The sequence below is a fragment of the Hirundo rustica genome, chromosome 2 (assembly GCF_015227805.2).
Source record: "Hirundo rustica isolate bHirRus1 chromosome 2, bHirRus1.pri.v3, whole genome shotgun sequence".
Lineage (NCBI taxonomy): Eukaryota > Metazoa > Chordata > Aves > Passeriformes > Hirundinidae > Hirundo > Hirundo rustica.
The window spans coordinates 82,455,152-82,527,240 of NC_053451.1; the positions used below are offsets into that span (position 1 = coordinate 82,455,152).

Genomic DNA, 72,089 nt, shown 5'->3' on the forward strand with positions numbered 1-72,089 from the left:
GTTATTGTACCCTTTGCAAAAATTGTCCCTGCTGCTTGACCATTTGGTATAAGCCAGCTTGTTCTGGCTCTTACTGGTAGAAAATGGACAAATAAGTTGATTTCATAGATATGTTTACAACATTGTTCCTTTCTGCCTTTACTCTTTCTGAAAAAAAAAAAACAAAACCAAAAGGTCCTTGATTTCCCATTTATTTACCACTGTTCAGATTTTAAGCCCTTTGTAGTTATATGAATACCAGGGGGATCTAAAACCACAGTGCTGAAAGAGTTAAGCAGGTTTTAAGCAAAGAAAATATGTGTCCAGACTTGTTGAAGCTTTTAAAATGCCATCTAAAAATCAGTGTAGAGAACTCATCACCGTCTCTGCCACTGAACATAGAAAACAGTACTTTGCAAAGAGCACTTTCTTGTTCAAGTACTCTAAAAGTGTATTTTTAAACATCTGGAGCTGTGAAAGCTGTTCGGCTGAGACTGTTTGTTACAGGAGGAGGCAGGGGATGGCAAGCAGCCACGGGATCAACAACATAACACCTGGTTTCTGACCTAAAGTGGCTAAGAAACTGAACATCTCATCATTGGCAGCCACAGCTTCCTTGCAACATGATCTCTTCTCTGATATATTTCTGCAGTGCTCTTTTTAGACCTCCTGTAGGCTTTCGCTCCAGAAAAAAAAAGAAAAAAAACCCAAACCAAACCAAAACAAAACACAACAACCCTCTGAATTCTTTCTTTCCTTGTAGAAACTGGCAGAGAGACAAAAAGCAGAATATGAAAGACAGTAAATGGATCTCAGCAGGAGGAGCCCTGTTTCCCTTATAATGACCAGCCAGCATGTCTGTTGCTCCAGTGCAGAAATTCAAGTCTTGTCTTTAAAATCACCAGGCGTCTTCTAGACCTCATGGATTCCCTAATTTTTCCTCCAGTTCCATATTATAGCATTCACGCTTCCTGCTACAGGGGTCTAACTGTATCAAATGTTGCTCAGTCTGCCAGAAGGTTTCCTTACAAGCACTGTGTATTTGTTCAGTCCTACGCACTTCCATACATTTTTTGCTACAGACGTGTACGAAGTCAGTGGGAATTATGCCTGCGTAGGGCAGAGCTGAATGCAGCCCCAGATTTACTGTGTCATCCAGTGTTTGTAACACAATAGCGTTTGTCAAAGTGCCAGTGTGAAGTGCATGTGGATTTCAAACAGCTGTACTGCTGCCATATGCTGCCCTTTGGTTTAAGCCATGACTTAAAGTTCAGCTTCCCATTTAGAGCAAAAAATTGACAGATTCATCTTTTTTGGATCTTCAGAAGCAGTCAGGCTCTTTGCTATGCATTTTCTCATCTAAATCTGTCTGATTGGCGCTGCTGACACCTCTCTCCGACATTGGCCTCAGCGGGTATATTAATTTCTGAAAAAAGAAACCTTCTGAAGGTTTCAGAAGTCCTTCACAGTCCACCATTAGCAGGATCTCAGTGTTTGGGATCTCAGCCTAAGACAAAAGCTCAGAGGAGAGTGCACTGCCAGTAAGACCAAATCTCCCACTTTAGGATGCTGCAAATAGGGACAATGTGAGGGTCAGAGAACTCAAACTCAAAGATTTAAGCTGTGCAAATTGGCTTGCAGTTTCTTCTGAGACATGAACCATGCCCTCCATACTAAAGGGGAACTCCCTAAATGTCAGGTTTGGGGATAATCTTGATCCACCCCTCTCGCTGAACAACAACAGGATAATGTCTCTGCACGTGACTGGTGAGCAGTGTTGCAGCCTGACTCCCTGGACTGCTGGTTCACGAATTTTAGAGGCTTTTCTGAGCAATAGCTGTTTCACCTACAACAAGAGACAAAACTCCAACAGAAAATACGTGACAGGGTCCTAACCTGAAATCATATAACCATATCTCTATTCTGAGTCATGCTAGCAGTGTGTTTCAACCCAGGACTCCTACATCCCTGGTGAATGACCTAAACTGCATGTTTTCAGAGGTCATGGAGATGGTGATGGTCTGGTTGCTAGCAGGAACTTTTAGTACATGGGAAAGGATCCAGACTTAGCTCAGGGTGTGGTCTAAAAAAGATGGATTGAGAAAGAGGCAAATTGTTAGTACATGGGTGATTCATGTGGTTTGTGAGGAAAAAAAATGGATCAAGAAGCCTATTTGAGAAAGGAGCTTTATGCATCTGGTTGGAAGATACAACAAAGTATTCAGAGAAATATTTCCTGTTGATGTATTATAAAGGAAATGTCCTGATTTGCTATAGAGAAACATAGGTAGAAACCTCTTAAGGTCTGCAACTGCAGCCAAAAATATAATCCTCTCTTTCTGGATAGGATAGCTAAGAGGTGCTGAGCAGTTTCAAATCCTACTACTATTAATGCAAGCTTAATGTGCTTTATCACCATCCAGGATGTTTTACAGGAGCAGTTTTCTGAAATGCTGTGGACACAGTAACTGGCCAGGATGGCATCCAAACTGTTTCTCATGCATCCTCCTCAGCTTTTGTAAGGTTATACAATAGGAAAGAGCCATGCAATTTTGATTAGTAAACTATATATTCCATCTCTCTTTTTAAAGGATAAAGCAGAACTAAGAGAGAGTTCAAAGTACAGAAAAAAGAGTGTTTGGGGCATGGAAAATTCACTAAATGGAAATAGACAGGGAAGCATGGGTACCACAAGAAAGAGAATGAGATGAATACATTTTAACTTTTTTTAAGGTAGAAATATGCTAACAAGTGATAGAACTTAGGAGTTGATTTTCCTGTCTCAGAAGAAAGGAATAGAAAGATTCAAAAGTAGAAAGCTAAAAATTGATCAAAGAAAACACTCTTTCTCATGATGTGTGACTAAATTGTAAAACTCACCTCCACAGAAAGCTACACAGACCTGGAATTCAGGGAGATTTAAAGAAAAAAATCAGAATTTCAACAACCATTAAGAGTGCTCAGAGTTCTGATTTTTCACTGCCCCTAAAGAAGAAGAACTTAGTGCGCTTAACAATTATGTTTATCGTAGAAGAGCTGACAATGGATAGGATATTCCTAAGAGCTAGTATTTCTAAGGGACTTGGAAAGTTACTGAATGGGTCTTATATTTTATCAGAATTTAATTGCCACCTGATTCACGTCTGTCAGCTGGTAATCAGGGGCCAAATTCTTCAGGGCACTGAAATCGATCAGCTGCCTCAAGGAGGAACTTCACTTTATGCTTAAAAAGCCATGTTTGGGTCAGGACTGTTCCAGGAGCCGGCAGTAATGTTAAGTGGGGCTGTCAAATAGTGAGTAGCAAGTGTAAGCCTTCACAGATCTCAGAAACAGCCTCTCCAGAGACGCCGGTGCCGACCTCCGGCTCTGCAGAACGTGCTGCTGTGACAGCCACAGCCGGCTATCCCCGCGGCCGCCGCTCTCCCCACCCGCGAAGCTTCCACGGGTTTCATTAAGGCGGATCCTCCTCATTGTTCCCCGCACAGCGCGTCTGGCAGAGCGGCGCAGCAGATGAGCTAAGGCCCGCCAGCAGCCCGGGCTCAGCCCCCACGGGCCTCCCTTAGGGGCTCAGCCCACTCCCAAGGAACCGTCTGAGCGCCAAGCGGTTGCTCTCGGGGCCGCGCACAGAAAGCTGAACGGACCGAGCCTCATCGCTCGCGGCTTCAGCCCCGCGTGTGCCGTGCTCGGTGCCGCGGCAAGCGAGAGCTGCGTGAAACTCCTTGTGCGACAGGGAGCAGCTCTTCCTTTGGAGGAGGACTTATCCAAGCGATGGGCACTGAGGCCTCGGCACCTCCGCTCCGCCTCCCTGCGAAAGCCTGAACGGCCCACAGTAATCCCTCCCTGATGGTGACAGAAAATGAACGTGTCCGTCTAACTTCCGTCAGCAATGGTGGGGCCTTTCTGGAGCGAGGTGTGTTGTTTTTTCAATCCGTCGGTAGCGTGACACAGCTAAAATGCAGGGGTAAGATACCTCTCGAAGAACTGGTGCAAAAATGAGTCACCCAAGTCTCCTCTGGATGCTTGTAGGCACCAGTCTATTAATGGTGACTTGTGTAAAGAGGATGCTGTGGAAACATTGCAAGCAGCCAGCTACACAGGGAGACAAAAGTGTTGTATAACTTGATAAATATAGTTCTGATGCTATCTTTGAAATATTTAGGCTGAGTAAAAAATCCAAAGCAAAAAACGTCTGCTGTTTTAAACTGCAGCACTAGAGCGGAGTGGAAGGGAGCTGGCAAGAGGGATTTATGTCTCTTCTGCAGGAACAAAGTCTTAGTATAAATCCCTTGTATTGTGTGTAATCACATAGGTTACACCTTTCGGTGTCCAAAGCATCCAGAATTCAGTTTTATCACTGCTCCTCATAAGAGGCTGAAAGGACAAAGCTACATAAAGAAGTTGACTGCCACCAGACTGGTGCCCTGACAGTAAAACCATCAGCCCTTTTTCCTCTCCAGTTTTGAGCTGGCTTAAGGAAACAAACCAAAACCAAATATTGGTTATTGCCAAAAGCCATTCCATCTTTTTCAAATATGCTCACTCAGTTTTGTGCTGCATATCAATAACTGCTTCTTAATTCTGCTCAAATGATGCTCTCCAAACTGAACTGCTTACACTTTTCTGAGAAGAAATTATAACATATTCGATAATCTTTCTTAAATTACAAGAAGCAAGACAAAGCAATCTGGGATACTTTTAGCTAAATGTATTGATGAATGGAAATGTAAAACCAAGCAGATTGAAACGAGCTATATTTAAATTGTATTTAGGAATTTTACTGCATGCTATTTTCCTTCAGATGCAACTGAATAAATACAAAAGGAAGAGATAAAGCCATATAAAAATTCAAACTAAAGCTGATTGAAAAATAAGGGGCTTATAAGAAAACATACTCTTGGTACAGGGACGGTTCCTGTGTTCCATCAGAATCTTATTTTTTTCAGGAAATGTCATCACGAGCTGAAATCATATAGGCAGGCATATAAAGGTAACAAAGCTTAGGGCAACATTTGAAAAGAAGCTTTCAGGGTGAGTAACAAAAGCTTTGTCTAGAAATTAAACCTTATTTGGGAAGATATGAAGCCCCAGCAAGGGCGGGTGTGATGGGCAGGGTTGATGTGATGAGCAGGTGACCAGGGCATGTCATCTTGGTGTGCAATAAACAGGCTGAAGGAAAGAAGCCAGCATTTACTCATCAGTGGGAATTCAAGAAAACACCTACAAGCCCAGCCATATGAATCTCTACAGCTTAAACACTGTTTTGAGGCCTGGAAAAATTCGGATATGCTTTGTTGGTTACGTATGAAAAGAAAACATAACACATAATGAAGCGAAAGTGTGAAGCAAGGGCAGCACATGTATGATTTTTAACTCTTTCATCATAATTTGGATTTCCCCAAATCTTGAGATCTTTCAGCGTGACAAACAAAGGGCTCTTTTGGTGTCCTGGCCTCACATCCTCCCATATTTCTCATGGCAATGAAAGCTGAAGTGCTATTGATTCTGAATAATTACTAAATTATTCATGTGGTCATATGCTTCCAACAGCTGAGCTTAAAGACAGTTAAAATTAGGTATGTTGAACGAATTAAGAGATTTGGAAAGACTAAAAACATAGCATGTGGGCAAGAACAGATAATGTAATAACACTGCACAGCTGACCTGCCTGTTATGCATAAAGAATAGAATTGAATGCAGGAGTAGGAAGGAATGAGTTTAAATATTAAAGAGAGGCCAAAAAGACTCATTAAAAAGTGAACAATTTTTATTACACATTTGCTAGTAATCCAACCTACTTTTAATGAACAGATACAGCAAATTGCTGACAATATTCAGTAAAATACAAAATACAATTTTTATGGCATTGGTAGAAGTCTTTTATAAAAGCAAGTCACGGTTGGTATGTTTTTGAGTACAATCTTCATAATATTCAGAACAACACTCTTATAAAGTATTTTCTCATAGCTGAGGGCTATAATAAAATCTAGTTTAGTATTGCTTATGCATGTGCAATTCTGAACCATGATATGTAGGATCAGATATCAAACTGAACTATGCTAATTTATATCCACTGAAGGTCTGATCTAGAAGCAACTATCCTCCCACCCTCAACAAATTCCCCATATCATTAATTCAATAACTGCACTTCTTCAGCAGTCTAAGTACATGAGTGTCTTTCAAAGCACTTATCAAAAGATAAGCCCCTGTTCCAGGGGCTATGACAGCTGTGCACAAGGTCCTCTGCATTCTGGAGTTTGAATAGTCCTACAGTTATTCAATTCTTGCAGATCCTGGATGTCTTTTTCACAGGATCCCAGGCTGCAGAAAGCACTGAGTTCTGGGCTGGGTTCTCCACTCTATTTAGGCTCAGTCTCCTCTCAGTGTCTAGCAGGACAACCTGGCCTGATCTCTCCTACCTGAACAAACAAGCAATACTTATCAAATGTTACACTTGCCTTTCATTTGTCAGCACTTTTTTCTGTTTGCTGTTACATATTTCCACCAAAGCCCTTCCCAGAGCTGTGAAGACCCTGTTTCTCTCCCTCCCTGCACAGTCGCCACCTTGCTCTGATTTCTCCCTGGATTTTGTCATTGCAGATCTCCCTGAGCCTCCTCCTCAGAAAGGCACTGCCCCCTCACACACTTTCCCTCTCTTGCTTCCTCCCTCTGTTCCACAGGCCTTCCTCCAGAAGCAGCCACCAGCAGCTCCACCTCCTCATTCTCACTGTGTATGGGCAGGCTCTTGCCCCTCCTTCTCAAGAGGATTTCCTATGGATTGCGTTTTGCCTTAATTACGCATCAAAGTATTTGCATGCACCATGTGAAAGACGGCTTTATTTGGTTTCATAGACGATAACTCAGTCAGCTGAATCCAGCACCATTTGGACTATGAATAGCATGATCATTAATACCCTGTGGTATACGCTCCAACATTCATCTTTTTCCAAAACAAATATTACTTGATTTCTGGTCTGATGCTTCACGTAATAACATACCAATTGTATAAGGAGTTTGTTTGGTGTTTTTAAACCCTGGGCATTTTCCCCACCAAAATCTGTATTGTGGCTGTGAAGATGGAGAGTGGCAGTTAGAAAGACTGAATTTTCATTGTCCTTTATTTTGCTAAGCACTACAAAATTTTAAGCTTTTCTGCAAAAAGAAAATTTATGATGCCCATAGAATCAAAACGAGCGTGCTGCTGACTGAGTGAGCATTTGATCAATGCACCACAGCAAAACTAAAGAGACAGGCTGAACAAGAGGTACAACGTTTTAAACCAAGGCAGTAACACTGTTATGTTTACTTTGTGAAGCCCTATTTTATATAACAGATCCTAATTCCACTCTAGATGGATAACTACTGTGAATTATAATTTTATTTTCCACTTAGTGGAGCCTATTGACTTGGACTAGCTCTTGCCAGAGAACCAGTTTTGTAATAAAGGCAGTAAATTCTGATTTTGTGCTTGTTTGATAATTAATAGTGAGGTGTCAGCAGCAGGAAAAAATGAAAGGTGGTTTTTTTTTTTTTTTAATTTTTTTCCTCTGCAAGTCATAAAAGATGGGTAGTAAGACAATGACTCTGCTGAGTGTCTAAGGCATCTTTTACTAAAATAAGTTCAGCAACTCAGTGGAGGTTCTGCTCGGTTTGGGACGGTATGCGTGCAAGGCACTCCTATTAACAAAGCATCCTTGGCCCCAGGCATAAATATACATAGTTATTACACTGGCAACGACTTTTCCCTCCTAGTGGAGACACAATTTATAGCAACACCAGTTTTCCCTTATTGCTAAGACAGCAGCAAAAATAGGTGTCCATGGGTGTCAGTACACATGCTAGTTATAAATATATACAATAATACGTTTATTATACTTGGGAAAAGAGGCACAGTAATGAAAATGCCATGTAAACTTGACACTGTTGAAGTATTTGTTTATCAACATCTTCCACTGTTCAGCAAGGATTAAAATAAAAACAATAGCCTTGGCCTTAACTAAGCTAGAGCCACAGCTCTAACAGATGGCTGTGCCAGACAGGCTTTCAGCGTAGACCAGACCTGAGCACCTCACAGCAGATGACAACGTGGGAACCCTCACGACAACCCACCGAGATCAGCAAGTGGGATTGCCTGTGTGCAATCATGGAGTAGGGAATGAAAACACAATCCAGGCGAGTATCTGTGTGCTTAGAGAACACAAGGCTACCTTCTTTGGAGTGACTTAGATGTAAATAGAGGATTAGGCCCAAGATGTTTCACTCTTACGCCTTCTGATGGACCACATCTCACAAGGTCCTCTGTACCAGAGCCAGGAAGCAAACCTAAGTGCCACTGTAACTTTCCCTTTAAGGTCAACTTCCAGCACAGATTCTGTAAACTGGATCTCTAAAATGAGCTCCGTCTGCAAGAAGTCATACTAGTTCAACCATCTCCCAGTCCAGGGAATTTCTGTATGTCCTATTTCAGAGTACGTGTGCCATTGCAACATGCTAAGTGTCTCTGTCATACAGTCATTTTTCTCTGATTATTCAGAAAATAATAAATAATTTGACAAATGGGAATTGCATGACCCATACTACAAATAGCTAACTGCGTTTCTTCCATGAAATTTCTATGGCTAATTGGCATCTGTTAAGAGTGACAAATGCGTATTTGCCCTCTGTAGACCTTCCCACCTGTTACTCCATGGATGATCATATCATTTATGTGCTGCTAATGAATGGAAAGGCACCTCACTTTCAGGGTGATTGGGCTTTGTCAGAAAATTAAGGCATTATTTATTAAATGAATTTGTTACCCTAGTGAAAATTTAGGGCAGCAGAACCACACATCTTGTATTAAGGCTTGTGCTACCTGTATGTTGGCCCCCGTCTCCCCTACACTGCAATGGAAGAACCATGAAGAGATGTCTTGACTTTGCAGCACTTCCAACCCTTCAATATCATCCCAGCTTCTTCCATCTCCTGTCCCTGCTCGCTCAATCCTGTCACCCCATGCTCACCGCTTTGCCTCCTCAGGAGAAACAGTGCCCAGAAGGCTTCAGGTTTTTTGTTTTCTGTGATTCTGCCCACAGACTACAACCACCCCATAATGTCTGGGAATTATTTATGTGGTTATACTCTCAATTCCAAGATCATCCAAGAAACCTGGTTACTGCATCTGACTGCAGTTCACTGACTTCCAAGGGCATAAGATGCCCAGGTGTTTTCTAAAATCTGCTGATATATGGAAGAGAGAATTTGAAAGAAGTAGGTTAACAGAAGTCAGTGTACTCTAAGGAGATCTCCTATAAACCACTAGCAATCAGGCTGGAGAGAGGGGGGAGAGGAGAAAGGGAGAAACAGGAGGGAGGTAGATAGGCAGGCAAGCTTGGTGACTTTCTTATTTATTTTCATCTTTAAAAAAAAAAAAAATGCAAAACTAAAGAAAATACTTAGAAGGCAAGGTTTCCATAGGAAAAAAATATTTTATTTTTTTAAGAACAAATTCAGTTTGAAACAGACGTGGAATGTGATTTTCATAATTTTCATTTTCTGGGAACTAATTGCAATGTGGAACTAAAGCAGATTTCAAACTTATGACCGGCTAGTTTTAATACAGAATGAAACAAACAAACAAAACAAACAACAACAAAAAATAAAATTAAAAAAAAAAGAAAAAGAAAGAAGAAAATATTTATAACTCAAGCGTAATACTGTGTTACTTACAAACTGGACAAAGAAATTCTTAAATAAATATTCATGGTACACAATTTCAGCACAAATATGCGGCAATTTGGCAACCTTTTATATAATTTTTTCCTCAATACAGTGCAAAGGGGAATGACACTGCCTTTAAACAAGCTGTAGCTAAATACATTGCAAAATTCAAATTTTATACAAAACATCTTGCTCAGACTTTATAAAAAACCAACATTGCTCTATATACACAATCTGGTTAAGAAAAGCCTTGTTTATCTTGTTTTCATGTGGGTTTTTTAATTATTTAAAAATGTGAATAAGGCTACTGTAACACCCCAAATCCATATACAGTAAATCTGAACCTATTTACAGCATCTTCACTTAGACATGATGGTGCAAATTCCAATTTGGGTGACTAGGGATGATCATACAAGCAAGGCATTTACAGTAACTTTTCAAAGCTGGACCAACGTCAAAGAAAGGAACAGTTGGTAGATTGTCATAATTCGGCACCAGACACAAAACAGACGCACAGTACATTTTTTTTTTCAATTGGTTGCAGGTTGCTCTTGAGCAATTCGTCTGATTTTTTTTTTTCACAGTTTAGTATGTAGCTAGAATGTAACCAACTGATGAAGCATAGATACGAATTAATAAAAATAAGGATCAGTAACCCATATTTTCCCTTTCTCCCCCTCCCCCAAAATAAAATCTTAATGACTTACAAGAGAACCTTGTATGGATGGATTCATAGAAAAGAAGGGTTGTTGAAAAGAATTACATATGTACTGTAGTTAGTCACCATGGTAACCTTCCACAGAACCATTGGTTGGAATTCTTTTTGTTTTTTGTTTCTCGCTTTTGGACCAACATTCCAACATTATTTTCAGGTTCAGAAAACAAAGAGAGTAATCATTTCTATGACAGATGTTTTTATTTCTTTTTTTTTTTTCCTCTTTTTTTTTTTTTTTTTTTTTTTTTTGCAGGTGCTCACCGGAGGTCTGAGAACCCTAAAATGCTGTTGCTACATTTTCTTTCCAAATCAGAAAGCGAAGTGTTACCATAGTAACATGACTATGTTAGAAATGTCTATTTGCATAGCACATATAAAAGTAGAGGTTTTTTTATTTCCTCCCTAGGGGGGGAGCTTTAGGGGAATAGCCATGCTAAAGAGAAAACTTTAACCTGAAACCCCCCTCTATGAACCTCCGCAAAATCTACAGAACACATCAGCCTGTAAGGCGAGGGAAAACACACCACAGAAAATAAATGCCGGCATATCTTGTTGCTGTTAAGTATTGTGATGCTGTAACACTGAATTCCTGATATTTTGGACCTTATATTTTCTACTTTTCTCTTACAAGATGCTTTGGATTTTTTTTTTTTTAACTATGCTCCCACTGGTGGATAGGCAAGTTTTTCCAGAAGTATTTAAAAAAAACCTGTGCGCATATGCATATGTATATATACACATACGTATGCATATATAGATTCATATATGTGTGTGTATGTAAGTAAAATGATGACAAGTTAAGACTATGTAATTGCCGCAAATGAATTTCACATCTTCTGGTGTAGATTCTGTGCAATCTCAAAATATATATTAGTAAAAAAAAAACCAAACCAAAAGTAAGAAAGAATGAACAAAAGAAAAACTCTCATTTTATATCCCTTGTGTTCTATACACCTATTATAAATAAGACATAATTTCCTTCTCCATCTCAGTGTCATAATTTATTTTACTCTTACGGACTGCTAGAGGTCTGCCATATGTGCTTTAACTTTGCAACAGAGCACCAATGAACTGCTGTGTCAGTCAGTACCTACACTCACCGTGCAGGGACAGCACTACAATAAGCCAAAGTGCCAAAAGGGTCAGTCACAAAGAAATTCTGCCTTACTTTTAGAGATGAGCAAGGTTTTGTGGTTTGTTGTTTTTTTTTGTTTGTTTGTTTGTTTTTGTTTTTGTTTTTTTCCCCACAACTTTATCAGCAATAGAATTATAGCTCACTTGACCCATTGGCTTATAATCATCTTGGTCACCTGGCTCTCTGCTGTTTTCTTAAATGCTTTCCCTGTGTTTAGTATAATGTGATAGTTTAGCAGCTGAGTCTGCTTAAAAGTCATCCAAAGCAGACTACATTTTTGCTACAGCTTCAAAGCTGTGTATTTTATTGCCAGTACCACAACAGCCCTGCCCTAATATATCCTCAGCGGCCTGCTATTGTCTTGTCTTCTCCAGGCTTGTTCACTAACAATACCCCTTTGTTCTACTGTATTGAAGGTACTATTTTTTCTGCACACTGGTATTTGATAACCATGAATTCCTTCAAATGCAGCCTTAATCCACTGCGCACGTTAGTGTGTTTTCTACTTGCCTCTTAAAACTTAGCATACCAAAGTGCTGTGCTACCTAAACACATTTTTTTTTTCTTTCCAGCTTCTATTTTTGAGGCAGCAATATTCAATTGCAACTTCAATCAGCCCTTCCCTCCACCACCCAGTCCTGCTCTTGACTTCGTTGACAGCCTAACTTTTTGGCTGGAAGGCTCCGTACTATCAAACACAATTTTTATAAATGCATTACCCATTCAAGTGAGGCTGCTGTAGCAGATGGATGGAGTGTGGATCTCCAAACATTAATGTTCCATTAGTGATTCAGGAGGTGGAGTGAAAGGAAATCTTATGTGAAGGATGGCAGAGCCCCGGATAACAGAAACAAATGGAACAGTGACGGACTAAAAGCAAGAGAACTTTAACAAGTCTTACTTAGACACCAAGGTCTGTGTGACAAATCCAGTACACACTGAGAGAGACACACAAAAGTCAGAAGATTGCATTTCAAGCTTGATATATCCTAAAGCACCTTCCCAGGATGCCTAGAGCTATTAACATCCACGGATTGCTCCATCTTCCCTTGGCTTTTGTACATGCCTGAACGCCCACAGCACATGGCTTTGAGGATGATTAATGTAACAAGAGTACAGCAATCAGAATGGGCATCTTCTACATAAAAGTCTTCCAGCTTTTAGTGAATACTTATTCACCGAGATAGGAATTCTACAGACTAGGTAAGCTGTCCAGCTCGCGTCGGTTCCTGGAGAAAGAGCTGTTGCCTTCTCCCCCCTGTGCTTAAGTCAATGCTAGCGCACAAGGCGTCATCACAAACCCCAACAGAAAGCATTTGACCAGTGAGTTTCCTCTACAACTCAACTGTACCACAGAGCTGGTTGTGTGTTTCTCAGACTTTGTAATAAATGTTCGCTGGACTCTGAGGAGGCATCTCTTGAACTATGTACACCGGATGTCCATAGTCGCCGCTGACCTTTTCATAGTGGGGGCAAAAGACACTGTCTGCAGTCCTTAGAGGAATGATAATGTCACTGGGCTCAGAACCATTGTTGTTGCCACTGCGTTTTGGGGTGGCTAACGTACTAAGTGATAGAGTTGTCGTGTGTTGCGGAGAATGCTTCCTGTGTCTTCTCCGGTACTTCAACAAAAGAACCACCAAAGTGATGATGATGACGATGAAAATGATGCACCCTGATGCAATCCCTGCAAATAAGGCCACCTCTGAACCCAGTATACTGGAATGCCCAGCCTTACTGCCATCTGTGCTAGATCCTGGAAAGAACGGAAATACAATAGACAAAAGTTATTGCCATCCTGTGACCCATTTACGTTGCTTAAAAATGTGTAGAGTAAGCAAGACTGGAAGAATTAACTGACAGCTAAACTTTGACAAACCAATTACCCTGTTAGATAGCTAAATGCAAACAGCCGAAGTCAGCAATCAATATAAAACAAGACTTTGTGCCTGTTGATCTCACTTTTGTGTTGCTCCCAAACCACCCTGTTTCATACATCATCATCCATCAGTGGCGAGAACTGTCACTGACAAGGCAGCCTTTGATGCACACGGCATCTTTTAACAGATGCTGGCCAGCCCCAGGCACAAGAGAGGGGTGGGAAAGGACTGGAAAAGAGAACAGGGAAATGACAATTCTCAGAACAACTGGTACTGTTCAGTGCCACGCTGTTCCCTCTACTATTTTATCTTTCGCATATTGATTTAAGTTAAACTATCCTTAGTGCCTCCTTACATGGACTCCTCTTGCTTGGAAATGAAACTAAAGGGGCTTGTGGCAGCATGGAAGACAGGCAAAACGGCTATGGCACATCTGTTAGTGTTAACTTACATTTACTTAAAAGAAAACAATACCATGCATTTGGTAGTCAGGAAAACCCCACGTGCTGAACAGCCTGTCGAATATTTGCTGCTCATCACATCATCATATTATTTGTCACAAAAATTACATGCATGCTCATTGACACTTTTTCACTTCTAAGCTTGAACCTTTTTCCCTCTCTTGATGCTCACTCACACTGGAAAAATGATACAGATGCTCCCTTCACATAATTGTTAACTCTTCCTACCAAAGCCAAAGTGGCTTCAGGGATCAGCTGAAGCCACTCACTATATAAATGACTCCTTAGCCCAGTAACTGAAGACAGAACTGGCAGGAAAACTTGTGGCCTTTTTTGGGAAACCCAGAATCACCTGTCAGCAAAGTTTTGCTTCCTAGTGTTACTAATTACTGAATTTTCTTCTGGACAGCTTGAGTCTTAAGAGTTAAGTTTTCTCTAGTTCACCCTATGGGTGAAATGCATCCTGAAGGTATTTGTTTCAAAACATCCATTTATTTTGTTTAGATGATTATTTAAAAAAAACACCAAAACCCCCAAAACTTTACATTTAGTAGAAGACCAGCCATACATGTCTAGACTTTATATGGTCAGCTAAAAGATCAGGACATTAATTATAGATGCCTTGAAATAAACTTTATAAATGGCTGTCGAGAACCCTTTGTTAATGTATTATGTGGGAAGAGAAAGAGACTCGCTTATCTGCCAGAGTACTCAATGTGAGGCAGAAGTGACCACTGTAAAGCTGCTTAGCAAATATCCTATCCAAAAATTTTCCTGTAAATGAGAGACACTGTCACAAGATGTAATTAACTTCTATAGCAGAGTGGAAGAGGGGAGAGAATAGCTGTTGCCAAAACTTGCAGCTCCCACACATTATCCACCAGAGCAATCAGAAAAGGCTTTTGCTTCATCTCACGATGAAAACATTTGCTTTTCTGGCACATTAATGGTAAAATAAAACACATTTGGGGACAAAGGAGGAGAAGATCTTCCCAGGCAAAGTCCCACCACACCTACCTGAGTGGTCCTTCACAAAGGGGCTGGTGGTGGAACTCTTCCCGTTGGTGCCAGCTTCCTGCTCGGGGCGTTTGGTGGGATCCGTGTGCCGCGGCTGCCCTGCCGAGTTGGGATCTGTGGGAGAGAAAGACGACTCATGCAGCTTTGGCACTTGACGGTATGGAGCCTTACAAGCTGGCTCTAGGTACCTCGTGAGACAAAAATGGTTTAACAGAAGAACCTTTATGCAAAGGACTGGGAGATATAAGAACGTCATTATCCTTTTAAAGCAAAATGGTTATATTCGTTATTTCAGGTTTAAATTGTGAGGCCATCTGCAGAAACTATAGGGTCTCCCGTAATTGGCAAGAAAAGCTTTGCAGATGACGTTTCAGTTTAACTGAGGAAGTTGATTGACTACTAAACCAACTTCTACGTAGAAGAATAATTCTTTCTTCCTGCACAATAGGTTATCTATATGTGACGAGACAATGAACAAAAAGCTCTCTGTAATCAGAATTCATAACAAGCAAACTATAGAAATATTAGCTTCCCTCTTTTCATGTATTTTAAATAATTCTGAGCAGCAGAGTTGTGGCTTTTGTTTTTAAAATAAAAATAAAAATGACTGAAACACATTACTCCCAGGTGACCTTTCCTTCTAGGGATCTCTCCAACGAAGAGATCTTATTACACTAACCCTCCTTCTGTAGAAATCTGTCAGTAGCCGAGGAAGAGAAAATAGGCTTTGCTTTCAGACTATAAGGGAGGAATGACCACACTAGACTTGACTGACTCTCTGCTCTACACTGCTAAAAGAAGCCTGAAAACTAAAAAGGACATTGAGACCGATCAAAGTGATTTCATGAAACAGCAGATGGTCTTTACCTTGTCCAACTTTCATGAGGATCTTCATGGTTTTTGTCTGGCACACCCCTCCCTCCTGGTTATCCAGGCCCTCCAAAGACCCATTTGATGTTGCTGATTAAAAATAAAAGAAAAATAAATAAAAATAAAAATAAATAAAAATCAGGAAATCAACAGGCAAAGTGATGTGAACATGAGTGTCTGAGAGCAGGGATCTTTCAATCTACCGGGACCTGTTCTTGTCGCTCAGGCTGACCTATGGAAAGTTGTGAAATGTTGAAAGCCAAAGGAATGAATACACTGGTAAGCTGTACAATATATACAAATGGAGGAATGTGTTATCAAGGTTTCAAATTTACCCAGCAGCCTTTTATTTTCCTATGCACAATTGACTGACTAACTGACTTGGACAAAAACACACCATCTTGCTAAAAAGGTGATGGAGTCAGCTGAAAAGGAAGCTCTGGCAGGCTCAGACGAGAAAAGCACTGAGAAATCATCCTTTTTTTTCCACTCCCAACAATATCTTTATAATCACCATGTTACACCTGCTTCCTCTATTACAAATACCCTGCTGGAAGAAGTGAACGCATACAAAAGACCCAGGTGAAAGCTAAGATTCTGAACTGATTGGAAAACCATTTAATATATTAAAGTACAATCTCATTTTTCTCAGCATTGAGGAGCCTCTGCGGGGGTGGGTGGCAAAGGGGAATACGTTCTATTCTCAGGGAAACCTTTCAGCTCATACAAACAACAGGGTGCTTTCCTCTGTGTTGATATTGTTCTTGCTTATCTCGGTGCCAGCTGGAGCCACGCGATCCGGGCTCAGGCTGACACTGCCGTGTGGTGTGAAGGCGAAGCACCACTCCCTCCGAGAATCCACAACACTGAATCACGGTGCATGGGTGCGCCGATGCCGCCCCAGCCAGCTGCTGGTTGCAAAACAGCTGCTGGAGAACGATTCGGGAGCTCCTCGGCAATAGGTATTGCAGCCACTGCACTGCACTGGCCACCAGGAGCAGACAGTGGGCTCTGGATTCACTTTGCAGGGAATGCACTGGGCATTCTCCTAGCCTAATTGTCCTGGGCATGGAAATTTCACTGTCATTTCTTGGAGATGTTTATCTGAGGCCCAAAATGAACCTATGAGAGGGTGCACAGGCACCAGCACTGGGCCACCAACTGGAGAAAACAAATGGAAAATGGGATGTCAGGGAACTCACTGCTTGCTGTGGTGGTGGTGAACTGCTGAAGCAGCACATGCCTCCCTCTGCCCCTCTCCTTTCAGCTTGTGGGCTTTACACTCTTTGGGTCTTTGTTTTTAATTCACACTCCTTCCCTTTCACCTTCCTTGGGGATTTTCTTTCAAATGCAGTCTATGTATATTTCCTTTTTCCTTCACAATGTCTTCCTACCCCCATGGCAGTATTTTTCTTGCTCTAATCTTCTCTGTAGCCGTAAAGATATAAACCCCATACTGCTGAATCCTGCTTCCTAGCCTTTGATCTGCTTCTTGTTTTTGTTCCACTTTTGACTCTTTTGTGACCAACTCGAATTACAGCCACCATAGAAACTTCCCAAACTGTGCTCTCTCTTCCTAAAATTCCCTTCTCCTCATACATGGTCCCTCCCAGTTCCTCCTCTTGTTCCCTTCCCCCTGTAAAAACATGACAATAGCTGTATGGCAAAAAAACTTCAAAATACAAAAGAACACGTTGAGTAATTTAAGATAAAAGCTGATCTGAAATGTGCCACTGCATTGCCAGGCTCAGAAAATAATGGAGACATATAGTTTTGTTTTCTTTTGTTGTTTTTTTTTTTCCAGAGGGGAAAAAAATCAATACCAAGAACCCATCCTGGACATAAATCAAATGTGTCTTTGCTGAAAGTGTTTTTTATGATCTATTTGCCAATGTACCAGCACAAGGACACAGAGAAAAAATGCAGTAAATAGAAATACCAAAGCTGAGCACCAACTGAACGTACAAATAATGAACACTGACTTTGTCTTGTGGTTTTCTTTTTGATTCTTTTTTTAATTGTGCCGAAGGGAATCACACCTTCTTAAACACCTTCTACTTGATTTTAATTGAATAGAATTCTGCTTCTTCTGAACATCAATGCTTTTTTTGTCTTTAAAGGCCTATCCACTTAACCCACGGAGCAGGAGCCTCAATAGGATGCAGAGGACGCAGTCTGACCTCAGTACAGAATAAGAAAGTAAAATGGCAAAAAGAATGCAAAATTACTTCAAATACAGTCTCCAAATGGGAAGACCTAGATATACAATGAGTCTAGCTGTGTGCCTACGCCAGCGCAATCTGCCTCGCTTGCTTTCTTAAAGAATGCTTTCGTAACTTTGATGTCAGATGAATGAATCTGCAGAAATATTCACTTTTTCCACAGTTCTTCAAGGGATTTTAGGAAAGCCTACATTGTAGCTCAGAGTACAAACTGCTACGTCCTGAGGAATGGGGAATTTTCAAAGAGAAGCATTTCAGTGACAAAGCAAAGTTTCCTTCTCAGCTTTTCCTGTAATTAAACTGACAATTACCCAAGGCCACTGGAGAAAATTATTTTTCGAAATTCATTAAGACTATCGAAATACAACCTTGCACATCCCTGGTGTACCAGGAAGAAAGTGGGTAGCTTTAAACACATCGTTTTAAGCTTTGAAAAGCTGCACTGAGAAAAAGAAGTAATCTGGGACAGCAGAGAAAACACTGTTTCATACTGCTAATGCCCCTTGACAGTGCAGTGTGCAGAAGTCAAACAAGGGAGTGAGCACAAAATATTGCTCAAACACTTGCTGCGGCCTTTCTATATTGATCTCCAAATGAAAATTACACCCACTGTCATTTTAGCTCCTCCACTGCACTCACAACTCTGTGGGAAAGTGACCCAGCATCTGCAGCTCTGCTCACACTGAAAGGATATTTAAAAAAAAAAAAAAAAAAAAGTGCTCCAATAGGAGTTTTGGATTTAAACACAAATATAACACAAGTTTCTGGTATCCAAAATGGAAATGCTATCCTACAGTGTGTTCATATAATCAGATTTTAAACCTTCCATCCAATTTATTCTTATATACATATATATAAAAAAGAACAGGTTTTTTTACATTTGGGTCTAAATATGGATATATTTTAAAGTCAATTACTTGGATACCATACAAAGCCCTCTGCTAAGAAGACTAAGTACATAAATATTAACATTAATAAACATAACTAATGATTAATATGAAGTTTCTCATAAGTATTAGTATGTTCTCAGGATCCCACACTTCACTTTGTATTAATACAGCAACATACAGAGACCTAGTAAGTAAAATGCTGCTAAACAGGTAGCAAAATATTTTAAAATCTTTTGATGGCTAAATACCTCTGATTTTCTGAGACCTGTCCTGCTCCACTGGTGTCGACTGCAAAACTAATAATGACAGTCAAAACCATATTAAGTTATTCAACAGTTTGTCTACACCTAAAAATAAACACATATAATTGTGCTAAAATCTCTACTAATTTTAAGACTTTCTAACAAAATCATAATAACTTATAGGACGTTTTTACAGTAGTTTATCAGACACTGTCTGTCTGCATTCCTTGAATACAACAGCAGCTGCCATTTTATAAGGAATGCAAGTTTAGCCTTTCAACATTCAGAAAACATATGTTATGAAATTATGGTTAAGAGTCTTGCTGATACATGCTTACTTTAGAGAAGCTAGTATACATTTGCAGGTTCATAACACACTACTTTAACATATCCTCCTCCATACACAAGGGAGAAATTAAATTATTCAGACCAAAGAACTTAATTCTGATCTAACTCCCCCTCTTTCAAATATATGAATTGTATAAAAACCAACAAAATCCTCAGCAAAACAAACAAAGAAACAAAAACTCACATAAATCAATGTACAATGTTTTACATTTATTTGCTTTTAAAACTCTGCAAGTGCTGTTTATTGTACAAAGTGCATTAGTCATAAATGCAGAGGCAGGGAGTCAGTGAGCATAGCAGAGTCAGCTGACAAGAATAGTTCCTGGCTATGATTCTTATACAGTCCCCATGGAGAGGAAGTAATATTACATTTTAATATGTCTTCATTTGATTGTTATTACTCTGCCTCCCAGGAGGCTACGCCACTGCATGGATCATGGCTGTTTTCAACCTTCCAGGTTGGTAACATTGCTCTAATCAGACGGAGAATTAAGCTGCTGGATTTGTGCCTGGATATAGCTTTTCATTCACAAAGAGATTAGAAATGAAGGCAGAGTCACAAAAATTCAACTTCCTTCACTCCTAAAAACACACATTACAAAATGAAAAAATGCCATCATAATTATTTAAAACACCAGCAGATAAAAATCTCAGCCCTTTAATTCTGCTACACTTATTACCCACAGTTTCATGTTTTAGGATTGTGAAAAACATTACCTATTTGCAAATCAAATGACATATGCTTTGAATCAACACAGCTTTAAAACACATCTATTTCTAGAGCTTGAACATGAAATGGACTACATAGCTGACGAGAGAAATGATGATCTTTAATTCTCCTGTGAAAACTAAATGGACCTTAAACCACAGACTATAGGAATGAATGAGTGATGTCAACTGATGGGCAAGGGCAAAACTGATTTTGTCCCTCCTTAGTGTGCTGGACAATAAAAGTAATTTGGCAATATATTAAAGACAATCATTGATGAGGTCATGAAGAATTAATTCCTGCTGACGTGGATCTGTTAATAGCAAATTGAGAACTACAGGTTTTTTAGGGGCAGTTCACTACTACCCAATAGTAGTGATTTTCACAGTTTTTATTCATTAAATACTGCTTGAATACTGCATCAGAAAACAGATTTCACAAAAATCAGAATAAAACATAATCAAATAACACTACCCATTTCCACATTTCCCCTGCAGTGCTTAGAAACAGAATGAAAGAACCAGCAGCTAAAATCCACACAAGCTTTAGATCCAAGAGCAGTAAGAAGTTATTCTTAAAGCAAAGCTGGACTCGATCTCACATGCACTCTCAGGATTACTAAGTACATGTAAAGGGTTTGCAAGTTTTTTATTTTATCAAGTAATAGAACACTATTTTGGCCAGGCATCATTGCTTGTGTCCTGACTGCTTTCACCTGCTTTGGTCCTTTTAATGATCTTCTTAGTAAAGCACGGAATAAATAATTCTTCTTTTCCATAAATTTAGTTAATTTATGGGAGAGGTTTAAGAACACCAGAAATCACACACTGCAAAGCCACAAATCACTGATCACAACAGGGAAGTTGCTTCTTTCTAAACTAGCCATGGACGAAAGGACAAGATAGCTGAGATAACAGAAAGAGCATTTTAATTAAATGAAATTAAATTCTGCCCCCCAATAACAATGCCAGGTCTGCACGGAGATCTGAAACAACAAAACAAATTGTTCAGGCCTCTCACCAAAGAACAGGTAGTTTGGCACACATTACTCTGGGTGAATATTTAGAGAGAAGAGAAATACACTGACTTCAAATACTAGCAACTAATGGTGTCCCCTTTTCTTGTAGTGACAAAAAATAAGATTGACATTGAAACCTTTGTTTTGTTTGAAAAAATTAAACTGTCTTCTGAAATTTAACCATGAACAGGCCCAAACCTGGACTGTACATTCTAAAATGTAAATGCATTATGAATAGTTGAATGGAGTGCTGTTATGCGTTAACTGTGTTTTTGATCAACAGAGAATACAATAAAATCTTTCTACTGATCTTTTAGAGACAAAGAAATGATCCTAAAAAAACCCAAACCAACAAACAAAAACCTGCTGAATTTGCTCAATATAATTTAGGACACCAAGACTGTAATGAAAAATGTATAAAAGCATCTTACCAATAATTTTGCTTTTTTCTAATGTCTGTTTTTTTACTTGCCCTATTTGCAAAGTCAAGGTGGCAGCAGAATTTTGAGGAGTTTCTCAGCCTAAACACCATTAAAAAAACCTCTTGTTCTACCTTATTCCACACACTTTTTCAAATTAAGATAGATTTTTTTCCTTAAACTAAGGCTCATGGAGTGTTTATAAAGACTCTCGATGCCAGCCTTTTTTCCCCCCTCTGTTCTCATGTGAGGCAGAACTTCAATGTGAGGGAAAGGACAAGAATTGTCTGTTCTTCTTTTTCACTTTGCATTCTTTTTTTTTTAAATTAAGTCCTATACTGCAAGTCTCAGGATTTATATATGAACTGGATCCACAAATCATATTCTCTACAGCAAGTAAGCAATCCCCTCTCCAGTCAAGCTAAAACCAGAACAAAATAAAGTGAAATAAAGCACTGGTCTCTTTTTGGCCAGGAACAAGTAAAGACTCTGCAGTGAAATTTTGTAATTTCACTTTTCTAACCACTGCTCTAAAATGTATCTTGTCCAACTGTGAATAGCGTGACTTGTGATGCTTAGATGAGACTCATGATACAAGGGTATTTATATAATTCCCCATTGAAGTCTCCACTTGTATTCATATCTTGAAAGAGGGACAGATTCTATTACTGTTTCAATGTTTTTTTGAGGGTGCAATGTGGAGGACACAATCAAGACAGAGCCAATCAGTTCTGCACTGTAATAAACTTTGGTATACACCAGCAGTATGATTCCAGGGACATCTCTGGTAATCCACAGAGTCTTCTTCCGACATTTCATGTCATCTAACAGCACAAAATAGGGAGAAAGTTGTAAAGTTCCCTACATTCAGAATGATTTTAATTTCAGGGAGGCATGGCACCAAGTAAGAAAAATATATGAGGTAAAAAAAAAAAAACAAACAGCCCTTTATGTCAACAAAGTCTTTCCAAAAAGGGAAAAAGAGACAGTGAGAGAACTGGAAAATTTAAAAAAAAGCTGTGAATTCTGACTGGTTATTGCTGTCTATCATTTTAAAAACACCACCACCTTCTCACTGGGTTAAGGAATACCACAGCTAAAGTGTACTAAACAGTAAACTATTCGCTGAACTATTATCAGTTACTGAAGGTCACAGGTTCCACCCACCCACAAAAAAATCCTACTTGCTTCATTGCTGTCAACTGCAGGGCCCCTTTACAAAATACTGGGAATGATTTAGAGATTATGTAAAAACAAACCAGAAAATACATCTCAATACGACGAGTCTTTCATTACAGTTAAGTATTTCTAAACGAATTTCAGTTCTATATTTCACATACTCTGAGAAATGTTGTCAGATAATGATCCGCTGCACACATGGTTGCTTCTAGTTTACATAAACAAATTATATATTTGTGAGTGCTGAAGTAACTGTGGCAGATGCAAGCCCACTAATTATGATGTACTTAGTGTATACCCAAAAGTATGCATCTAAAAGAGATTACTAGTTAGTTGACTACACCATTCACAAGCAGGTATTTTACGCAAATTCATCCTCTCTCCCAGCACGCTACTGACAAAACGCTACTCTCATGGATGGGGAGAAGTGTCTCCCACCACCACAGCAAGCTCTGCTTAACAGTTCAGCTGAATAGAACTAATAGAATTAGTAAGCATTCAAGTTACACTGATTGTTGCTAATGACAAGAAGGCTTGCCGAAAACAAAAGCAGAAGCTTTAACATTAAATGAGGACCCACTTTCTGTATCATACAAATTCACCTTCACTCTACAAGGATGTTCACCTGCCTTGAAAATCTCTCGTTTTCGTCTGTGGCACTAGGACAAGAAAGGGTTATAGTGAAAGTTCATATTAAATAAATAACAAACCTCTTGCTCATTCTACTGTCACTAATTGCATGCAATGATATTAATGACCCAGTAATTGCTATACGAGTAGCACTGAAGTGGAAAACATCATTTTGAGACAGAGTTCATCTCTAGGTGGTAGGACTTCACCAGTGACTGAGTTAATGCCTAGTGACAGTTTAGAATATAACACTATAGATGAGAAAATGTGCCAGTCTCATGGTTATAACAGTTCAGATGGACATGATGTTATTTGCTTTGACCACACGGAGTCTAGGAGTAACCCCAATAAAGTGCCACAGTCAGACTTTGCCCTGTAGATGAACCTCATTCCTTTCAGGGGAGATGCTCTGTACTATAACAATCTAGAGCAATTTTCCACATGTTTGCTTCAATAAAAGAATACCTTCATCTCCTGCTTTTACATGTAGCACAACAAAAGTGTGCTTTATTGCAAAACACAAAAAGCTATTTACATCATCTAACTATCCTTCAGCAACACAGAGTTTGGCACCTTAGTACTGAGATCAATTATGATACTATTGGATGACTGTACAGTTGGCAAAGACGATCAGAAGTTAAGCACTGTTTTGACTGCAGTATGCTTATGTTTGTGTTTAGAGCTGTAAAATACCCACAAAGTAAACTTTAATGAGCGAACATTGCAGAAATAAAGCAATCTGAATTTCCACGGTTCTACAGGACCGCCTGTTCAAATACTTGCCATTAAGAAATTAAGAGGTTTAGCTTCTTTAGAAATGATCACGTAGGCACATCTTGGTTCATTTTAAGAAACTCCAGTGGGATATGATAATACTGCCAGTGTTTGGAATTTTGAAGTCACAACTAGACAGGCAAACTGATACTTTTAATCCTTATGTTCACAGAGTTTTTAAAAATTCACTGGGGTTTTAACAGTGCAACGTTATTTAGTTGTTTTTGTTTGCTTGTTTATTTTTTCCGCCTGTTGCAATGAAAATTATTTTGCTAATGTCTTGATTCTGCTGTGGCAGCTCTGGATGGCATGTGGAATCAACTTTCAGCACAGGCTGGGGCCAAACACATGGAAAGTAACTCTGCAAAAATGCCCCGAGGGTCTCGGAGGACACCAAGCTGAGCAAAAGGCAGCAACGTGCCCTCAGAGCAAAGGAGGCAAACAGCTCCTGGGCTCGATCTGTCGGAGCAGCGGCAGCCGGTTTGGGGAGGGGATCCTTCCACACCGCTCCGAACTGGGGCGGCCGCACCTGCAGCGCTGGGTGCAGCCACAGGCTCCTCAAAGCAAGACAGACATGCACTTACAGGGGAAAGTGCAGTAAATGCTCATGGAGATGGTGAAGGAACTGGAGCACATGCTTAGGAGGAGGGGCAGTATCCCTGGGATACTCAAAACTCAGCTGGACACGGTTCTAGGCAACTGGCAGCAGGTGGGCCTGCTTGAGCAAAGGTTTGAGCAGGGGATTAGATGAGCTCCAGAGGTGCCATCCAAACCAATCCATTCGGGGATTCTGCAATCAGCTGGGCTGTTGTGGTCTAACACATTCATGTGCTAACATGAAATACCTGAAAAACAAATCATTTTTAAGTTTTCCTGGCTGGATTTGGATTCAGAACTCTGTTTCTCTCACAGAAGCCCTGTGAGCACATAAGGACTACTCTGCTGCTGCGCTTTAGTGATTTTTGCTGTCTTCATCTGCTGAACAGAAAACAGATAAATCATGCTAACAAAGATCCAAACATGCTTCTAAAAACCAGTCTTATCAGCTTAATACGGACTCTTCTGCAAGAACAGCTAAGACTACCTTAAGCCTAATCCTGCTTTTACTTCCAGAAATATTTGCATGGTTTCCTTGGAACTGAAAAGAAGAAACTGGAAGATTGCCCATTAGGGCTTAGTTTTACAGTCTGATTTATCAGAAATAAATCCCAAAATATTCTTCATCCAAGGTTTCCAGGATTGACTGAAGTCAGGAGAGAAAATCCAAACTGACATTTAACCCTGGTTTTCAACCATTCCAGCCTTTTGTTTTAGCTAATGCAGTTCTTAGACAAAAGTGTATTTCCCTCCATTCCAGCTATGAAAAGGCTTTAATGAGGCAAACAATTTCAAGTCTTTAAAATGAGTTTCATTAAAGTCTTTATAAATCCTTATGCAGCTCCTCATCTTTTATTTTAGGACTTAAAATACGGCAATATGTAACACATAAGATACAAGCAACTGTATAAAGTAAAGACTAATCATCCCATTTGATGAGCCAAATGATTATCACTGAACTTACGTACAAAATAGAAGTTAAATGCCTTCCAGTGCGGTAGTGCACTCTCAAGTTTCAGTTTAGACAGATACTTTCTTCATGCCTTCCTCACAGTATGGCACGTCTTTCCAATACACACCCCCCTGATTTAAATAGTTACTCACAGCCTGAATATAAAGGATAACATACACACTCAGCGCATTCTTCTTCTATGTGTAGTCCTGTTAAGGATGTTTATGCAAATCTAAAAGAACATACACATTTTGGAGAAGATCAGGGTTTAAGCTTTTTTTTTTTTTTTTTGAAAAGCACTATGAACACTACGTACATAAAGACTTTTAAGGGAAAATACTGTATCTTTCTTTGTGAATATATTACATTTCCTGTATTTATAAACTGTTTTTGAAGAACTATGAAAGCAAGATATAAAAATAGTGACTAAAACTATTAAACAGCTTCCTATGAAATTTTAAAACCTGTTCAATTCATGAGTATTTCCTGAATAATTTTTATTTCCAGTATGAACAATTATTCTTCATTTTCATCTGATTCCACATCTATTTGGAATACTTGCGGGGGTGTGGGGGAAGATAACTACTTTTTTTCACAACGTGCCATCAATTAACAAACTGAGCATTCCTATATTTCATTTCCTTCCCTCAGGAATAGAGACATAATAACAGATTTCCTGCTGAACTATCTCTGTCTACGTTAAAGGAGATAAATGATTGGTATTGCCTAGGTAATGGCATCAAATATGAACAAAGTCCATCAATATAAAATAGCCTTATTCTCTTACAAGACCTGTGTGGTCTGGGACAAAACCCCAAAGGACCATGACTCCATTAATCCTGCAGGTCTCAGAGTCTATGTTAGAAATCTGAAGCTGCACAGACAGTGATTTTTCTTTCTAATAATATTATTTGTATAAGCTGTATTTATATTTCATTCAACAAGAGCTAAGTGGTATTGCTGATACATCCCTTAAAAGACTCTTCAGCAAAGTCAAAGACTGACCTCTGGATATCATTTTACACTAAGGAGAATTTATTTATCTAATTTTCTGAGGAAGGAGAAGGGGAAAAAAAAAAAGAGGTGATCTTTGTACAAATGGAATCAGAGTGACTATTATCACACTGGCTTTCATTAACACCATCACCATCACCACAAAAAAACCCCAAAAAACCCCAACGAGTAGATTTCTGGAACACAGAGTCTTTAACAGAAACTAGGAAAAATGCCTTTGTTGCAAAGTAAACAAATTGAATCTCTGATACAGTATTTGTTCCCGTTTTGGCTAGTTTGACATTAAGAAAGGAAAACCTTTGTTTACCATTTCCCTTTGGGCAGCTTTCACTAGGTGATTTGGAGGTTATAGGGTGCTGCAGGCTGAAATCTGCCTCAGAATGTTTTCAGAATGCCCAGCCAGACATATTAGCCAGCATTTACATTGGTCAGAATACTAAAATAACATTTTAATGTACATCTATTTGGCCATGCAAAGAGATTTATTCTTCCCAGCTGGGCCATATTTCAGGGCACAATCTATATCGTCCTTTAATATGTTCTTCCTCAGACAGTTATTGCCCTTTAATTGTAACAGAATGACAAAGTGAAAACATAAAAAGCCTTGTGATTTTTTTCAAACACGGCTAATGCTAAAGTTTCAGAATGACTGTTTTGATTTCAAAAGCCACAGTACTATTAAAGCAGTTACCCAAAATTTAGTGCTACTAGCCAGTACAAACTTTTAAGTCAGTCAGAGATCAAATATATATTTATATATGTTTTTTAATTTAAGCCAGAAGCCAATTATGTAAGTGGGTCACTTGAAAAAAAAAGTTGACAAAAAAACATTTAAGGAAAGCTGCATGTTCAATTTTGCCAACGTCAAAGCCAATGAGCATCATCAGCTCAGCAAGTTCGGCTAATGAGGTCCAGGCAGAGCAAGCCTTATAGAGGAATCTTTCAGAGAACCATTCTGTAGCCCCTTCCCAAGTCCCAAGTCAGTCTATTACAAATTTGGAACTGGTGAAGATTTCATTGCAGGTGACTTGTTTTTTACTGTTGATGATGTCAGCCCATAAACCTCACTTATGCAAAAGAAGAGATGGCGTGAAATATGTGCTTGCTTGGCCAAACTACCTAAGGGGCTTGACGGTGGCTTGGAGGCAGGCGGCACTGCTCCCTTCCCTCTGGCACTGCTCACTTCCCTCTGGCATAGCTTCCCGCAGGCTTCCCCCACAGCTCCCTCAGCACAGAGCCAGTGTATCACCAGGCTCTCTTGGCCCGCTGACTAAAGGCCAAGTTTACTGGGAAGGGTTCAGGATGATCCCTGCACACCAAGTGTAAACATCTTTGGTGCATGAAATGCACTTGAACTATGCTAATGCATCTCTCTGACAAACAAGAAGAATCTGCATCTGAGAGGTACTGAAGCAGTGACACCATGACCCAAGTACTTGCAGATCAAGTACTGAGTATCTCCTCAGTATTGAAAATATACTCGTTGCTTGCTCTGAGCAACTCACAACAGCAGAAAATTATACTTTATTCCCTAACCATGCAAAGACATAAAAAGACTTTTTAATGCAAACATCAGAGCTGCAAATCTTCACACCCTTCTGCCCAAACGCGCCGTTCACATAGATATTTATGTTGTTGGGCATGGTGTATCTTCCTTCATACATTTGATTAAGGATATTCTGAGAGACTTATGATATGTTAGCTAAATGGTCACATATTTTAGGATAATCAAACATTAATACTTCTGAGATCTCAAGTACATTTGACCTTCTCCAGTTCTGCTGAAAAGAAATCAGGTAACTGTAGGAATGAATCTATTAATTTCCCGGGAACGAAAAATTGATGATAGCAAAGAAAAAGCAAGGACACTCTGTTACATCATTTATTCACTTTCACAATACCATTCAGTATCGTCTTTCCAATTACCGCTGTTCATAGAATTAACTCCTTGGATACTGACAGTCATATTGAGGAATATCTTGCCAAGAAATGGGTTACTTTTTTTTTTTTTTTTCTTTAATTTAATAAAGCACCACTAAATGTGAAAACAGACATGAAAAACATACCCACACTTTTTTAAAAATCAGAAATTCTGAAATTAGAAGATTTTATATGCTTAGGCCTAGGGAAGCACTGAATAGAAAAGATCTCCTTCTGCTATACCTATCATGAATACATCTGGATGATATAAAAATTATGGCTTGGAGAATTCCTGTGCAATCACATGTCTCTAAAGGGCTCAGGAAGCTGCTTCATCCTGTACAATTCCTCATCCCAAAATGACTAAGCCCCTAATATGAATAGAGATTTTACTGTTTAATACAGCTCCACAAACCACATACTATTACCTTAGAAAAACAAACTCTGTTTTCAAATAATGGCAAGATGATAAAAGGTACATGATGATGCACAAAACATTTAAAGGGCTGACAACAGCCTGCCAGCATAAACAGCGTGAGATTAGGCTGTAGGCGCAGCCACAGCAAGCACTGCAAAGATGCTGAGCTCAGTGAGCTCTTGTGCTAGGTTTGTTTGATGCTACTTAGTTGAGGGAATGCAAGATCCTAAAATACTTCAAAATGAAAAGCTGGCAAATAAAATGTGTCATTGCCTTCATTTCACAGCTTTTCCACCCCCTTAAAACAACCCAACAAAACAAGCAAGGCAAAAACGGATGGATGGACGGATGGACATACGTAAAGAAGGAAGGAAGGAAAAGAATTACAGGTCTGTGAATAGGAATGGATGCAAACAATTTAAAGCCTGATTTGCATACATGACTAAGAGGCATTATATTACTTATAAAAATGACAGCAAATGTCCTGACTACGAGAACTTGCACTGACAAGACTGTGTGAAGAGCTTTTGAATACAAACTGTTAAAACCCTATCTAGCTCCAGTCCTCTCTAAAATGGTGTCCTAGCTGAGCACTGGCCTAGTTTCCTATGCCTCTTAGTGCTTCTGAGACCAGCATCACTGAGTTTATTGTTTTCTCCTTGAATGACAGGAAAGTGAGGGTTTTAGCTTCAGGATGGCTGGGTTTTCAAGGGTGGGGTACATTTTTGTCCAGCCTATTAAAATGTATGGTGTACCCTTGCTGAAGCTCAGTCAGTATGCTAGCAACAGAGTGATAAGTTAGCCATTTGTTTATGCCACAATGAATAGGAAAAGTAATACCCTGCGGCACTCCAGTATTACTGCTAGGCCAACATGATTTTTGAGGCATTAGTCTGAAGGCTGAGTAAGTTCTTTCAACCAGGTTACGCTGTAATCTTCCAGGAAATGCAACGTCTATTATGTCTTATTGCTATAATGAAATAATTATACAAAACTAATGAAAATGAGACATACTTAATAATTCTCTGGGTAAATCCATGACATAGATATGACAGAACTGACAGTGCAGCAGAAAGCTCCATTTGTGCCCATAATTTTCAGGCAGTAATTGTAACAGTGCCATTTGTTCCACAATAGTTGGTCTTTGGATTTTTTTAAAAGCAGCACTAAATAATGAGCACATTTCCCCATTTAAGCTAAAAATTTGAGCATAGTCATTTTTATGATACACATTTTCACTGGAGTTACAGATAATTATCTCTCAACATGTAATTTTGTCACTCTCACCCTGGTAAATATCTTACTGGATTTCAGTGGGAAGTTTGTCAAAGTTAATATTGTTTAAGTGGGATCACATTTTTATATACTCCCCAGCTAAACAGAGGAAGTGCCTATATTAAGCAATTTTTAAAAGCAAAAAAAAAAAAAAGTTGGTTTGTATCTCCTGTAACTCTTAGTAAGTAATTTCTGAAACTAGTAATTAATATTAATAATGCAGTGAATTCTTATTTAAGCTTCTGTGACATACAACCTGTTTTATACATTGCCATGTACCATTCTGGATATAACTGGGAAGTGAGCATTCATTTATATTAAATGCATTTCCATTTCCATTTTAAAAGTACTTGATCAGAGCACTTTTAAAACTGCCAATATTTTTAAATCAGAAATTAAGAAATAATTACACTGGCACGCATTACATGAAACAGTTATCAATCCTCCACTTTTCAAGGAGGTGGCAGAAACACGTTCAAGGACTAATCTTTTAGCAGGACCTGTTGTGACACGACATGAGTTAGTGGTCTTAAACTAACAGAGGGTAGATTTAGACCAGGTATAGTGAATACATGTTTTACAACGAGTGTTGTCAAACACTGGAACATGATGCCTATAGGGTTGGTAGATGCTCCATACCTGGGAACAGAGCTCTGAACAACCTCATGTGGTTGAAGATGTCCCAGCACACTGAATGGGGCTTGGACTAGATGACCTTTAAAGGTCACTTCCAACCCAAATTATTCTACGATTCTGTGAAGTAAGACACAGAAGTATCTAATCTCCTTGCAACTGCAGAAAAGCCAGGTATCTACAGAATTTGTTCCATCACCTAATAACTGCGGATACTTGCTCAAGACTTCAAAAGTGCCCATGGGGCTAAATGAGGTCCACAGGGCATAATATTCCAATGGCAAAACCTAAACTAATGCAAACTGTTGTTGTACTGCTGAGGTCTCAGCTTATGCTAACTCCTGATTCACATCATTAACTTTACACATCACAAGTAATTTGAATCACTGAACACAGTGGCTACCTCCAGACTTGCTTTCAGTTGTAAATCCCTGATCAGAAACTCACACAAAGTTTGCACTGCTGCACAGAGGCCTGTGTCATGCACATTTGTTTTGCAAGCTAGGACCATGAAAAAGGATAAAAATCAAGACCATGCTAGTCTAGGTTTTACCCAAGAACGCTTCTAGCTACTGTATGGACATAGTAGGTATGTTTTGAGGAAAGACATGTTCAGTTACAGGCCCTTACCAGTAACCCTTGTGAGAAAACATGTAGTTTTCATGACAAACGTGACAAATTGGCAGCAAAGTGGCCAAAAGATGCTTCCTGTGAGAGTCCCCAAACCACCTGGAGCAATGGCTAGCCACGTCATCTGAGAACAGCTGGGTCACCGTACTCCTACTCCTGGCCTAAGAGAACCCAAGGACAAGGCCAACAGCACAGCACAGAACATCACCAGGGCTGTGAGCAGGAAACAGGCACAGTTTAGCTGCACACAACTTCTAATGCAAAGACAGGACACAATACCGTGCCCAAAAAAAGCTCCTTTTATAGGCATAGAAGTACAATCCAATGTGGTTTACACAAACCAAGGAAAAATGAGACAGAGACCCTTTGGAAATCAGGAACAATATTGAAAATATGCCGGCCAGAAATCATTTTCAGATAAAAATATACAAACCCGTTCATATTCCTCTTAGTTTTCTTATAATGTACAAGACAGCATGCAAAATAACGAACAATTATACTTAAAATAATGAACAACTGAAAGTTTGAACTTACATATGACGTAATAATCTTTGTTCTTCTGAAATTCCAGACCCCAGAGATTAGGACTGAACTCTTGAAACTTGATGGTAAACTTAACATCTTGATCTGGCTTGGCACAATTAAGTAGAGGTGTATTGTCCTTTTTAATAGCACAGCTATCTGCTTGGTCTTTATCAACCATGTAGACCTTATAATATTCATATTGGCCAATAGTTTTAGAGTCCACCTTTGGGCATATAATATCCAGTTTGTCTCCTATCTGTGGATATAGTACCAATCCTTGTCCAGGAAGGAATCTAAAAGGAAGGAGAAAAAAAAAAGGGTGGGGGGGGGTGGGGGAAGAGAAGAAGTCAAATTTGAGACACTTAATAAAATCTCATACAGAAAAGTAGCAACTGCAGTGAACAGACAGGGATAAACACAGTTTCCAAATCCAAAATGACAGACTGAGCAAACCAAATCTCAATAGTTTGGGCTTGATTCAATATCAACAAGATGTTTATTTAGATCTTGGAAATGATAGATGGATTGAGTCTTTTAGCCCTTATCCCAGTTTTGGGCATTCTAGCAGATTCTACATCTCTCTTGGCAGGCACTGCTGTTTCTTGCACTGCATTTAGCTATGCAGAGCAGCCAATACAATACCTGGTGAGCTATGATTCTGTTTTTCTGTTTTGCTAATATTTCTACTATTCTCGTACACATTTAGCTGATTTTGGACATGGGAAAATGATGAAAATAACCTTTCAACCCTCCTGAACAGTCATGCGGGACAAGAAAAATCTTAGACTTCTAACAATATATTAACATGCTCATTGATATTACTAGTGTATCACAAAGGAACATCAGTCACTCAACCAGGACCACCCTTACAGACCTGCGATTGACAAAGATCTACCCGATCCATGGAACACATATGCTTCTGGGAAAAACACTTATATCCAAGACAATATCATTCCACTACAATGTTTTGTCTTCACAAATTCCAGCTTTACTACCATTATTTCAGCTCTTTTCTGATTTTTTGTTTTGTGCTAGTAGTTAAATACAAGTGTGCTTTTTTTCTTAGTATGGGAAGACTTCTTACACAAATTGGCAGTGAGCTTTAATACTTGCAGTAAGACATAGTATTTTGTCCTTCCTACTCATATTAATTAACTGGCAAACATGACCACTTCTTCATGGAAGAAAAATATAAATAATTACCTATAGTATTGATTTATCCACAAAATGAGAAGTCATGTTCTCACAAGGACAAAAGCCACAGCAGGTTTGTTTGTTTCTCTCTCCATTAAGACATATTTGTTTCAATTAAGGCCAAGAAGTGCATGTTTTAGAACAACAGCCACAAACAGAACCAATGTACTCGAATGTGCAGACCTAAAAGACTGACTTTCTTTCCGCTTTTTCCTGCCTGCCAGCATTTTCCAAAGATCTTCCTTAATGGAGAATCGGCCTGAAAAACCAAGTGAAACAATTGCTGCCTAATGAACACCCTTCTCCAAGAGCTAATATTTAAACAGCACACGTAGTAAATCTAGCTTATTCACAGGCAGCCTTCCTGGAAACTTTAAATTAGAGTATCAAGGCCCACGCAGAACAAAGCTGTAGGCGTCGGTGACCTCCAACCCCTGGCTTGGCGAAAGGAACCACCAGCATGAAGTACTGGTGGGGGAGAACCCACTAAATTAAAGGATGATGCAATGCCCCAAATTTCAAATCCATCATTTACAACTGCTTGCTCCACACAATTCAAGTTTATGATCTGTGCTAATTGAGCAGGATTATTTTCACTAACAAAGCCAGTGTAAGAATTATATTTGTTATGAAGCAGCACGTAGCAGGACAAAGACACGTAATTACAGATTTAGGGAACTAGAACAATGAAATGTTATGGCAAGAAAAGCGACTGTTGATGTATAAATCACTGCACTCTTTTGTGCTGTGCAGGGTAATTTCCAGACTGCAGAAACTGGGCTTGGCCACGGCTGTTCAAACGGAGATTGAAGTGGAGACGGGGCAAAGCTGTGCCTCCTCCTCCAGTTTTCAGACATGCCAAAGGAATGCAGCAACTACCACCTCCTGAAAGCTGAAATGGTCAAACAAATGGAAAGGTGGGAATGCATCCTTGGAGTTATCAGCCTGGTGAAGGACAACCAGATATGTGTGTAGATATGGCACCTAGGGAATGTGGTTTAGTGGTGAACACAGTAGTGCTGGGTTAACAGCTGGACTTGATGATCTTACAGGTCTGTTCCAACATAAACAGTTCTATGATCCTATGACTGGGGGAGAGGCCAGTTCTGCAAGGGTATGAAGAAAAGGCAGGGAGGAGGATCCCAGCCAGCAAATATTCCCAAGGGAGCAGCATGTATTCTGATTTTGGCTCTCCTTGGGGATGAACTCTGATCAGGCAAAAGCAAAGGGGCAGAGTTTCCAAGCCAAACTGCGTCACCGGCGACTGACTTTACTACCTTGTCTGACCACAGTCCCATTTTAACTTTGCTCCTGTGCAGCACTACTGTATCAGGAAGATGACAATCACTCATATTCCCCCATCAGCATGCCAGGACAAAGACTGCTCACTGTATGATCCCACTGCAGCAAATACTTCTTGCTGGCAATTCTTCTTCACACAACAGGACTGTGCAATAGGAAACACAGGAGATTTCAAAGGACTGAATCTTTGCTTGTAAGTTAATCAATTTAGATTCCCATACATAACAAATATGAAATTCTTAAGGTTAGACAAATGTGCCTGTCCATCATTATCAATAATACAACCTAAAACTGCCCTGAGAAAAAGACACTAATTCTAATTTTAGACTTTGTATGTATGTATGAAATAGCCACATATATGCTCTCCATGCAAACTCTGAGTACAAACAGGATGGGTTGAAAGATGGTATGCCAGGCAATCCTCAGAAACAGCTGCAGGAGAGAAGGTACACTTGTGAGCCTTAGTTTCAGCCAAGAATTGTCCCATAAAAGGCAGAGGACAGAACCATCCCTGACAGACAGTTAAAACTACATTTTACAAGAGCTTTAAACCAATGCACTTGTTAGACTTTATAGCAGGGAATATTCTTGCTATGACTCTGAAGTCTGTACAGTTTTAGAACTGAACTCAGTAAATCTCCTTCCACTTGTGTGTGTGAACTTTTAGGATCTAATGCTGATGGGATTAGGGAAGAAAAAAGGCTTAAAATGCAAAGATTAATCTGAGGACTCGATTGTATTGAATTTTTTTCTACACTTTGCAGTTTTGATCATGACCTTTGCTAGGAGAGATATTTTTCCAATTTACTTTCCTTATTTTTTTACAACAACAAAGCCCAAATATGGATGGAGATAATAAAAAAGTTTCACCTCATGCATTTCAGTTCAACCACTAAAGTTAGAGTGGCTGATTAGTAGGAGGCATGATTATTATCCCTGCATTTGTGTAATACTTTTGCCACTGTACTTTTTATAAAGACTTTAAATAAATCATTTGCTGGGTACTAAGCATTTTCTGAACCTATTTATGAAATGTCAGGAGGATTAAGACTACTGTTTTATGATCCTATTTTTGAAGACCTTCTATTTGAAAAACAAAACAAAAACCAAAGGACAACATACATTCAGCCTTGGTGGAGGTTAAAAAAAAACTTCAGGATTAATCCTGAGTCTTCATTTCTGCAAGTGTTGATGTTACCTTAAAGTATCCCAAAGTAGCATTAAGACTGATGAAATGTTTGCAGGACAGTGTCTATAAAAACTTAATGAAATGGCCTTAAAAGTCTGATCAAAATCTGCTTTCAACTAATTAGAAAGCTCTTTTTTTCCCCATAAAAACTGAGATAAAATAAAGATGAAGCAAGGTGTTTACAGAATCCTATGACTGATCCTGTAGAGGCTGTTACTCCAGTGGTGGCTTGGGACAGCGACATGCTCTCCAAGTAGTCAGGATAGCAACAGCACTGGAACCATCGCTTTCTATAAAAAGCCTTCTAACTTTCTGCATTTCAGTTCTAAGTATGATTTACTGCAAAACTTAAATACCAACACAGGCCTCTGTACCCCAACATAAACTTAAGAGAAAAGCTTAGCAAGCTTCCCAGCTCATTTCTGTCAGCAGTCGGATACAGAGAGACTCTTGGAGCATTTGAAAAATCCTGCTCACAATAAATAATCCTGGTGCCTGCTGTGAGAAAGCACAGAAAAGTATATTAAGTACCATATAAGCTGTATGATGAAATTCATGCACTTTCTGTCTGGCACTTTTCAATACAGATGGCATTTTTACTGTCAGCCCTAAACTGGTGTATTGTGGGCGACATTTGACATCTGTGCAAAAGCCCATGGATGTGAATCCCTCCCACACATCCAACTAGTCATTCAGCTCATCAAATAACAACAACTTGCAGAGTTCCCTAACCTTTTTTAAAATAATTATTATACTTGACCAAGAAGTCACATGACACACAAACAGAAATTAGAAACAAAGTAGTTCATTCCCCACTCAACACCAACACTTCAGTGATTTTCTCTACCACACTTACTTTAAGTTTCAGCAGCAGTTCCTGGCACTAATGCAACCTTACTTGTGAAAGTCTTCAAGAAATTAAATTTGATTGAGAAATTTTATTTAAAAAAAAAGTATAACAGTTTCCAACTAATTTCTTAAGAATCTACTTATTTTTTAGAGAAACTTAGCATATTCAACCATATTACGTTACAAAGGAATTTTGCTTATGATAACCACCCAAACCTGCTTAACCTCATAAAAGCAAATTCTCAAATAAAAGAGTAGAACTTAACCTACCCACACTCGTTCACTGAGAATATTCTACCATTTCTTAGCACACAGAAATTTCTGAAACTGTAAAAGTATCAACAGAAAAAAATCTTAGAGAAATAAATTCTTAGGAGATTTTGTTAATCAATACTGAGTGATGTAATCAAGTGTTTTGTCAGGGTTTTTCCAACTTTCAAAACTCTACACATACATATATGTACACATACTATGAATATATATGCACACTTAGCTTTAACTGTATTCTAGTAATTATAAAATACATATGATTTTAGAAAGCATGTTAGTACTTGATGCAAGGCTTGCATATTTAACAGGGGAGGCAGTGCCAAATTTCTGTGCTTTAATAACTTACCCAAACTAATTGGTGTAGGCAGTTAGCTTTAAAATGGCACAAAAATAATCCTAAAAATGTGAACAATCAAGACGCTTCTTAAAATGCAGCCTGAAACCTACAATTGGGGAATCCTACCCACTTAATTTTACAAAGTTTTAACTACAAGCCTGACTATATTTCTTAATTGAATAGTTTTATTAAGGAAATATCATAAATATTAATAACACAGCAGGTTAGTCCGTTACTTGTAAAATTGCAAACTGAAACAGAACGCAAAATTGAATTCCATATACAAGTCCTTTCTGTCTAAAAAAGAATGGTTATTAAATAGTATGTGTATTAATCATCTGACTTTTGAGAAAATAAAAACATTCATATTTCAAGTATCACTTTGTCCACAGGAGAAATATTTAAGGAAGGCAAAAGTCCTACCAGCTTGATGTAAAGCAAACAGAAGTTTCAGGAAAAGGCTAGTGATTACAGCAAAGTAGCCGACAATCAGTTTCCTGATTCCCAAAAACACTGCACTGCACAAAATCCAAAAACACAAACCAGAGCTCTCTGCAAAAGCTCTGTACAAAACATCCATGTTAGTTTTTGGTATATTCAATGCCATGTAGAAAAATATGCCATGTGCATATAAGATATACACCCAGCTGTAAATGCTTTTTGTGCAGAAGCAGTGATTTTATAGGACTCATCTCACTCCAGTTTAAATAGATTAAGTGAACATGAATTCAATGAAAACAGGATCAGTAACTGCTGTGGACAGACAGAAAAACAAGCTTCATAAAAAAAAAGATTAATGTGGAGTCTGTCTCAAAACGGGTACATAATTTTATGAGTAAAAAGGACACTATGCTTACATATAATCTTTGCAAGAAAAAATACCATAGTGCGACACAGCAAGATGATAGACTGGCTTTATACACAGACTAGCAAATGAAACTTTGAAAGCAAAAAAAGTATAGCATTTTATATTATTAAATTTCTTTAAAGTGAGTTTTGGAAGCTACTTTTCTTTACCAGTGCAGTCTTATTAAATTATTTTAATACTACAGGAAACTTTTACACAACATGCTAAGCAGGATGTCTTTGAATTTAAATAAAATTTAAGAAGTGTAATCTGCTAACCTTTATTTATATGTATGTAACATTTTTCCACACAGTTAATGAAACAATTTATGTAAGGAATGGTTACTAGCATTAATGGGACTGGCAGGCTAGAAACTAAATGGAATTCAAACAAATAAATAAACAAATATATTCATGCTCATTGTTTAAGACCTTTAATGACAAGTATGACATTATACAACGCCAAATTATAAAATATTATAACACAAGCTGGTAAAGCAGCAAGTCCTGTATTTCTCACTTCTTCTGAAAGTGAAAAACCTGTGTTCAGGCTCCCCTGAAATAAACCGGCAGTAAGCTCTAGGTGCTTTGAAGCAGACCCCTGAAACCATAGCTTATCTCCATCCTAAGATCTGGGGTACCTAATTCTCCTCACCTCTAAAGGAGCCCATTTTCTTTCAGGCCGCCTGGGGCAAATACTTGCAGTGCACTGAAAAAGGGAATGGTCAAGTTTTATGTTGTTTTAATCACAATGCTGAACACAACATGTCAGCGGTGCCACCATTTCATGTGCTGCAAGCAGCCATGCAAATGTGCACCGTTCTTGGTGACTTTTCTTGGATCTATTCTTACTGACATTGGTTTCAAGATTTCCATTGACTTCAGAAGGGCAAAACAATGTAGTATGTTTGCAACTGAAATCTTAATAACCTACACAAGAATTATTCTGTAGCATTATTACATTTTCTCAAAAATTTTAGTGGACAGGGAATTAGGAACATGGGTGAAATTTTAGCCATTTCATTTATCCATCCATTGCACTACCTTTAGCAAAATACTAGAGGAAACCATTCAAAATACAACAGGAGATTTCTCATACATGTAAACCAAAGATGGGCTTTGAATGCATATGCTTCTACCCAAAGGAAGTATTATTTTGCATGGACCTGCTGGATTTGACAGTCAAATTGTACCATCACATCACAGTTCTAAAGGCACAGAGCTTCTACTGTACAGAGACACTCACAGACACTATTTGTCTCCAAACACATCAGAAAATGCCCTAGATGGTCTCCTAGAAAGATCTGTCACGAGCTTCCTTCAACAAATAACTTATGACTAGTGCTGTTGCAGAAATACAAACACTTTCTCATTCCACTCGGCTTAGAATTGTCACAAGTCTAAAGGTGCCTTGCACAAACCCTACAGCTAAAACGCGGTGTTTGGCAAAACCGTACCCCTTTCACCCTTCACATATATGAAGGTCACGTGCAACCCAGCACCAAGCATGCCTTACTGGAAACGCTCAGAAGAGAAAATCTGTGTCTGTGAAGAGAGAATCTTAAAAGCTGTGATGTACAAGGTTACAGATGTGATCTCGTTCTTCACAAAAAGTAAGCCAAAGCAAATGCCACAGGCTCCTTCCTCAAGGCTACCCCAATCCTGGGTTCCAGCAGAGGTAGGTCACTTTGCCGTCCCTCTCCAAGAAATCACATCATCTCAAGTTGGGATCATGGCATCTCAGAGTGACCACAAACACAGGGACACCGAGAGTCCCCTTTCTCCAGCCCACCACGGGGAGCCAAGGCAGCATCCTGCCTTCAGCTGCCTAGTGTGTGGCTGCCAGAAGGGTTTTGCTGTTAGGCAGCATACCTGTTTCAATGGGATGTCATCTCCGCCTGCAAGAGGTAGTTCTGTTTTGCTGGAAAGTTGCCCTTTCCCTTGCTGCTTTGGCTCTCATTCATAGAAAAAAGCAAAAAACCCACTTATATAACTAAAACTTTGAAACCAACTTGTGTCTTACCCCTCCACCCCCATTAAATCAGAGTGCAAAAATGATTGTTTTTCCCCATGTAAAAGTGAAAAGCCAGTCATGTTTTTCCCTGCCTTAAAAAAAACTTTTGAGAGCAAACACTTATCTGTCTTTTCCTGTGCAATGGGTTTTTTGTACAAGAATGTGAAACCTGGCTCAGAACAGTTACCACAAGGGTAAGGCCTGAAACTTTGAAAAGATACACAATCCAATCTTTTACTAAATCTATTTTTTAAAAAAATTTTATAGTCCGTTTTCATACATGACCTCCACATAAGGCACTATTAATAGCAATTAACTTTTTGTATTATATTCAGAAAGCCATTACTGCTCTGCTTAAAGCACTAGAGAATCCTGATCCATTTACTAAATCAATTCTTGTTACCACAGAAGAACCACTAATGTGCTTCACGACAGTCTTTTAAGTAAGGAGGGGAAAAAAAAAAAAAAAGAAGGATGAGCATGACCAATGTTCTATTTTAAAGTGTATTATATTAACATTTCATCAGCATTTACAGAAATATGAACCTCACAACAGCGCTGGACTTACTCAGCTTCAGCAAATGGAATCACTGCTCACTTGCTCTCATGCACAAGCACGGAAACACACAGGCATTCTGCTTTTTATTTAATTTCATTTCGTTTTAGCAGAAATGTGCTTTCTGTGTAGAGTTTAAAAACTGCAAGTGGCTGCAGTGGCAAGTAGCAGCCAGTCTGTATAAATGGCTTACTCTGAGAAATTTCAGAAAGAAAAAACACTCAGTAGGTGCATTGTAATTAGTTGCTCTTTCTAGTTACCTCTTGACAAATGATGCATGTGCGTCTGGATGAGAGCCCAACTCTTGACCCATGCCACCACTACACACTTTAGTACTTCAAGCAGAAACCCCTAACCTCAGCATTCTTTTCATTTTGCTTTTTCCAGAAACGTGGTGCTAAGAAATGCACAACATGAGAATCAGGGATGATTAGCAAAGTTGGAATTCTTTCAGAAGTGCTTCATATAGCTATGTCCTAAATATATCTGAGCAAAGTTTCCTTTGATTCCTTCCAAATATGTAGCATGTTTCAGGGCTCCATTCAAGGACAGAAGTACATGGAAATACGCAGGACAAACATTACTTCCACAACACTTAATGATAGACTTTGGCAACATTTGTAAGCCTTTCAAACAGAAGGTATTCTTGCGATCATTACTTTAATATGGGTGATTATATCGAAAAATGCAACTTTTGCCACAAAAAGTACCCAAAAAATAAGCTTTTTTTTTCGGATAGCACTTTACTGCCCCCTTTTGCACTTTAACATTAGAACAGGTTTCAGTGTGAACATACATCGGAGGAACAGTGTGTAGATACGGGGTAAAACGACAGGGCACCATATTTAGTGACTAATACACTATCAGGCACTGCTTTAGGGACGTCTTCCACTTGCCTACACTGCAAATAAATTAAACATCTAGCTTTCACTGTCCTTAATATTCCATGGAAGAGATCAGTAATGGATGGTTTAAACTGCTGTCTTCCTTGCAATCTGAATGTTTATGGGCAATTGGAAAAGAGGGGGATATTGCTCATTAACACTAGTTGTCTCTAGCATAATTTTCTAAAGCAAAGATCATCTGCAACTTGAATTTGGTTTATTCATCTGGATGACAAAGAGCTTTCCATTCTGAGGCCATGCATATGTTAGCAATGCCTGAACTTAAAGGATGGGTGTATCCTTCAGAACAAAACTTCACAAACTGGCAGGCAAGAATATTTTCATGAAAGGTGAAGACAAGAAGCCTAGACATTCAAATACCATGCAAGCCTACAGGCATAAACCTGTTCCGCAACTCTGCACTGCAATTACAGTCAGTACAGAACCTATGTATGTCTGTGTGTGTCCACATAGATCTGCAAAAGGTAATAAATCTATAGTCTAGTGGCCAGTTATTTACAAAATACTAATTCATTATGACAGAGCCAGAGGGGGACCCATCCTGTACCAACCCTCAGCTTCCATTTGATGAAGTCCATGTGCTGCTGTGTACACTTACATTTAAACTTAATCCATTTTCCTCTGTCATCCTACAATTACAATACAAGTCACAATAATATTAAATTTCAGTGCCTACAGCATTGCACAATTGAACCATTACTGTAATGAAAACTGACTCCCTTTGATATTAACACTGGTGTTTTCTCTCATTTGCTAGCCATGAAATACAGGAAGAGACCAATGTTGTTTTAATTAAAGAACTGTTGTTCAAAATATGCTACTGGGAATATTAAAGTAGTTCTTTGCTCTCATGGCAAAGATAATCAGGTATTTATATGGTTTAAATTTGGGGAAAAAAATAAAAAAGGAAGTAAAATAAAAAAAATCGGTGCCATGAATTCAGCGTAACACAAAACCATTGCTCTATCTGACTTGGGCTCACAGAGGCAGGGCGTGCCAAACTCAAGAGATGGCACTTTATTGAAAAGATGCAGAGCAGTAGTTAGCATGGAACAGAAAGTCAAACCAAACCATGTGTGTCTCTTACACAAGTCATTAAAGCCTTTGCTTTTAGAAAGCTAACAGAGAGCAGCTGGCATTTGCCAAAGAACTACTTTTTGAAAAGTGCAAACCAGATTGTTCTATTGCTGTGCTATTCTGTGCTATTCTCTACCATTCCTGTTAGGAAAACAAATGTCTTATGTCAGCCACAATATAAGGATGCCAACCAAAGTCTGAAGTCTTCTTTCTCTTAGCTAGTTTGCTCCCACCTGTACAGTCTTGTTTCAAGACATGCTCCAAGCAAAGTCTATAAAAGAGGGCGGGGACTGTCTTGTTAGCTGATGAGACATTAATAATTGGTGACTGTATCTCCAATTCAAAGACAGAATTTCATGTACTTTGTAGTTGTTAGAAAATGTTATTGCATACCATTTGCCTGAATAAGTAATCATTGGAAGTAGAACAAATCATTAACTCACAACTTTCAGGAAAAGTTATGCCAAATCAGTAAAAGAATTGTATAAACAAACCAACCTATTTTGGCAAATCATTTTTATGCCAAGGAGAAAATGACCTTGAGCAAAAATACAAATGGGAGAGCTATCAGCCTTCACTTGCTTCTAACATTAAACCCAAGATTCAGCCACTTGCAAGCACAAAGATACTACATGAAGTACCAACTTTCCCAATGTTTGACTGACATGCAGAAGCAGTATAAAAACAGGTGGCCACAGCCACCTTCCAAACAGTAGTAATTTCTGACCTATGAAGAAACACATTTTGGCCCACTACAACGTCTGAGCCTCTGTAATGAAGTTAACTGACACCAGAGTAGTTAGAAATTCTGTAAGCATCCAAAATATGCATCTGACACAACTAACATCACTACCCCAGATGGAAGAGTCCACTGGAGGGGTTCAGCAGAAAGCTGGGGATCCAGCCACTCAGGTTTAACCCATTGCCCTGCACTCATGAGTCACCAGCATTGGGTACAGCCTCTACTGCAGGGCGGCTCAGCCAGTGCACCCCTCAAAAACCAGGCCCTCTCCTGCAGAGGAAACCTGGGCTCTTGGGTCACTCTCAGAGATCAGTTGTAGGGGAAATGTGCTGCTGGCACTACACCCAACAATGAGCTAAAAAAAGCACAGAAAACTCAGCTGAAGCAGAGCTACCTGTGCAGCCAGACTTGAGGCACAGCTGATAGACCTGCTTGAGCTCCCAGCCAACACAAGGGACACACTGACTACTTGCAAGCTATGTATCTCTTTCCAAATGCAGACAGGGATGTAGCTTCTAACATCATTTTCTGATTAAAAAAACGCAACAAAGATTTGGAGAGATCTGTATTTGTCCAACCCCAAAAAACCTCTTCACGCTGGCCTTGGTTCAAGACAGCTCATGCTTAATTCGTCCTGCTTCAGCAAAAATATTCAGCATTCAGCACATGCTCGACATGAGCTTTTCTGAATAAGGACAGTTTCCCAAGTCAGGCTGTAGGAGCACGGTGCAGTCCTGGCTTGTCTTGCTGTCACACACTGATCCACAGAACAGAAGACTACAATATGCTATAAATCTAAGATGTGGCTTTTGGTTTTCTTCAAAAAGTGCCTGAAAACTGTCTGATACAAAGAATGATTACCACTAAAAAACACCTTGTAAATATTTTTTTCAGGCAGTGAAGTAATCTGTCTGCCAATGTGACCTTCCCTTTTCAGTTTATCTACATAGCTCAGAAATACCCTGGAAAAAGAAACTCCCCAAAAACCTGAAGGTAAAGTGTTGTGCAGTGATTAAGCTAGACTGAACTAAACTGAAATTAATTAAACATGAAGAAAGCAACTGAAGTGTGGACCGAGAATGCTATGGGACCGCAAATCCTCAAAAGGAGTCAAGATGTTCCCAGCTCCAAATTTACACTTTCATCCAGTCAGGTATAGAAACCAACTGCTACTCAGGCAGCAGATAAGCAGATGGCAAGCACCAAGCAAAAATGAAACTGTGAAACGATGCACCACTGATGAGGAGTCAGAAGAAGTGCAGTTATGTGTGCCTCCACCAGTGTTAGCTGTATAGGTTCCTTAAACAAACTGCTTCAAACCTGCAGAACATCAAAAGCCAGATGGGTCTTCCTGAATGAATCCACAGGCAAGGAGCCAGGATTCCCGTTTGCTGCAGAAATAGGCCTGGACTTGATTTGAGTCTTCTTAGCTCTGACAGGCTGAAGACTGGCAGAACTCCCAATCCAAACTAAAACAGCATTCAAGTGAGACTGGGCTTTAACTAACAATAATAATAACGATAATAAAATTTTAAATCACTCTTATTAGCTTTTAAACACATTTCTCTTTACAGTGCAGTGCTCACCTTCTCCACTGCTGTTCTCTGGTTTGGGTATTTAAATAAATGCCCTAGTCAAATAAAATCTAAGAAAACACTGAGAAGCAATATGCAGTACCACAGACTTTTCAGCCTAACACCATTTCACCGTCTAACCTATCCTGCTGGTATAACAAGCCAAATAATTTCTTGTTTTCTGTTGACATGTGTAAAACTTGACTTTCCTTTAAAGTGTACAGAGCTCTGATCCTACCAAATAAAGTTTTGTAAATCCTATTTTAACCATCACCCATGAGACATTTTAAAAGAACACTACAGGTAGGAAACACATCTTATAGTTATGTATATGTCATACACCAGGAATGATTCACCTAGCAACACAATCCTCTACCAACCTTTATCTTTTTTGGCTTGGAACTTATGTTTAAAACCAGAAGAAAGCACAGACTATTACATCAAAGTTTAAATCAGCTGCATTATAATTATCATGCTGATACCTCAATAAACACTGGGTGTTGGCTGGCCAGGATTGCCAAAAAAGATAGAGGTACTGCCCTTATTTGCTGTCTTTGACAATGTATATAATCACATCAAAGGAAAGTTCTCTGCATCACAGCTAACAGAAAAAAAAAAAAAAAATCTGTATGTTCTCTTTCCTAGAGTAAAACGACAGATTTTTTTCATAAACAAGAGAATTTAAATTTTGCCTATAATGAAAAATAATTATAATGTAAAGACCTTTCAGGCTTACAGGACTTGTAGCACTCACTGAAATCACTGGAGTTACTTTCACAAAGTTGAACAGGAGCTAGATAGGCTAAGATTAAACTTGAATTTACAAAGACAAAAATGGTAACAACAAAATACCCTCCAACCCAGATAATTCAAAATGACACTGAAGACACTTCAAGTTTAGGGAATTTCTGTGCACATGTTTTATCTTTTGGGGTCTTAAGATCTATCTGAGGGTAGGAAAGCAATGCAAAACTGTTTTTTGTTCTGCCATTTTGTTTTCATGACTTCCAGAAACATACTGAGCTCAATGTACATGTTTTCTCAAAGCCTGTCCACTCTACAGTGTTGGGATTTTTTTTTTTCCCCAACAGGAGTGAAAATTACAAAATCTCTGTTTTAAATACACCTTGGAGTTTTCTATCAGTGGAAACTCCTTAAGGAGAGGGGGATCTGGAGGGCAAAGACTCTGGACGCGGGGAGAGCAGGGGACCACTGTCCAGGATGCTCTCCGTAGATGATTCGCCATTTCTCCCTGTGCCCTGCCAAACCTGTCCGGCCTTATCTGGGACATTTCTGAAATGCAACATGACAGGCAGGTTCGAAAGCTAAACGTTGGATAATGGTGGGCAAACAAAGGACATCGGTTTTTGCATTATTTCTTTAATTACTTTAACCCTTGTTCGAACAGAAAGCATAAGGCCAGAGTAATTCAGCTCCCCTCTTTGTCATTTGCCTGCCATAAATATGCACCAGTCTGCATTTGAAAAGCTGAAGGAGGCTGCAAGCTTGCTGGACATTTATCATGCTCTGTTCCCTGTTAACAAGCAAATACTTTAGTTGAATGGCCCATTAGCAATCATTGTCAAATGCAGAATGCAAGGTGCTTGAATGTGACCGGCCTGTAAATTAGATGAGGTTGCCCCTGAGCTTTGGAGAATTTCAGCAAATGAATTGGATCTTTTGCTATAGATTTGTGAAGGTTAAGTTTCAAGACAGGAAACCCATCTGAGCACTTCAGGTCCTGTATATTCTGTCAATCCGTCCGGCTCCCCATATGCACTTGTTTATTTATCATTTGTTAAATCACATCAGCATCAGCAGCTTGACAGTTTGGGGTCTGGAGTTCCCTTTTCAAACAGAATTGTGAAGATTTCCAGCATACTATGGGATAGGATAAGAATGATAAATTCAAGCATGTAATTAGCATCTTTTCTATAAAAAAGCCCTGGAATAATCAAACAACAACAACAAAAAACAAGCCCAAAACCCAATCCACTTTAAGTGTCCGAGCCACTGCCAAACAAACAGCATGAATTCCATTTTGCCGAGTTCATCCCAGGCGCATTCCCAGTAAAGAAAGACACAACTGTTATTGTAGGATTCGGTGTTTTTTCCCCTTGTGTCTAGACTGCGCTTAACAAATGCAGAATGCTTTCTTCTCCCCCCTTCGCAGACAAATGAACAGGCAATAAAGTAGATATTTCTCATCTGAATCGTAGCACTGATTTGCAGTGTAATGCTGACTTTAAGTTGTAGGCGTTCAGGGTTGTCAGTTGGGTAGAAAACCGAGTATTACCTATTAAAAGGCTTCTTATGAGAAAAAAAGCAAGAAAAAACACATCCAAGTAGATGCACTAGGAGAGATATTCTACTACCTTTACAGCTGCGGATCACTTAAAATAAATGATGGAACAATAGCTATATTGTCTGCCGGCTAAACTCAAGGGGCTGACAGCAAACTCATCCCAGTGACTGTAAGCCGGCCGGGGAGGAGGGGAGTGTGGGGAGGCAGATGCTTATCTCATTCATTCCTAGATTTCAGCCAGCCTTTTGGAAATAAACACCACCTAGAAACTGAGCCAGAGACATTTGGCTATCTGCAGCTTGACTGGTAAATAGGAATGGATGCTAGTTTGTTTGTGGTTGTTCAGTTTTTCTTTTTTTTTTTTTTTTTTTTTTTTCTCTTTTATAATTTTGCAGGATGGGAAACACAAGAGATGCTGAAGTATCACCTGGCCTAGGCACAGACAATGCAGCATGTTTATCTTTGCTGCTCCCATGGAGTGTGAGACAAACTAAAACACAGCTGAAATCAAAAGCTCTCTGTTTTCCTTCCAGATAACCCCAATACTACCTCTCCCCTCTCTTCTCTGTGCCTTGCCAGCATGCTCCTGCCCGAAGCCCAAATAGATTAAGGCAACAAATCCCAAGTGCAGCCAATTCTTCAGAAAGGCTGCTGCTAGGGCAGGAGTTAAAAAGGAGAATCTTCCACACCTCACAATTGCAGCCACCTCGAGTTTTAATCGGCCCCCATCTCGGCAAAAAGAAGTAAATGAAATCTATCTTTACCATATTATGCACCACCAATGAGCAAGAACTGAGCAGCTTTTCTTCACCGCTCCAACCACCCCAAGCCACAAGTAGGCCTTTCATAGTTCCTAATCCCAGCCCCCAAGTTTTGTGCGGTTCTCACATAATACCTTACAGCCCGGAGCAAGGCCCTTACTTTATAACACCCCTTTCAGAGACGTGTCATTTCTAGCATCAAGCTAATCTATATGTTGCCATGGCATCACCCTTTATCTGCCTTTACATCTTATGAACTGCATGGATTTACCACATTATTTTTATCTGAAAGACAGAAAATGGTGGTTTTATTGCCATACAATCAGATTACTGCCGCTAGTTTCTCTATGCCTTTTTACCATACTTCAATCAAAAGGGATCAGTTTCTTTATACTCTGCCCTTGATTTACATTACATCTGTAAAGACCTAGTCTGGGTTGTAATCCCCTTATTAACGATGACCAGGGTTGATTTGCCTAAAAATAAAAGCAAATTGTGTCAGACCTTTTCACTTTGTTTTTGATTCGGAACTACAAAATGGATTACTAAAGAAATCTTCAGAGTTCACACGGCTGGTATAGTACTGAATTTAAAATGAGAATTAAACAAGTTAAACATGGGAGCTGTGTCAACGGTTTACATTTTCCATCATGGGAGAAAGGCTGAACTGCATTTGTCTTTGTGTTTCCTTGCTTTAAGGAGACAATGAAGCCACAGGAGTTTTTTCCAAGCTCTTCTAACACTGTCCATTTGCCATCCTCCCTTCCTCTGCTTTTTCATGCAACTCCTCCACAATCTCTTCTCCATTGCTGCTTCCTTCCCCAACCCCCCCGCCCCAAAAAACTTCCCCTCCCTCAAGACAACATCGTTAGCTGAATGTCTACATACTGTGGCACTCGCTATTTTAATCAAAATATTTCAAGCAGTTTAACATTCCTATGTAAGTTTCCACAACGCCTCACAAAGAATGAGCTCATAAGCAAATCCATGTAGATGTATGATAAATGACCAGAAAAACAGGTTTCTTTATGTCAGCAGCCAGGGCAGACAGACATTAGGCACACATGAATAACACTTTAATCACTATTTTTTTCTCAGAAGAACACTTTCTTCTCATTTGCAACAAGCAATTTCAAGTACTGCAGGTTTGCACGATGCATGAAGACCAGATCATAAAGAAAGAAAAAAAAAAAGAAGGTCCGAAAGGAGGACTGTCTGTGGCTGCTGCGCAGGGCTGAAAGGCCCATCTCTGCCAGCGTGTCGAGCAGTCACCTCAGCTCCTCTGCTCCTGATTTCCCCTGCCAGGAACCTTGGCCGAATATGAGAGGATCCGGAGTATCACACCTCAAGCAATTTGATCTCCTTACAATGAAACAGGGAAGAGGAAAAGAAAAAAAAAAAAAGAAAAAAAAAAGAAAAAAAAAAGAGCAAGGCATTCTCGTGTGTGGGAAGAGGGAGAACTTAAGTGATTTTAGCATGACTTTTAGTCACCGCCTTTCTGAAGACAATTACTTCATTAAACAAAGTGAAATAATGTAGCACAGCTTACAGATAACACGTTTTAAGACAATTACTATAAATAATATAGCAATTATACTCTACATATAAAAGGCTGGCAAAAATAACCAGCTCTAGAAATCGGCCTTCAGTTTATTCCGAATTCCTTCTGCTAATTCACTTGTGCTTCTGAGACCTGGCTACAAATGAACTAGAACTATCAAACGGACTGACTGGAAGCCACCACTCGCTCCATCTATTAGCACGCCAAGCTATGTCAACAGCTATGTTTTGGGTACAATTTAGGAGCATGTGTTTAAAACATTTTAACCTTCCACTCCTGTTTCTTCAGCTTGAAGCTGTAATTGCTTAGGTTAGAAAGTGCAGTCCCACAGCACAGGACTCCCAAATAAATTCCTGTCTAGCTGAGAGCCTCCCAAACATGTTGTGAGATACCGTTTTAGCAAGCTCTTTGTGCTCTGGCTGGCTTGCCTGTCCTGTGAAACAAGGGCTGTCCATTACCTACAGTTTATCATCCTGACAAAATGTGAGGAATGTGGATGTGAAAGCACTAACAATTCCACCCCTGGTGCTTTCTCCTTTTTTCCCCTCTGTATTAAAACCGACAAGATTAACCCAAATGCAAACTGCAGAGCATAGTTCAAGGGGCTATTCAATCAGTAGTGAATGCGCATTTGTTTACCTACAAAAATAAGAATTTCAGATACAATGAGAAGCAGACTAGTCTATATGCTGCTGAATAGAACATTTAACAGAGTCATCAATTGCAGTTTATTTTATCAGTTTCTGACATGCTAGCATTCATTCAGAGGCAGTCTGTGAAATATCCCATATATAACTGGTTATCAGAGGGAGAGAAAAACAGCTATATAATCTAACTTAATCAGTGTCAAAGGCAACACTTATGAGGATAACCTTCCACATGTCACTCAGGAGAACCGCCTTGCTCACTGGCCCATAGAACACAGGGAAATAGTGACACTTAGACATATGCGATGCTTTTTTGAATGAGATTTCTCTGCTGCTTCACTAAAAGGCCCCCCAGAACATTTCGTGTGGTCCTGAGTGTCAAAGGCAGTGACGAGCCCTTGTGATGTGAAACTGAGGTAATCCATGCTATCTGCATACATTGTTTGTCTTGGCAAAAACAACACAGGCAGAAAGTCTCCCGTTAAAACCTGTCAACAGAAGTTAAATCTAGAGTAATTTTTCCTGTTTTCAAGATCAGGTGATCTACTGTTCTTCAGATAAGTCTATAAAGTCTGCCAAGACCATCTACAACAACAGTGTTTAACCTCCCAAGCAAAAAAAGTCATAGGTATAATTATTTTATGGAGGTCACTTCAATCTCATGATTCGGTCAAGGCAATGAAGCAGATCTCTAAAAATGTAAGGGGAGAACAGGGAGGGGAGCTCTGTGTTCAAATAGCTACTGCATACTCTCCATCCTAGCCACCTGCTAGAAATTATAACCTCTAGGCCTCAGTGCAAAACTAGTTCAGTTTATACATAACCTGAAATTTATTATTTCATACTTCATATTAACCTAACAACTTCTCCCATTTTAATTGCCTACCTGTTCAGCAGATTTATGTCTTGAGACTTTCAATAGAGTTAAATGCACAGCTTCCCTGAATAAATTAACCAGCACCGCACAGCAAAGATAGTTATTATTTCAAACCTAGAAAGGAGCTTTATTATTATACCATGCCATGATCTATTCAACAGCTTTCCCTCCCAAGCTAACATTCAGCTTGAATCCAGAGTGAAGACAACCTTATCTAAGAACAAATTGCTCAGGATCCTTCAGGCAAAAAAGTGTGAGAAGAATTAGTAAGAAATTCTGCTCGGAGAAGTAGAGCTGCCTCACCAGCAGCAGTATCAGGAATGCATTTGCAAGTCTCCTCAAACTCCGGGCCTCCAAGAGGCCTATAAATCACTAGCCCCAGCAATTGAAAAGACTAATTTTAATAGTATACTTCTTCACTGTGGTGATTAAGCCTCAATGAATCACTCAAGAAAATTCAATTACATCAGCAACACAACCTATTTTTAAGCGTGCATTTAAGTTGAAAAAGTAATTAGATATTATCATTAGATCTACCATTAACAACATTCAAACCTTTTTTGTAATCAAACCGTTTAGAATTAACTAAATGGAAACACAAATCGTGTCTGACAAAAGCATATCCCCAGGCTCGGTGAGATGGGCTGAATTCAGCTGCTCTGACGCTTTCGTTTCACTGATGGTTAATAAAAGCGATCAAGGTACGTTTAAAAAAAAAAAAAAAAAAAGAAAAAAAAAAAAAAAGAAAAAAAAGCGAAAGCAGGTTGGGGCTGGCAGCGGAGAGCCCCGAGCAGCCGGCTCTTCTGCTTTGGAAGAGTGACCTCTGTAGGCACAAACCCAGCGCGGGCTGGGATGCAAAAGCATTCCCCTTCCTCCTAGGCCGAGCCAAGGCTGTTTTCCACCAGCACAGCAGGCCCACTCCTGCAATGCAACCCCGGCTCTCAACCCTTGCCTTTCGAGAGCCTCAACAGCCTTATAAAGCCCGCCTTATAACCGGCCGGGCCGCTTTATCCTCGGATGTGATGCCGCGCCTTTCTTAAGCCAAAGAAAGGCTTTAGCTATGCAGCATCATAGAAGTGCTGAGCCAGTGTCTGGACGTAAATTTTAACAGGCTTCCCACCTGGTGCATGTAAAAAAAATAAGCATTTGTCAATCAATATTACAAATAAAGACTCTGAATTGAGCCCCGTGCTCCTGACAGGTTTGGTTTTTTTAGAATTATTTTTTTTTATAAAAGATCAGTAAACTTCCTGGTGAAGAAAAACAGAGCAAGTATTAAAAAATAATACAGGCAGAAATCTATAGTAATTTTCTCCTTTAGTGAAAGCAACAATAGATGATGACTGTAAGGCAGAGTTACTTGGTAAATTTGAGATGCTACTCGTAATTCCAACTTCGAAATCATCACCAAACTCCGAGAGATTCTGACACCTGCGCAGGATTAATCCCTGATCCAGGAAATACTTCATTCATACTTGTCACATCACCACCTAACATTTCCTCTACAAACTCCCCCGGGAAAACAAGACATGTACTTACTGGAGTTAATGGGAAATGCTAAATTCAATTAACACATTGCGTATGATTTAATTTTAAATATATATAACTGAAGATGGAGCATGCATATTAAAAACCTTTTAAAGCATTTCTGCTTTAAAATTCCTTTAACTCATTTGAGTCTATTTCTTCTTATCGTGATTTTTGTTCTCCAAACTAGTGATTCTAATCACAAAAGTTCAGAGGCTCTCACAAGTGAACAAAGCCAACTTCCATTTTGTATGTTAAAAATCCAAGGAGACAAAAGAGAAGTCTAAGTAGCTTTACATCACTGCCTCAGACTTCTCTTTAGAAGGACGGCCCACTTTTCTAAAAGTTCCTCTTTCTAACAGCAATAATTTTGTACGTTTAAATAAAGAAGTTGCTGCTTTGGTTTTTTATTTAAAGATAACGCATCTCTTTTAAGACTGCTTTAAAAGTGAGGTCTTGGGAACGCACGTACATTTTTGCTTGGGTTTGTTAATGAAGAATGACACTAAATGGTTGTGTGATGGGTAATGCTTAGTTCATTACTCACTGACATGTGCCTTGATACCATCAACTCCACAACCAAATTTAGCCCTGTTATAAGCAGATGTAACTTCGCTGGAGTCAATGGGATGAGTTTGCATCTGCAGACGGAGAAGTTGGAGAGTATCACCCTTTCCTGGCAACTCAGTGCAGCCCGGCTCCTCTGCTGCTCCAGCCCGGGCGAGCCCGGACCTTTGCCCGCACGTTTTGTCCTATTACAGCCGCACCACTTCCCAGCCCCGGCCCCGGTCCGCCGCCCCGGTCCGGCCCGGCCTCCCCTCCCTCCTCCCTCCCGCCGGGGCCAAGAGGCGACGGGGCAGCTCCGCCGTGACACGGAGAGCGAGCCTCAGGAACGGCCGGACCTCGCTGCCAGCCACGGCCGGAGCCCCCGCCGCCTCCGCTCTCCGCTAGTGCACTCCGCCCCGACCCCGAGTCTCCCGGCGGCCGCGGCCGAGCTGCGGCACCGTCCCGTCCCTGCCCCGCGCACGAGGACAGCGCCGGTCCCCGGGGAGACGGCAGGCGGCAGCGGATGGAAACTTACTTGGGGTTAGAGGAATTCCAATATATGGGGTCTAAAACGATGGACCGCGCCAGTGCAGTTCTGCATAAAACCATCACGGCTCCCCAGCAGTACTTCCAGGCGGAGGCATCTCGCCTCCGCGCTGCCATGGTCGCAGGCGGCACCGAGTCCCTCCCCGGAGCCTCAGCAACTCCGCCGTGCGCCTTCCCACGCACCTGAGCAGCAACAGCAGGGTGGGTGCCCGGTATCCCAACAGCCGGGATGATTGATAGGGGAAAACAGAGTAATAATAATAATTAAAAAAAAAAATTGAAGAAAAAATTTTAAAAAAGCACAGTAAGAGTCGACGATGCACTTGGCGAGAGCTGCAAGTAGATCTACTGAGTCATGTATGCCACTCGCATGTAGGAATAGCTCCTGTGAGGACAGATCCAAGCCACCTCCGAAGTAACAGCGATAGCAAAAAACAATAATAATAATTAAAAAAAAAAAAAAAAGCCAACGCCTCAGTCCTTCCTCTTAGTGGGGGTCTCCCGGCTGCCTTGGAAGATGCCACTCAAACTGCCAACTCCCATTAGGATCCAGAGCGCCATACGCGTTCACAGTGTCTAAGGCCCGCGAGAAAAGGAGTAAAACAACAACAACAAAAAAATAAATTAAAAGAGGTTAAATAAAGGGTGGCGGGAGAAATAAAAGGGCCGAGGGGAAAACGACACAGCTTCGGCGGACGGCTCCTCCTTATGTCTCTCACTGCTCCCCGTAGTTTGCAATCCGCACGGGCACCAGCCCGGGCTGTTTCGGGCAGCTCGGAAGCAACCGCGAGTCAATAAATCCACTCCGAGTCAGCTCCCCCAGTCCCGGGGGGCACATCCGCAGGGCTCCGGCTTCCCCGAGGGGCACTGCTGTCCTTGTCGCCGGCAAAGACCACGGAGCGGAGCAAGGAAAGAAACAGGGCACACAACAATGATTACAAAAATAAAAAATAAAATTAACCAAATCGGGGGACGGAGCGGTCGCGGCGTCAAATCGTCCCTCTCCCGTTGCGCGATCTGCACTGCGCGCCGCGGCGGCCGACTGAGAAGGAGAAACGGTGGGTGCGGAACTTGCGCCGACGCGCAACCCACCGCGGAGGAAAATAAATGGAACGAGGCAAGAGGAGCGGCGCCAGCCACTGTCGTTCCCACCACGGCGCTTCCAACCCCCGCCACGGCCGCTGCGAGTCCCCGGCGCAGGAGCGCGGCCGGCGGCAGCGCGCTGCCGTAGCCATATAAGCGCGGCCCCGCTGCCCCGCCGCCGCCGCTCATAGGGCCGCCGGCGGGCCGCCGCGCTGGTTGGGCGCCGCGCCTGTCACTTACCGCCGAGCGGCGGGCGGGGCCGCGCCGAGCCCCGCCGAGCGGGCCGGCAGGGAACACCCCCCTGGCCCTGCGCGCCGCGCCGCGGGCGGCCGCTGCCCGGCGTGCGCTGAATCCCCTCGCTCTCTCACACCGGGGCTGTGCGGGAGGCGCGGCGGGTTCAGATGGAGCGAAGTCGGAGGCGGGGGGGGAGGGGAATGAAATTAAATAAGCATTAAAACCCAGCCTTTGCTAAAACTGTTTCCCGAGTACGCTGCCGTTCAAAGAGCGGAGAACAGCGGCAGGGCCGGGAGGCACGGGGCTCCCCCGCACCCTGCCCGCCGCTGCGAGCGCAGCACCCCGGGGAGCCCGGCTGCCGGCGCGGCGCGGCAGCGGCCACCTCCGCGCCGTGGCGCGGATAAGGGCCGGGCCGGGCCGGGCTCCCACTGGCGCGGAGCTCCGCGCACAACTTTCCGTGGGTTCCCCGCTGGGAAGGAGGCCTGGGGGTGCTTCCGCGCCAGGTTTCCACTGGCCCTTACTACGGGTTCTGTGAGTTTTCGAAGTTTATCTGGTTGAGAGACAATTAGCCACGGGCCGCCACTGAATAAAGAAGAGTCGGACATGCGGAGCCCCTCAGAGGGATGCAGAACGGCGGGCAATGCGCGGCTCCGGGGCCGGCTGCGGATGCCTTCGCCTTTCTCTGGCGATTGCGCAGAGACTCTTTCTTCCCCTCTAGATGTTTCTGGGGAGGGGGCTCGGACACACTTCGTTTTCATACGCCGCGTATCCCAACAGCACGGCACCTGGCCCTTTTATTTAACTCTATCATTAATTTCTGGCCAGAGGCAGCTACCAGCGGGCAGTGCTGGAGATGTTTTCTCCGCGGCTTAGGAGGTCCCCCGAGGGGTGCGAAGGGCGCCGGGGGGTCGCGGGTGCTCCCGACGCCGCGCTCGGAGCCGGACCCGCCGCGGCTCCCGCGGCACTTCCACGGGGCCACAGCTCCCACTAGCGGCCAGCGGGCTGCCCTCCGCAGCGGAGCGGTCCCTCGCGGCTGTCCCACTCCGCCGCTCCCCCGCGTCCTGCTCGCTCCGGCGCCCACACGGTTGAACCGCAAAAGTCGCCGGCAAAAGCCAAACGGGGCGGCGGTACCGCTGCTCCGGGAGGTGGGACGGGGCTGCGGAGGCGGCACACGCGAGAGGTCCGCGACAAGAGCTGTACCGAGGCTAAACACGGGTGGTGTAAATGGCAGGGTCGCTCCTGTGAAATTAAGAGGGTTACCGAATTTCTTCCAGTAGGGATTTCTTGCCAAAATAGTATCTGCAGAAAGGATTAAAAGTTAAATCCCAGGAAAATATCGCGCTCTTTTCTGCCATTTCCCTACCTTTTAGTCGAGGCATGCAAAGAACATCCTATCGAAATCCCGAATAAAGAGCCAATTTCGCATAATTTTATTCCTGAAGAAATATGTGTATTCGCTTAAAAATCGGCTGTGGTGGTACTCGTCCGGCTTTTAGGCGAACGCCAAGAAGCTCGTATAAGGAGAATAACTGGCACTGTAATTTATTTCCCGAATCAATTTTGGAACTCTTTCGACCCCCTTTCAACAAAACGAGTGTTTCAGCCTGGCAGAACCCGCTCCTCCCGCTCGCAACAGAGGGGAAAGAAATTGGTAGCGTGCTCGAAGCCCCATAGATTTTTGAGTTAATTGTGTTCAGTAGTTCTCTAATGAAATCTACCACTCAAGAAAACAAGGAAATCAGTTTGCTTTTCACACAAAACATCGAATACGTTTTAAGTAAACTGCTTAATTAAATTTAATTTGCAGTGAGGAAGGAATTGCAGATCCGGCGACGCGATTTGGAGGAAAAGAATCTGATTCCCGGGACGGAAACTTAGCACTCAAGTGGGAGCTTGGATATCTATGCACACCGACGGGCATCAAAGGAGAACTTCACCAGTGAGGGGAGGGAAGAACTTAATTATTAAACTTTTAAACAAATGTGTGGTGTGTAGCCGGTCGTGAGACAATGTAAACACGGAGTCTGATAAAAGCTTCCAGCCACAGAGACGTGTAAAATAGGTCTACCTCAATTTTGTGATGCTGCTGCTTCTGTTTGTTTAGAAGCAAAAGGTTACGAGTGGTGTTTTGTAAGAGCGGTGAGTAAACTGTGACCTCTAACTCTTCGTATCCTTGCATTAAGTAAACTAGAGGAAATGAAGAGCCCTGGTATTGTCTGAAAATATCCTCCTGTAGCTAAATATATCACACGGTTCCTATTGTCCAGTGCCTGCTAATTTTTTTACGCAAATACAGCTGTTTTACTGTACTGTCCAGCATCCTACCGATGCGCACTGTCAGCGCATAAAACTCCACGTTAATAAAATAATTTTTCAGTAAAAACCAAGACAAAACTTGTTCCCGAGATAACCTAATCAACAAAGATTAAGATATCCAAAGAAAACGCGAGCTCGGTGGCTACTCTGCTCAGGTCACCCTTTTTGGCCGAGGAACCGGTCCCTGCAGTTGGGTCGGGCCGCCGGGCCCTTCCAGAGCCGCAGAGTTACGGTTCCGAGCAGGGCCGGCCCGGGAGGCCGGGGCTGGCGGGGGCGGGGGCCGGGCCCGGGCGGGGGCCGCGGCTGGCGGGGGCCGGGGCCAGGCGGGGGCGGGCGGCCCGCGGAGGGGCTGCGGCGGCGCGGAGCCCCGGGGCAGCCGCGCTGAGACCGCAAGTCCTTCCCCGGTCCCGACCCCTGCGCCTGCCGCATCGGCCTCCAGCCTTTCCGTCTCGCCTGCAAGAAGCGCCTCGGACACGGGAGAAACGTGAGAGTAAAGGTTGGTGACGGGGGTTTCAAAGCAAAAGCGCCGACGGAAGTTAGAAATCGGCTTCGGCCGCCGCTTCTCTGGGGGCTGTTTCAGGAGGAGGTCCCGGCAGACATTTCGAGTTTCGCAAGGAACGCGGTTTCCTGACAGACGAACACACAGGTAACAGGCTTTTGGGGGAAATCCTGCCGCGGCTAGGGAGCGGCGCCGCGCTCCTCCAGCGCCCCGGCGGCCCGGCTCGGCGGGCGGGGATGGACGCGCCAATGGACGGGCGGGTGAATGAGCGCTGCCAGCGAGCAGGTGAGACCTGCCTATCCCTTCCTTGCCTTCACCGAAAAAATGGGACTTTGCTGTTTGTATCGCTTAAACATTTATTTCCTGTACCTCAGAAGAAAGAAGAAAAAAAAAAAAAAAAAAAAAATCCTGTTTATCTCTGAATAACCTCTTTCACGTTCTTTCCAACAGTAAGTTCAGCAATAATGACATAGATATGGGCTCTGGTACTACAAAATCTATAATGAAGGGCAGCTGATCTAAATGGGATCAGGATTGGGCCCACAATCCCTGATTCTCTTTTAAAAAAACATCAGCCTAAACATGAAATTTTTGAAGTGGAAAAGCTCACCATCATTCATCATTACATGAAAATGTACCACTTTTGAAAGTCGAAAAGTTATAACTCAATGCATACAATTACTGCTAAATTCAATGAAGATAAATGATCACAACTGATGTTTATTGACTTGTTTGTACAAAGGGCCAAGTGTGCCAGATACTTGAAACAGCTCTTAATTCACACTGTAACAGTGCGTTTTCTGTACTTATGGTAGAGTCAGTACACGTATCGATGTTAATTTGCTTTCTCCAGGTCTGTTTTATAACTGTAGTTCTGGTCAACCATAGCTTCTTAAAAAATGAGCTGGGCTTCTCCCAGATACAGCCATAGAATTCAAACAGCCTTGTAATAAAAATCAGAGAAAATGGTCATACATCCAAATCATGCATTTAAACTCTGTTTGACTTGACTTATGCTGATTCTCTGTACCACTCTGAAAACAGTAATTATTCTATGGTCAGTGATATGAGTTGTAGGAAAAATGACCTGGGATCAAGCTTCTGCTACACAACTGGCCTTTTATTATCAAAGGGGATCTATGTCCTTCCGAGCAGAGCTGATGCTGAGCTAGCATAACGCTTGATTCTAAGTGCCAGTCCATGGCAGATGATAGTCAGCATGAGGTTGTTTAGTATGGAAATGTCAACAGAAACTCGGCACTCTTCAGCAGGCTGACAAAATGGTGGAATGGAAAGAGGGGGATAACCCTGAAATGCACATGTAGCAGTACCAGCATGAGAACAGAACAGAGATGCATGAGAAGTCATGGTTCAGCTCTTGCTAGACTGGCCTGTCAGTCCAAAACCATACCAGCCTGGGCACTTCAACCATATCCTCCTGTCTTGGAATGAGCCTTAGGCACACAGGCAGCTCCACAGTTCTCTTATGGAATAGATCCCCTCTGTAACGCAGCCTGGAAGGTGTTTAATGACTTGAACTTCACCTGCGCTTGCACCGAGCTGAGACCTTGCAATGACAGAGCTAAGACCCCAAATGCTCTGAACACTGCATGCAGTTAAAAGTGAAGAACCAACATCTCCATATTTGGTGTACATGCAAAAAATGGCAGAAAATCCTGAGAGGATGCTAATAGCATTGCAAAGAGGGAGATATCAGCTTCAGGTCAGTAGATAGGGCAAAGTATATGAGGTGGCACATAGCTCAAGAGAAAAGGAGACATCAAAGGTAAATCCTTCTTTTTCAAGACAAGATAGGAATGAATGAACTTTAGTGAGATGATACATACACATGCAGTTGCTTGGCAGTTTAGATATCTCACTAACATGATTGTCTCTGCGGTGCTAAGCTGCAAGGATGCCATCTCTCCAATACACATTTCTCAGGAGTCAACTTTCCACTTGGGCTTGGAAAAATTATGATAAAGGAACATGCAAAGTTCAAATGCCAGTTTAGCAAATCACCAAAGTAAGAGCACATGTTTAGCGTGCTGTTCTAAGGCCTTCCAAGCTCCTACCTTTGCCAGACAGATGCACTGTTTCATATTAAGATAATTATCCAGGACATTTATGAACAAGTTTGGGAAAACTAAGATCTCTTCTGTTACCGTAATAGGGAAATGAATACTGCTCAAGATAGGTGGCAACAAAAATGCCTACCTGCCTCCCTAGGGTGCTTAGTGACACACAAAACCCCAGAACCCAAAACTTTGGTTAATTACAAAAAATTAAACACTGAACACAATCACCATTTTCTCTATGCAGACACATGCGGGGAGCTCATGGTTTAAACACTGCATCAGTCTATGTTCCTGCATACTTTGCAATAATGGGTATGAAGTCCTTTGGGAATACAAGAATATCCCAAGTTCTTACCATCAAATGTCAACTTGCCCCCTTTCTAAACGCTATGCATCTTTATTTTTCTAGAAATCAACAGTATCTGAAGTTCTACAATAATTTTAAAAAGAAAACCCTACAGCAATGCAAACATAATATTCACCCACACCAGGCCTACAAAGATCTAAGACATAGAGAATGCCTTAGGACAGCAAAGAGACCCAATTCCACCAACTGAACATCTTCCCCAACAGAGGAAATCAAACTGAAGCAAAGACCTAGCTGCTTTTCCTTTTCCTTTTTTTTTTTTTTTTATTTTTGAGTGCAGGGGAAAGAGAAACAGGTGGAATGGCAGAAGGGGCAATTGCACTAGGAATGGGCATTTTATGCACAAGATAGTCCTAGAGGCAAGACTGAAAATAACCTGATAAATTCTAAGCCTACAGTGTTAAATGCAGAAAACAAATGTTGCTATTTAGCAGCAAATTATGTGATGCAGAACAAAACGCTTGATACCACAGCTGTATGTATGATTACTTAGCTTCTTGCTTTTAGAAGAGGAAACAAAACTGCATAGGTCTGTTTTGAGTATTGACTTTTAATAGCTTGTTTCTCATAAGGGAACAGGGGATGTTTTCTGTTTTAGAAATACAGGTTATCAGTTGATCTTTAAATACAGCCTGCTCCTGCCAACAGGTCATGTACATTATTTATTTGGCTTCAGCTTTTGTTTTTATGCATTAAGCAACTTTCAACCTTCTTTTGTCATACAATATATAGACAAATTTAAGTACAGTAATAGTGTAGGTATTTTACCATCTTCACATTTTCTTGACATACTGGACAAAGCAATAAACATCAGTCTGTCCCCAAGCCCCGGTTTCATACAAAGCTCATTGAATACTGCTTTCAGTGGCACATTCAACTTGTTCCCAGATTTAACTTGCTAAAACTACAGAAACAGACCATTTGGGAATATCAGGAATTATTTCCAACTTTGCCCAGTGACATTCAAATGCTCAGGCAACTACTGGTAACTTGAATTTTATGGTTACTAGAGATGTTGCACATTGACAGGAAAAAGAAAGTTTTAGAACTGGACAAGATATAGTAATCTAGGTTTTGGTAGACGATTTACATACAAAAAGGGGGACTTTAATATATATAGTTTTCAATCTGTAGTTTAATTTTTCAGAATAAAACCTGTGTATATAAATGGATAATACTCAAGATCTGTATAACACTTGCTCTCTGGCTAAAACAATATATTTAGACAGAATCGCACTTTCTGTTTTTCAGTTCAAATACACCAGCCAGTCCAGTCCTTTGGGAGAAAAAATTTCCATCTTTAAATCCTTTAGGATCCATCAAATTCATTATATGGTAATGACTTTAATTTTATACAACGTATTATGAGGTGAACTGAAGGGGTTTAGATATCGGAAGTATTGGTCTGGGTGCAGTAAGCCAAACAGCCATTTAAACATGATACTACAGCTGAAATAAGTCTCTGTCGGAATAAAAACCTACATTCATAAAAACAGCAGCAGCCATCAATAACATTCACAACTGCAGGGATTTTTTACTGTGTGTGATTTTGCATTTTAAGTAGAAGCCACAATAGTTTAAAGCAAAATTTAAAAAAATATCACTATAGTCTTGAATTTAATAATGTGAATTGTCACTCATAGCTGTTTATAGAAGTGTACTAAAAAAATTTACTTAAACATATGAATTTAAGACTTTCACTTTATTCAGCAAATTGGTTTATTTACACAATGGGGAACGCTGGTTGAATGCTGTGAATGTAATAAAAACAAATCTAACAGAGACAATACTGAACTCTCTCTATGTATTCATAGCAGAAATGACAAACTATTTCCTTACCTGTATCAGGAACATCAAGCGCAACAACGGGACAGTATCATAGGACACTGATTTAACAATAAACCACAGAGGTCCAGTAATACTATGGCAATTTACTCATGTATTTACTGACTTTAAAATAAAAACATTAAAAGTCAGCAATACCCAGTATAAAGTTCTGTCAATTATCAGAGTCATACTCTGATGAGTAGGTCAGTAAAACCTTATCAGATCATCCACAGTTCATAAAGTGACATGAGTTGCTTCAGACCACCAATACAGAAAAAAATTCATGAAAACAGATTACCCTCTAAAGGGCAACGATGATCTGATAAGGGTTTAACTTAATGGAAGTTTTTAAAAAAAAAAGAATTGCAGAGCACAGCCCCTATTAGAACAAGCTAACTTTCCAACCTTCAAAAAAGACAAAAAAAAAAAAATTTTTTTTGAGAGAAAGGAAAAAAAAAAAACCAAAAAAAACCACAAAAAAAAAAAAAAAAAAAAAAAAAAAAAAAAACCCCAAAAAAACCACAAAAAAAAAAAAAAACCCAAAAAAAACTTCAACATGAAGCTACCATACAAAGTTTTTGTTTGTTTTCCTTTTTTGTTGTTGTTATTTTTTTGTTTCTTTTTTCTTTTAAGAGTTCAGAGTTGAAATTTAATCCTGGCTTTTTAGGGAGAAGGACAGTTTTGGCCTAGACTTTCCTTTGCCCAGGATAATTTTTTGCTCTTCCTTTTGCTGACGCTGTCTCTCTTGTTCTAGTTTCATCCTCTCCTCATGAATCTTTCTTTGTTCTTCAACAATTTTCAATTGTTCTTCAGCCTATATAGGAAAATGGTAATATTTAGGCCAGCATATTTTGTAGTCATAAAAGCAATTTACAAGTCCATATTAACTTCCAAACAGGTCAAATCCTGCATAAGTATATAAGCAGTTCCGCGTGAGGTAGGTGCCATAGTTGGTTTCAGTGAAACTATTTATAAAATGGTTATTTGAATTGATTTTAGAAGAAACACTGAGAACTTTCTACAGCTAATGTATCGAAATCTGGAATGCTTACATACCATGTTTTTCAGTGTTGCTTTGCAAACAACACATTGCATTTTAATTAAGGAAGAAAGACACTAGATACATAGAGCAATTGTCCCAAAACTTGTCACGTGTAAGCTGAAGTAACATACACACGTAATGAAGTCACATACCTTCAGGCTGAGGTCCCTGCTCCAAAACCCATCTAAAAAACACTAATCCAAAACCATCTTCACTTCATTTGCAACTAGTCAATCCTTACATTGACCTATGGTTCTTACAGCTCTCCCAGTGGTCTTCTAAAGGTGCTTATTTAGTTAATTACATCGGTCAATACTTTAAATTCTCCACTTGTCCTCTTTCCACCATGGGAGGTTGAGAAAAGGGTAAAACAGAAAGAAATCTAAAGCAGATGTATTCAAGCAAAAAGATTTAAAAAGCCTCAGTTTTATAATTAATTACCAATTAATTGGGTAATTGAAACTGACAGAGTTCAATCAGGATTTAGAAGCAGCTTAGTTTGTCTTATCATCAGTTGATTAGGATCCACAAAATCATATTGAATGTTTTCATGTGGCAAGCACCTGATTTAAAAGGGCTTGAAGACCAACTTAAGTTAGACTTTCCTAGCTTACACATTTCAAGTTTATGCTGAAAGTCCCTTTCAGCACTTCTACATCAACATTATACTAGAATCAAATCTAGTTTGTACTTGTTCCACTCAATAAAACAATTAGTGACACAAAGCTGAACATGTTTGCAAACTTACTTCAACTCTCCCCATGAGATATAGCTAAAATGTACTTTTAAAATTCTGAAGGCAGCCATCTCCTCTCTAAATCAACCGCACCTGAACTGTTTTACCAGCTTAGTTACTGCTAAGGATCTGGTCTTTTATGCTCAGGGGAAGGAGAGCAATGTTACTGATGGCACCAGCAATACACAAGGCAAACTCTAGAAAGGGTCGATTTGTTTATTTTAATTGTGTTGCAAATCTGGCAGAGACACTTGTATTTCCCTACAGAACAGTTAACTACGCCTTCACATACCAGTTTAGCTTGTGCTTCTGCAATTTTTCGATTATTCTCTTCTAGTATTCGCTCTAGTTCCTCACGCTTTGCACGCTCTTCTTCCTAAAGGGGAGGACAGGGCAAGATGTTAGTAAAGTAAAATACTCTTTTCTGCATGTTCACTAATCTTTCTCAGAATTCTTTTGTGAACTGACTTAAAGTGGCAGCTTTACAGCCACCTATTTTGCCTCACAACGGTAAACTGTGCAGCCACTAAAACTGGTTTCTAGCACTCAATTTAAATCATCCCGCCCAGTCCAAACAGCAACCAACTAAACCCTCCCTAATCATAGAATCCTGACAATTTATTACTAGAATTTTAATATCACACAAATCAACAAGGACAACTACAAAAACTGGATAGTATTTACCAAATTAAAAAGTAATATAGAAAATATAAATAAAGTGAATAGTTTGTCTCACCAATTAAGTATACCTACGTATTCTTTACCTATACTCCTTTAATCAGCATTAAAAGTTGAATATTTACTGTCTTGTCCAGTGTCCTGCAGAGTGTGCTCCTCGGCTGCCATACGCGCCAGCTTCCTCTTTAAAATGATTTGTACTGTTAGCTTGGCAATACCTGCATCAGCAGCTCAACCATTTATAAAGAAACAACATACAAGGAAGGCTGAGCTGAGGAATGCAGATGTTTATGGTAAGAAGGAACAAAAATATGTAAATCATTCCTAAGGCAAACAATTAATAAGAAAAATACATTTACTGTTAGTGAAAAATACAAATGGTAATCCATACTTCATGGAGCTATGGGCTTCTTTCATGGGGAGAATGGACTTAACATTCAGTATTTTGACAATTTTAAGACAGCTGAAACTGTCTGCAGTATGAACTTGGAATTCAGGAGTCCAGGGAAGGCAAGATCAGGAAATAAAGCCTTGTAATTGTTGTTTTCTTGGTGAATTTTATGGAACTCTGTTATGCAACTCAAATATGAAGACTGCGTGAAAAATTTTGAAGTGTTTCAGTTCACATAATATATATCCAAATTATTTTTATATTTGGAGGATTTAAAGTTAGCCAGAGGTTTGTGTCTGTGTAAGAAAAAAAAGTTAATACGAACAAAGCAAGCATATGAAAACTTCTTACTATGACTAGTAACCCGCTACTAGCTAGCACACTTCACTCCAGGCTTGGAGGTTCATTCTGCATTACAAGGAACTGGTGGGACTTCTCCACATGACGACGATACCAAAAATACTTTTTTTAAAAAAACAAGTCATCCATTTGATCAAATGAAAACCTCTGAATATGAAGAATTTGCTGACTATGAACATGCAAATTCAACTTGAATTCTTTGATATTAAAGTCTGATTTTGCAAAAAAAGCATAATTTATTTATTCTTTTTAATATTTATCATAATTCAGCATTCCATTTGTTTCCATTTAATTTGATCCTATGTGACTGACAAGTCACATCTAGTATGAAGGGGAAAGCTGCATTGCTACTGTCTCTCCTTTCGTAAGCCAATCAAAATATTAATTTAAAATAAACTGTGTAGGACGTACGGAGTGAAAAAAGCATTTGACACTTATGACTATTTAGCACAAATTTCCTCTACAGTTTGAAGTTTGTCTTGAAATTTCTGGATCCTGGAATGATTGGTGCAGGCAGGCATCAAAGCCTTTAGTAGCAAATTACTGTCTCACAGAAAGACATTTTCAGCTTCTGCTCCAGCTGCTGATTAAAAAAACAAAACGAAACAACAAAAAAACTCCCCAAAAACCCAAGTCACACGTTCAGCTTGACTTCAGACAAGGGCAACCTGCTCTTTTATAACTTCTAGGGAGAAAAAAAAGGAGTTGTTAGTAGTTATTAAAAATGGATATAATGATTTGGACAGAGATCCTTTGTGAAGACGTGGATGGGCTTATGCTCGAAGTCCCAGAATTAGTCCAATGTATGCTCAAGGAAAATGTTCATTTTAAATGAAGAATAAGAAACCTATTTGTTAAAGACAGGTACTGCAGCTCACTGCTGGACCCTGCTTTTTGCCTGGCTGAAGGCAAAAGCCTCTTACAGTCTAGGTAAACAAAATGAAACAAATGAAGGATACATAATTACATATTTTTTAATACCCTTCCCCAAAATGAAATGACTGCTGATAAATCCTGCAGCCATGGCAAAAGTTTCAAACAATTCTGAATTATGTAGGTCAGTTCCATTAAGAATCAAGTATCCTTGTTCAGGTTTTAGGAGAGTAACTGTTTAAATATCAGTGAGCTCCTCTGAATAGGCTAGAAATTAGGTTTCGCAGCAATGCAAGTTTATATGAGAAGGGAATTAGATTTGCTGTATTCCATCTCTTTCTGAACCGAACAGGAGGCACAAACCGACACTGAAAGTTTTGCCATGGACTGTCTCTACTTTCCAAACGACCGAGCGTTACCTCTCTGGCTTTTTGTGCTGCAAGTTCAGCTTGTCGCTGTCGCTCGAGTTCTTCGAGCAACTGTTTTTCCATGATGCGCTTAGCCTCCTCCACCCTGCGGAGAACCTCTCGCTCAATCTCATCCTTTCTTTTCTCCAACTCTTCTTCTACGCGTTTAGCTACAAGTTCTTCCACCCTTCGAGCAGTTTCTTCTTCTATGAGTTTCTCTTCAATTTCTTGTTGACGACTGCAAAATGCAAACACGAGGATTACATTTTTAATCAATAACGTTGGCACTGAAAGAACTCCTTCAACACACAGCATCAGTTATGCTACTGAATAACTTTTAGACGTAGATTATATATTTCAAGAATATTTTGCCCTCTGTTTAAAGAAAGTGAATATTCAGGGGATCAGTGTTCCTATCCCAGGGAATCCATTAAGACCATTCCATATTTATCATTTTTCTATATAACAACAGACTAAACTGAAGACGACTTATCATGCTACTTTTTGATCACAGTTAGGGGGGAAAAAAGAGAAAACAACCCAACCCAAAAGTGACAACCACACCACCACGCCCCCTTCCTCCAAAACATCCAAACCCCACCCAACTTTGACCGTCATTCACCCTGCAAGAGTTTACATGGTCTCAATTTTAAGCCACATACAGCAATAAGATCCTGTAAAATCCTGCTTTAAAAGCCACCACCTTAGAGGCCCCAAACTATTGCCAGTATCTTAAAATAGAAGACAGCAGCAATAAAATTTGTGATTTCAATATTTTACCTAGGATTCCAGGTGTTATACCTGTAATCTAATTTTCCAATGTTTTCCAATCATTTACCTTAACAAATTACAATAAATGTCAGTAACTTCAGTTTTTAACTTTTTTATTGCAGAACTCTGTTTCTACTATAATGATCCAAAATAAAGTGTATCAATACCAAGCACTAAATAAATTCTTGCACATGGCAGCTTTTCATGTTCTGAATTTTGGAAGTATTTCCAAATGTCTTGTCTTTATTTTAGTTGAGCAGCAGTATTATCCCTCAGTCTGATCACTGTTTCAATTTTTCATTAAAAAGGATACAAAAATACTAGGTAAATTTGCAGGTGAATTACCACATACAGAAAAAAAAATTCAGGTAGTAATCACAAGTACAACATGGGAATCAGATATCCAGGGATGAACACACATGAGTACTCTATATTTCATGTAGTACTGTTTATCTGGAATTATTATGGGCTTTGGGGAGAAGACTTGGTTTTAAACTTGATATTGAACTTTTGTTTCAAATATTCCATGAAGTACAGAACAATCTTATGAAACTTTTCTTTTGGCCTGTCAGCAACACAAATCCAGGATTTAGAAGAACAACTACTGTAGCAATATCTTAAACTCTGTCATTTTCAAAATGTTTGCATTTTCTTATCTCATTTGGAAAATGCTTCCTAATCTATCTTATTTGAAAAACAACTAATTAAAAAAAAAAAATTACATAATTTACAAACTTTTCAATGACTCAAGGCAAAACTTGTAAATATGCAATAGCAGATGATGAAGTATGGATTACTTATCTAGATAAACATGGGAAATACAAAGGTGGAAGGCTCCCAATTTCCCCTGGTCACGTGTCCATCTTTTCAAAAGTGTACTGAACTAAGTGGACAATCTTCAGTAGAACGTTTTGGAATCCTCAACTCATTTGGCCAGAGAAGACCAATCTTAGTCTTGCAATTTTCAAGAGATAGCAAATTTAGCTGGGGGTACATTAGACCAGCATTCATTTTTCCAAAATGGACACAAAATGTCTTCAAGTGGATTTTTTTCAGGAAAAAAACCCCAAAGCAATATAAGGCAAACAGAAAACCTAGATCACTCTGCTAGTGTATCTCTGCCAGGCCATGGCCCTTTGTGGACAAATGTTTAAACATCCTTTATATACTAAATATAATTTTATTTTAAAAGGTTTCCCTTCCGTCTTATTCAGCAGCAAGTACTCTCACCATCCTGAACCAATCCTGCTTTGAACACTTATGAGGCTAGAGTTCTAGAGAAATAAATTGTCAGTAAGTTCATATTCTCATGTTTTACTAATTATCATAGCTTTACATTTAACATCAGGAAATCTAGGAAAAAAGTTAGCCAATTGAATAAAGACACTGCATAGTTACAAAAACACCATGACACCTGTGTCTGAAATAGATTTTCAAATATCCTCAGCAACTGATGATGCACTCAAGTTAAGCACTGTGCCTGCACGTTTCATTCTTCTCACTCCAACAAGCTCCATTCAAATGTAATTAAATCAATCAAATGTATTTTTAGACTTATAGGCAATATTACAATGGCTTAGACCTTATCAGGAAAATAAAATTATAAACAGATATAAATTGCAGTGATTTATTCTGTAGTATACCAACTTTTTTTTTTTTTTAATCACATGAACTTACAGTATTTTATCATCCTGGCCTACTGAGTTATGATTCCAGAGCAACACATAAGTCACTAATGTAAAAAACTATTTTTTTCTATTAAAGACTAGCTGAATGAAATCTGCAGAAGAGAAACCATTTACATTTTACTAAATTTCTGAGGGGAAAAAAGTCATACTTGCAAGGCAAGGAGCACTATAGGAAAGGGCTGAAGTTAGGCTGTGTGGTGAGATTTAAACAAGACGAGAAGAGAGTCAGTTCCAGTCCATGAACTGTCCGCTAATTTATTCAGTCAGAAAGGAAGTACTTCTTTTCCTTATCTAACATGAATCTATACTAACATATGTAACACAATTTACAGATGGCTTACTAAAATATTGTATTTTTCTACTCTAAGTTTTATTGATTTTTCTTTTTAAAATTTAAAGTGTATTGTAGAAGTATCAAAATTCCATACTCCACCTTTTCCAATATTGATTCTTCCTCCAATGTCTACTATTCTGTAGCAAGTATTGCTGAAATATATTCCTTCTATATAGACTTCATGAGCTTTTTAAAAATTTCAGAGCTAACTTAACGTAGAAAATTTACTTACACATGAACTAAACCAGCTCCTAAGTAATGGAATAAACTATTCATTATATTCTCAAATTTTTTAAGCACATTCCAGTTCTTCATTGTAGATATGCACAGAACATTTTTAATTTAGGTACTGAATAAAAATCTAAATCGCAAAACTAGGATCAGTATGTCAAAGTATGTCAATTTTCACAGGTCTGTATTACTGTGGAAGTTTTTCACTGTCAAAATTCTGAAGTAAACAAAGGTGATTATCTTCAAACAAAAATGAAAATGACAGCTTGGGGTGACCAAGCCCAACAATGACTACTAGTAATTCCTGAGACCCTTATGGCTGAAGTAAAACTCCACCTGAGAATCAACAGCACCGTTTAGCTTCATATGTACAAACAAGTGCTATTTCTGGATTAGATGGTCCAATGAGCACGGGTAGTGTTCAAAGAAAAAGAATCATCTGATTAAAACTGTTCAAACCATTCTTCTCACGGCTGCATAAAGGTCTGTTTCGTAACTCTGTATGTTGCTACACATATTAATGCACCCCCATCGTTTATTAAAATAGAATTTATATCTGCAGACTTAATAAATAACCACACTCCCGATAACATGAAACTGAAAAAAGGGCAAGGTTTCAAATGAAACAAGTCACCAGATCTCACCGTCCCATCTGGCAAGAAAGTAACCCCACAGCGTTAATATAGCAGCTGCATAGCGTTTCTTGAAACTCTCATCGAGCAACTCCAGGTGCCTCCGCTCGACGCGTAACAAGCTCCACGCCACGGAGGGGAGGGGCGGGCGTGTAGCAGTGCAGCACAAAGCCTCAGGGGCGCCGAGGCCTCCGCCGCACAGGGAAGTTTAGGAGCAGCGCAGAAGGGAGAGACCCGCGGCGGCGGATGGGAAGCGGGCAGAGGCGGCCGAGAGGGAGGAGGCGTGCGGGGGGCTCGCACCCGAGTGGGCGGCTCCTAACGCACCTGAGCGAGCCGGCCTTTGAGAAAGGGGCGGATGGCGGGAAAACAGGCATCGCTCAGGCCTCAGCGAGGGCCCTAACGCCTGCACCCAGCGGCAGGCGGCCCCGGCTCACAGGAAGAAGGCGCGGAGAGAGAGGCACCAACGCACCGAGCACTTTCCTTCCTCCCCCATCCCTCACCACCCCCCTCGTCCCTAGCGCAGGCCCGGGGCTCACATTTTCCGCTGCCGCTCGAACTCCGCTTTTTTCTCCTCCTCCTCCCGCTTCTGTTTCTCGTCCAGGCTGCTGCGCTTGCTCACTGTGCGCCCGAAGATGTCGATACGGTCGGGGGGGGAGGAGGCGCGGTCCCGGTCCCGATCCCGGTCGCGCCGGGAGGAGGGGGCCGTGTTAGAGCGCGAGCGGGAGCGGGACTCGCGGCGCCGATTCCGCTTGCTCTCCCGGGACTTGGAGCGCTTCCTCGCCCGCTCCTTTTCTCGGGAGCGAGACCGCGATCGGCTCCGGTTCTTCTTGTTGTGCTTGGAGCTCTTGGTGTGCTTGGAGCGGGACGAGCTCCGGCTGCGGGACCGACCCATCCCGACAGAGGAGAGGAGAGGCCGCGCCGGCGACCGCTCGACCACCCCCGCCTCCTTTGCTAGCGGCGCCCGGGAGAGGTGCGAGAAGGCTCTGCACGCATCAGCACCGCCCGGGCGGGCCCTTTGTCTTCTCCCTTTCCACCGCTTTCCGCTGCGAGGAGAAGGAACAGGCCCCGGGAGCGGGAGCGAGTCCGGACGCAGCCAAGATGGCGGCCCTGGCTGAGCAGTGACTCTCCTCTCCCGCCCCACAATGCACCGCGCCGTGCTCGAGCCGTCCGCTCCCCTCCCCGCCGCCTCCGGCGCCGCGCCGAGGAGCACGACAGCACTCGGCAATGTTCGGCAGCCAATGGCGAGCGCCGCTGGGAGCAGTCCGTTCGGCAGCGGCGGTGGAGAGCACGCCGGCCGAGGAGTCTCCTCAGAGAGAATTGCTGTGTTTCCTTTAACTGAAAGTTCTCTCAAACAATGATTGTTTTCTTTTCATCTTGTTTTGATACGGGGAGGAGAGGGAATTACCCCTGCAGATTGCGGAAGCTTTGACAAAACATTTAAAAGCCCCCACTAAATGGTGAAAATGAGTTTTTGAATCCTCTGTTGCACCGCTGTGAAGACCCACCATTAAAGGGAAAGAATCACTTGAGATTCGTAAATGTTCATTGGTGGAAAGGAAGGACAAAAGTCAGAGGGGTCGCAAACAATCAGAAAGTTTTATCAGTGAATTGCACACTTGGCAAAGAAATGAGTATGTTCATCCCTGACCTACTGTGTAAGCACACGGCAGTGGGTTTTGGATAAAAGGGCAGGGTGAAAGGGGAGAGAGGAATTAAAGAGGGAAAGATGGATGAAAGAAAGAAAGATGTAAAAGAGGACATCAGTCCTG

At 40.6% G+C, this 72,089-nt stretch overlaps 2 protein-coding genes across 2 annotated transcripts; both read right to left on the minus strand.

The window, feature by feature from the left end:
- Positions 1–9,457: 9,457 nt before the first annotated feature.
- EFNB2 (ephrin B2) lies at positions 9,458–54,983 on the minus strand. Its single transcript, XM_040056532.2, has 5 exons — positions 53,763–54,983; positions 32,158–32,441; positions 15,751–15,843; positions 14,884–14,997; positions 9,458–13,281 (listed from the first exon to the last, which is right to left on the minus strand). The coding sequence occupies exons 1-5, from the start codon at positions 53,888–53,890 to the stop codon at positions 12,899–12,901; spliced, it is 1,002 nt and encodes a 333-aa protein (XP_039912466.1). The 5' UTR covers positions 53,891–54,983; the 3' UTR covers positions 9,458–12,898.
- A 5,897-nt stretch (positions 54,984–60,880) lies between these two features.
- On the minus strand, positions 60,881–71,501 carry ARGLU1 (arginine and glutamate rich 1). Its single transcript, XM_040054751.1, has 4 exons — positions 70,857–71,501; positions 66,677–66,902; positions 64,248–64,331; positions 60,881–62,991 (listed from the first exon to the last, which is right to left on the minus strand). Exons 1-4 carry the CDS (start codon positions 71,210–71,212, stop codon positions 62,827–62,829), a joined length of 831 nt encoding a protein of 276 aa, XP_039910685.1. The 5' UTR covers positions 71,213–71,501; the 3' UTR covers positions 60,881–62,826.
- Positions 71,502–72,089: the final 588 nt, after the last annotated feature.

Excerpts from the sequence above, each read along its gene's own strand:
- EFNB2 (XM_040056532.2), bottom strand. The coding sequence starts at position 53,890 with ATGGCAGCGCGGAGGCGAGATGCCTCCGCCTGGAAGTACTGCTGGGGA. Across the intron at positions 15,844-32,157 it reads CAAAGATTATTACGTCATAT|CAACATCAAATGGGTCTTTG; the intron begins GTAAGTTCAAAC and ends ATTTTTAATCAG. Across the intron at positions 13,282-14,883 it reads CTTTGTGAAGGACCACTCAG|GATCTAGCACAGATGGCAGT; the intron begins GTAGGTGTGGTG and ends CGTTCTTTCCAG.
- ARGLU1 (XM_040054751.1), bottom strand. The coding sequence starts at position 71,212 with ATGGGTCGGTCCCGCAGCCGGAGCTCGTCCCGCTCCAAGCACACCAAG. Across the intron at positions 64,332-66,676 it reads CAGCACAAAAAGCCAGAGAG|GAAGAAGAGCGTGCAAAGCG; the intron begins GTAACGCTCGGT and ends CCTCCCCTTTAG. Across the intron at positions 62,992-64,247 it reads CAGAAGCACAAGCTAAACTG|GCTGAAGAACAATTGAAAAT; the intron begins GTATGTGAAGGC and ends TTTCCTATATAG.